The 72043-nt window shown below is 32.1% G+C and overlaps 2 protein-coding genes and 1 long non-coding RNA gene across 17 annotated transcripts; 2 read left to right on the forward strand and 1 right to left on the reverse strand.

The window, feature by feature from the left end:
- Positions 1–1326: 1326 nt before the first annotated feature.
- On the reverse strand, positions 1327–4613 carry LOC129305130 (uncharacterized). Its single transcript, XR_008591881.1, has 3 exons — positions 4466–4613; positions 1847–1918; positions 1327–1600 (listed from the first exon to the last, which is right to left on the reverse strand). It is a non-coding gene; the product is annotated as an uncharacterized LOC129305130 (long non-coding RNA).
- Positions 4614–32988: 28375 nt separating this feature from the next.
- On the forward strand, positions 32989–40402 carry LOC129305127 (lipid droplet phospholipase 1-like). 15 transcript variants are annotated; one of them, XM_054945070.1, is made up of 13 exons: positions 32992–33137; positions 33316–33362; positions 34548–35367; positions 35956–36023; positions 36433–36456; positions 36560–36630; positions 36762–37019; positions 37839–38002; positions 38111–38166; positions 38240–38292; positions 39236–39404; positions 39943–40040; positions 40204–40402. In XM_054945070.1, the coding sequence occupies exons 3-13, from the start codon at positions 35261–35263 to the stop codon at positions 40315–40317; spliced, it is 1182 nt and encodes a 393-aa protein (XP_054801045.1). In that variant the 5' UTR covers positions 32992–33137; positions 33316–33362; positions 34548–35260; the 3' UTR covers positions 40318–40402. The 15 variants fall into 15 exon arrangements, with proteins under 15 accessions (XP_054801049.1, XP_054801045.1, XP_054801047.1 ...); XM_054945072.1 differs by having other exon boundaries at positions 35203–35367; XM_054945069.1 differs by having other exon boundaries at positions 35217–35367.
- Positions 40403–42948: 2546 nt separating this feature from the next.
- Positions 42949–46614, forward strand: LOC129306331 (14-3-3-like protein C). The gene is made up of 7 exons (XM_054946867.1): positions 42949–43126; positions 43383–43689; positions 43782–43869; positions 44254–44363; positions 44469–44617; positions 46129–46178; positions 46304–46614. Exons 1-7 carry the CDS (start codon positions 43054–43056, stop codon positions 46304–46306), a joined length of 780 nt encoding a protein of 259 aa, XP_054802842.1. The 5' UTR covers positions 42949–43053; the 3' UTR covers positions 46307–46614.
- Positions 46615–72043: the final 25429 nt, after the last annotated feature.

Genomic DNA, 72043 nt, shown 5'->3' on the forward strand with positions numbered 1-72043 from the left:
GAAAAAATAGTAACAAATGTGATAATCCAAATCTCATCATGACATTAATTGGTTTATTGCTACTTTTAGGTCTAGCCATGTGCATAATTTCAAGATAATCGATTTTGAATAATCAGAATAAACTCTAATAATAGCTGCAATAGTCCAAATTAAGATCATCAATTTTGAATAACCTAAACAATCTCTACAGCTGCAATAATCCGAATCTAGTCATGACATTAAATGGTTTATTGCTACTTCTAGGTCTAACAATGTGCATGAATTTAACTTGTCAATTTCACCTTAGTACAAGGGAAATCATGTAAGACACTAGTATACTATATTAATGCATTCAATTCAAATTCAACTCTATTCTCCTTTGCCCAAGATTATACATCACTATAAGCCCCTTCAAGATTTCCCATAGGAGTGTTAAGGATAGAGCATAGCCCAAAAAGATACCGAATGGCTAATGAGATCTACTACTTGCTGAACTAGTTGGTGTAACATGGTTAATTTTGATCCACTCCTTCAAGGAGATTTGATAATCAAGAATCTTTCACTTTATGACTAGAATAAATGATAAAAAAATGCATGAGAATACCAATGGTAAATAAAAATATTAAGGACATATTTCATTTAAATAATTAAATCATAAAGATAGGGGAAAATTGGTATATGATGAAAAAGAAAAGCTCAGTGAATTAGGCATTTGTATAGCAGCAGCATAACCCTAACCCTAGGATCATAGGTATCTTTTAATAATTCCTAATATCTTAGATTTTTCTTCTAAGATATAAAATACTAACAGAATATATATCTAAAACTAACCAAGGACATATGAATTAATAATAATAATAATATTTATAATAACAACACACAGATATATATAAAATATATCCCCACTAATCCGCACCTCCCAACAAAAACCAAACCATTAAATAGAACCATGAAGACTTTTCATGGTTAACTTTAAGTTGATCAAAATCACATCAAGATTCAAGCGAGTTTAAAAGCCATTGGCCATACAAATTTCACTACTTTTCTGTTTAGCATTGGTAAGTAACAACCTTGCTATGCTCTTTTCCAGATGCAAATCATAGTGGTCAATATGATCAAGAATAAAGATTACTATGAGTTCATTGGCCTTCTCAAGAATACCATCCATTGCATCAGAATATTGTGGGACTCAAAAAATTCAGGAATTTTAGGCTAAAGTAGAAAAAAGAAATTGATTCATCTTAGAAACAATAAGAAAAATAGTGGAGGAGGAGGACCGCCAATTCAAATAATTGGAAAACTATTGCAATAAATAAACAATTTCAAAATAAAGTCAATGCTAGCAAATTTGATTGCATAGAGTATATAAGTTTCATACCAGGGAAATCCTTGACTTGTGTGAAACTATCTGTGCAAGAGTATCTCATGCTTAATTTCAAGAAATTAACTTTAAAAAAAACATATTGTCCATGTTTTGGACATCCACATTTATTGATAAAAATAAAAAAATACAAAATTAATTTTATTTGCATGCCAGACACCACATTGCCAGTGCAGATCTACAAGTCAACTAAATGCAAAGCATGAGGATATGCACCCAAGACCTCCACGTGATCCATCCCTAGAGAAGAAAAGCCAAGGAAATTAGTTCCATAATCCGTTAGGTCCATCATCAATTTTAATCGTTAATATTTTATTCTAGCTAAAGTTCATCAACTGCTTACAATTCTAAATGTATATTTTTAATTCTGACTTTAGGATTCAAACATCTTTCGTAAGAGTTAAATAAAAAACATTTGAGCAAGTAGGAAGTATAAATGAAAATTGTGAAGAAATCAATTTCACTTATACCATAATAAAACTATACCACATTGGTTGAGTCTTCTTTGCCTTCAAGACCAACTTCAATAATAGCAACGTCAACCTGTGAATGGGAATACTAGAAAAACATTTTGAGGGGAAAAGAAAAAAAAAAACATTACCATAGAGATAGAGGCTAAAAGGAAATATTGAAGTAAAAAACAGGAAGGACAAAATGGTTAAGGTCAATGACTTCATCTTCAGAATAATAGAACTCAAGAACTGATCCAGCATATTGCAAAGTAAAATATATTCTTTGGGCACCTACCAAACAGGAAGGAAGAATATTCTTGGAAAGGGAATTCACCAACCCTTGCTCATGCTTAGATTGATTAGTCCGCCTCTAATAAAAACCCATTTGTAGTGCTTACTTGTTCAGATAAATCATTTTAAGGCCAAAATAATAAGAAACTGAAATAATGGGGGCATTGAAGGCTGCTCTTAATAAAGCTTCTAGAATAGAAAAGCCACCACTGGATAATTTATTTATAAATAAATAATAAGACAGTATATCTCAAGAACACTCAAGCAGTAGCCAAGTGAGAGAATGACGCAAGGGCTGGAATTTAAATTCAGTCTTCGAAAGAGTGCGGGAAGAATAATTCCAAATAATGAAAAATGTGTACCTCCATCCAGAACATTCACAGCAAAAACCACACTACGTCGAGATTGTGTTGCCCAATAAGCATTTCATTTTTTAAAAGCCAAAAAGATTCTGAATTTAAAACACCATATAAATGTAGGTAACCCATGTGCTTAAAAACAAAATAAAGATAAAAATGAATGTTACAGTCTTAGAGATGCCCTTCCTCACATGAATAAAGATTGATAACCACACATCACAATTGGAAAGCAAACAAAAGAAGATAAAGCATCCAAAAAGTAACCATTGCAATTAAACCATCATCATATAAATGCACCAGTCTACAAAAAAGACGTCCCTAATCATAAAAAATGAACCAAGATACAATTCATTAATCGTTTACAATTCTAAATTAAAATGTTTCATTCTGACTTTGGGATTCCCTATTGAAAAAAGATGATTGAAATAAAGGTGACAATTTTTTCAAGCATCTTTTGTAAGAGTTGATTAAAGAACATTTAAGCAAAAGATGAGTATAAATGAAAATTGTGAAGAAATCAATTTCACTTATACCATAATAAAACTACACCACATGGTTGAGTCTTCTCTACCTTCAAGACCAACTTCTATAATAGCAATGTCAACCAGTGAATGGGATTACAAGAAAAACATTTTGAGGGAGAAAAAACATTACCATAGAGACAGAGGACGAAAAAGGAAACAGAGAAATAAAAAACACGAAGTACATGTATCACTATCAAAAGGCATATTTGGTTCAAAATAGTAAGAAGCTAAAATAGTGGCGGCATTGAAGGTTGCTCTTTAAAATTTTCCTTCAAGAAACAAAGCTTCTAGAATTGAAAAGCCACCACCAAATAATTTATTTATAAATAAATAATAAGACAATATTTCTCAACCACACTCAAGCAATAGACAAGTGATAGAATGATGCAAGGAACAGGGTTCAAATTCAGCCTTGGAAAAAGAGTATGAGAAGAATAATTTCAAATAATGGAAAGTTTATACCTCCATCCAGAACATTCACAGCAAAAACCACACCACCCAGAGAATGTGTTGCACCGTAAGCTTTTTATTCTTTAAAAGCCAAAATGAGTCTGAATTTAAAATACTTGCAAAATAAATGTAGGTGATCCACATGCTAAAAAAAAAAAAAGGCAAGATAAAAATGAATGTTAGAACCTTAGAAATGCCCTTCTTAACATGAATAAAGATTGATAACCATACATCAAAATTGGAAAGCAAACAAAAGACAAAGCATCCATAAACTAACTAAACTAACCACTAAAATTAAACCATCATCATAAACGCACCAATCTACAAAAAAGACAACGTATATAATCATAAAAAATGAACCAACCTACAAAACAGACAACGTATATGATTCATCAAAAAGTGAATCGTCATATGCTCCTTGGGCTAAGGTAAAGGAAGCCAAAAGGGATGAAACATCACATCTCATGTTCAAGGACTCTAGATCCCTCCAACTTATTACCTTTACTAGTGAGGTGGGAAAAAGTCAAGCCTCAAGGCAGAGGCACTACGTGACTTAAAGATAAACTAGAGGCAGAGAGGCATGAAAATCCAAACAAAAGAGAGGATGATGTGAAGTAAAGGAAAGACTGCCCCGTTGATAACCACGCCTGTATAGGCTATGATGCACATCGAAAACAAGTGAGGATAGGGTTTACTGAGCAATTTGGGGAAATGGCTTTGAAGAAGCACACGGAACTCCGTATCCCATTAGCAATTTGAGAATTTCCTGAGGACTACATAATTAGCCTTGAGAAACCGGAGGGACTACTCCCTACCATGTCCAAGTAGCTCATTTGTTTGAGTAGGATTAGTCAGTTCATTGCTTACATCAATGCTTATTACCCTAAATTCTACGAGTACCCCTGACCCTCTACCTGTACAGGATAAATATACCCACCCATAACACCGGTGGAGCTTGCTTTCTGGCTTCATTATTTGATATAGGTATTAGGGAAAAATTAAATAAGGAAAATGCATGAAAATAGTCACCGCTAAGGCTTGTCTCTTTCACCGAAAGCGCCTTTCTCTTTCACCCAAAACCGTCTTGCGCCAACTGACTCAGAAGAGAGGGAGAGAAAAAGGAAGAACCAAAATCTACTTCCCGACAGGTTGTCCGAGACGCCACAAACCACCGACCCTCGCTGAATCATCAGCAATCAATAATCAATAATTGATATCATTTCTGCCCGTTAGAGTGCTATTATTTCAGTTTTTTATTTAATTATTTAATTTAATTAATGAACTTTTTTTCCGCCGAAAATCATGAAAAGACAGTTATCATTTCCACCAACTTTCACGCAATCAATAATTAATATCATTTCTGCCTGTTAAAGTTTTTCTTAAATATTATTAATATTATTTTTTATTAAATTTATTAATATTAAGTTTTAGTTTGGTTGGCAAGAAAAAATATTTTCATTTGAAATACATGCAATTAATAGTTGATAAGATAAAAATAAAATTTTGAAATAAAACAACCCAATATTATATAGCTTTTGATTTCGAGATGTTTATATGAATTGTGAAAAATTAGAAAAATAGTCTAGATATATTAATCAAACAAAGAAAAATTGTCTAGATTTTTAAGCCAAAGAAATGTAGATTACATATTAATTTTTCTTCCATAAAACTTGAGTCCATTTTCCAGTGAACAAGGCCCATAAATTTAAAAAAATGAATGAAAATTATAATCTTTTTATTAATCTATAGAACTTATTTTTAAGCTTTTAACTGTTTAATATGGATCAAAACTTTTATATTTTATATTTTACATTTAAAATTCATGTATTTAAAATTTTTTAAGCTCAAAAATGAAAAAAAAAAAAAGAATCAAGATTCAAAATAAAAATAAAAAATTATAAATGATTAATTTTTTTATATTTTTAATCAATAAGATATGAGAAAATATATAATAACCATAAAGGTGTCGATAATAAAAATGTTAAAAAAATAAAAGAAATGTTTAAAGTAATTAAAATTTTAAATGACTAAAGTATAGAAAAAATTTAAAATTATTAATGAATTATAGTAATTTGAAATATATTTAAATTTAAATCAAATTCAAATTCATAATTTTACTTAAATAAAAAATTTAGTTCAAACCCAAATTCTTATTAATCTACACCCACCATTAGGAATTATACATACACACGTATCATTCATGAAATACAGTCAACTCTATTAATAGGAATGAGAAAAATATTATGGTTAGGTAATTTTATTATTTATTATGGATATTTTTAAAATAAATGTATTGCTTATCTATGATTCTCAAATTTTTGCAAAATGATTTATAATATTAAATACAGAATTCTTCCAAGGTTATTATATTTATAAAAGTTAGTGGGAGAATCAATATTTTAAAAGTTGGACCAGACATTGAACCGAAAAAGCTAACAGGTCATGGTTTTTATTGTTCAACCAGTTAGACCAATAGTCAAACCATTAATATAATAATTAAATAAAAATAATATATATATATATATATATATAATATCACAATTTTAAGAAAATAAATTTAAATAATCTAAATTTATAATGAGTTAACAAACTCACTTGACAATAATACATGTGACAAATATTAAAAAAATAACATGAATAAATTTTAGATTATATTATTATTTTTATGGTTTTTATATTAAACATTATAAGTTTTTCATTGTAATTTTTAATACACAATACACACGTATTTATAGGAGAAGGGAAGAAATCTACACTGCCTCTTTCGATGTATGTTGGGAGGCGGATATATCTGTATGATAATCATCATTTTAAAATTTAAAAGTTAAATTTAATTTAACTTAAATAAATAAATAAAAAGTTACAAATTGTGCAAAAAAGTAAAGAAATGAGGAGTCATCTCACGTCTTGTCTCGGTTTCATCTCTCCGTTTCATTATTAATTATCGGTACATTGCATTCCACACTCAAAAAGGGAAAAAAAAAAATTAAGCGAATGAACCACGGCAACACCATTCTTAAATATGGGCTAATCCGATTTATATGAGTTAGCTTATGTAAATTAAGAAAAATATGAATTGAATTAAGTTTAATTTATTTTTATATGAGTTAAAAAGATTTTAACTCAATTCAATTCAACCTTTAAGGATTTACGAGCTAAATGAGCCAACCAACTAACTCATTTTTTAATTAATTTTTATTATTTTTTAAAAAATATACTAAAATAATAAGTTTTAATTTAATATTTCTTTATAATTCATTCTAAATATATCAAAATATTATTTTAAAATATTTGTACAAAATATATAAATTGATACAACTATGTAAATCATGCCTGATATAGTTTATATTTATAAAAATTTTTCCTTTTTCTTCTTTTTTTAATTTTTTTAACAGTAATATGTGTTAAACGAGCCAACCCTAACATATTAAGATTAACCCATATGATTCACAGGTTATACAGTTCAGGCCAGAAAAATACTCGTTTTTATTTGAGTCAAATTTTTTTCAACTCAACCTGACCCTTATGACCAGTTAGGGGTGTTCAGCCTAGACCCGTCCCGATTAACCCGGTATGATCGGGACGGGTCTTGTCCCGGCCCGAAAATAATCGGGACGGGACTTTACGGGACGAGACAAGAAAGGGGTTCGGGACGGGACGGGACGCGAGATTACTATCGGGACGTCCCGTCCCGTCCCGAATATTATATATATTATTTTTTATTTTAAATATATTAATTATATTAATATAATTTATACTTATATTAATTATATCAATTATAATTTTAATACTTGCAATTTTTATTTAAAACTAAAGTTTTTTTATATTGATAATTTTAATGGCATGGAGTAAATATGGTGATATCTTTCTTTATAATATATTAATTATATTAATATAATTTATTCTTATATGTATCTATTTAATAACCTTTATTTATAATATATTTCTTGCTTATTTTTAGAAGAATAATTAGCTTAGTTCATCTTCACTAAAGTAGAAGAATAATGATTTGATGTTGTGTTTGACTTGCCTGTTGTTGTTAATCTTATAACATAAAGATCACTTGTATTTGTTATTATAATATGTAGTTATGATTAATATAATTCAATAATTGATTTTAAATTATTGTTATTTATGTGCTTGTGTTGTTCTGATTTTAAACTTAATAAATTATATGATTTAAAATTTTAATGAACGTTATTATCCAAATCTTTTTTCGATATTATTCTATTTATCGGGACGGCGGGACGTCTCGATCTTGTCCTGGTCCCGTCCCGACTCTTAACGCGACTGGACGACTATCGGGACGGGACGGGACATGGGACCAAAATTCAGTCCCGATCTTTTTTTCGGGACGGGACACGGGACGGGGGTGTCTCGGTCCCGTCCCGTCCTGTGAACACCCCTATGACCAGTTATTCGGACCAATCCACATAACCCGACTCATATTTTCGACTCTAACCATTATCTTTTCTTCTTCCTTTTCTCTTTCTAGTTTGAAATAATCAGATTTATGTTTTCTACTTTCATTTTTCCAGTCCAGCGATAACGAGCGCACAGTATCGAAAATATACTTAGTGCCATATAAACGAAGAGGAAGAAATGCTATTATTTTTATCTGGTGTTGTTTTAGATAATGTAATTATCATTTCTTCGTCTTCTATTCTTCATCTCTTTTGCATATCCTGCTCTTGTTTTCTCCTTCAAAGCACTTTCATAACCACATACTGAGCCCAAGTATGAAGATTGTTGACCGTCCTCTTCCATTTTGATCTTGGGTTTTGGCTTGAAATTTTTTTTTTTCACAATATCATTTTAGTTTTCCTCGTATCTCAGACCCAGCCGGCTTTCCTTTGGCCACCCCTAGTTTCTGGTTCTTGAAAGGTTTCCAGCTTAAAATTTGATCCGCACTGATCCAATCTGGTCCAATTGCTAAAACAGTTTAAAGTAAGAAACTGAGCCGTGCCTCCTACCAATCAACAGCCAAACCAGTCCAACCATCCGATCCAGCGTTAAAAGCATTGGGGAGAATATCATGTCTTATATTCCCCGATTCATTAATTTTATAAGTAAAACTTCAATTTAAAATACTAATTTCATTTTCAAACATTTGTCCATTAAAATTAGTGTGCATAAACTGAGAAATATAATTAATATATTGAAATATGATACTCTCTCCAATTTTTTTTTATAGATGACTCCTATCATGTTTAACCAAGAGTGAAGGAAAATTTAAATTTCACTAACTCTATCTAAAAATTTAATAAACTTTCACCTTTATCTCCTAACAAGAAAAAAATATTTTTAATAATTTTTTCTAATATTTAAAGAGAGCATAAAGGTAAAGATGGATATAAAAAAATAATAAAATACTCTATAAATAAGAATAATATTAATCTTCTTTCTCACCTCTATAAATTAGACAAGAAAAGCATGCTTTTTACTCCTCATTTATTTCTGTATGTCTCATTATTGTGTCAACAATACTTTAGTGTCTGTGGATAAAATAGAAGAGGGAGAGGATTTCAGAAAAGTATTCTTGTGGGAGTTTAATTTACTTTCATTTTGTTATTTGACGGAGTTCAATTTTACATTAGAATTCTATAGAATATGAAAATACATGACTGAGCAAAGAGATTGAATTGGAAATATATTTTAATAGGAAATGACTAAAATATCTTTCATTTCTTAAACATAAAATGGATTTATTATAACTTTAACCTATCTTCTTACAAAAGCATATTTGTTAATTCATTAGCAAAGTTATTATTCATATTAATAATACCTTGTATATATTCAATTTTATTGACTTATTACAATATAGAGCAAATTTGTTAAAACTCTAATATATCTTGCTATTTCAATAATGTGTTTCTATGAATTTACTTTGAGAACACCTTAACGATACCTTATATAGATATTTAATATTTAATATTTTTGGCTTGTTACACTATATGGAGTGGACAACTTATAACATTAATTTAACTTATTATTTCACTAATGAATATTTGTTAATTTCTTAATGGAACTTGTTCAAAATAAATTCTACATATTTAATATTGTTAACTTTTCATGATGTAAAGTGTGGAGTCATCATTTTAGTAACTAGCATTTATTCCTTGTACAATACATTAATTATAATTAATTAACTCATAAAATCAATAAGATTTAATAAATAGAATAACTATCATAAAAGCACTTCACTTTGCCATCAAATATGGAACCATCATTTACAAAATGTGGACTCATCATGAGAAATTCTTAAGTAGACCCCAATATACCATAACATCCATAATCTGTCCAATAAAATTACACCATTTAATTAAAGAAAATATTATGTGTCATTATTTTTAATGAATTTATTTTTATAATAAAATGTCTAGTTGATTTCTTGCTTTTTATCTTTCTATTATTATTAATATCAAAATCAATTTATTACTTTTTATTAGATGGACCATGGATGATGTGGTGCATCGAATTTACCTAAAAATTTCTCAATGTGTACTTGCAAATTCACTAACATTGGCAGATCTGCATGATAGTGAGGGGGGCATATGCATCCCCTCACTTGGGACATATTACAAGTATAGTATACAAATTTTGCAATTATGCACCCCCTACTCTTAATATTTTGCACCCTCTAAACTAAATAAAAAATATTTGGATTAAAAAATTTATTAGATATAAAATAATTTAATGATTTACATATGATATAAAGAGCATTTTACATAAAAGATCATATCAAGTTACTCAATATAATTTTTAAGAAAAAGTGATAATCAATCTATTTACCTTACTATAATTTTAGTCTCATAGTATAATTATTATGTTTTAAAAAATATTAATTTTTTATTAAATTATCATGCACATTCTGGCTCCACCACTGTTCACTAAAGAAACTTGTTAACAAAACTTTTTGTATATTTAATCTTGTTGATTTGTTAAAATATGAAATGTATTTGTTAAAATCATAATTTCACTTAATAGAAAAATGTCATGCATTGTACTTTTAGACTTTATTATTCATATTTTGAAATTAAACCCCCAAATAAATCCTTTATGAAAATTCTCCTCAAAAACAAAGCTAACAAAAATTAAAAGAAGTTGCACTCTTGTCAAACAGAAAACCAATTATTTTTATGATGTTGCCATGGTTTAGTTGATGCAGTGATTGAGCCACATCACATTGAGGGGTTAATTTTTGAAAAAATTATAAATAGAGTATGTAAATTTTATAACTTTGCACTCCCTCCTTGATATTTTGTACCTTCTAGATTAAATAAAAAATATTTAGACTCAAAAACTTATTAAATATTTAATATTTTAATTATTTAGATAAGATATAAAGAGTATATCTATAACAAAAAAACATGTCAACTTATTCAATATATTTTTTAAAAAATGATTATTTTACTCATGGCATAATTATTATTTTTAATTATTAAATTACTATTTTTAAAAAATATTTTTATTAAATTATCCCATATTCCCTACTCTGACTTCTGGCTTTACCACTAAATTCATGTCTTTTGTGATTCTAACAAATGCATGTAGAACCCAGTATATACATGCACAAGTTTATGAAACAGTGTACATAAGTCATCATAGATTTAGAAACAAAATCAAAAGAGTTTGTGAAATTTGTTGTTTAAATTAATAATATAATTTAGTAACTATTCATTCATAAAAGTTATATTTTTAATAAAGTTATATATTTGAGATTAATTGGAAAAAAACATCACTAAGATTCTAATTTAGGGTAAACCTAGTGACGAATCTAGGATAATTTTCTCGAAGGTCAAATTTTCTTGTTCTTCTACCTCAGGGGACAAGATTTATCTACACAATTTTTTTAACTAATTTATACAATATGACTGTAATTTTTACAAAGAGATAAATATTTAGGGGTGCTGTGTAACAGCAAATTTAAAGTTTTAATAAGGGCAAATTTGTAAATTAGTGCATTTAATAAATAAATGTTAGCTTCATATCTCTAACATGCTTGTTAGAACCATTGATAACCTTGAAAAGTGAATTAGGATGGACATTGGGCCAATCGAGCTTCAAGGTGAGGCCCAAAAATTTGTTTAGGCCCTGCTTTGTCATTTGTCATGTAATATTCTCCTTTTCAAATTCATGATTGACTCTAAATCTCAACTAATTAATAGATTGGATTAAAGTAAAAATAAATTTATCAAGTTTGCAAATAAATTATAGAGGTAGGATCCTAAATTTTCAAAATTAAAACCTTTTCAAAAGACTTCGCAGCTGATAAATCAGAGTTATTAACTATGCGAAAGCATGTGATCACTTTAAGGATCAGTACATTTGCTTAGAAATCATAAAGCAATGCCATTCTGTAGTTTTCAGGGGCATGCATTGTAGCTCATTAAACAAGCATTGTAGCTTGTTTGCCTTTGTGCCATCCATCGCAATTTATGGCACAATGCGCCATAGTGCATTGCACGTTCCATGACAACAAAATTCTGCTGTCAAATTAATAACTTTTGGGAAAACTTTCGATGCACCCTATTCCTCCATCTGATGTCTAATAGATGCAAATTATGTGTCTATGGAAAGCTCTTTTCAAGCTCTAGCTAATGGCTTTGGTTTCACAACCAAACTATTACTCATTTAAAATTTGCACACTCTTTTCAAAACTTACACTTTTACATCACTTTACATAAAACTAAGTGTCCAAATCATAAACCAAAAGCCAAAAGCCATCGACACCATACAAACCACATATAATAACTTAAATTGAACCTGCACAATGCACCACCACACATATAACTCTTATAAATCATATTTTCAACACTCAACTCCTTAATTCTCAAAAATAGAAGGGAGAGTTCAAATCACTTATTTCATCAAATAATTCATAAACATCACATATTATGCCTAACTCTTACTCACATTAGTATTTTGGCCCTGCTACACATACCATATTTCATAAACATACTCCCTATGGCCCGAAATACTTTCACAACTTATAAAATACATAATGCAAGTAAGATCCAAAATGGATTAATGCTAGTTGGCAATTTCAATCATCATATACATATGAATATTCAAAATAAAAGAGGCCTACTAATAGGATCACAGTCCTATGTCTCTGGATGTTTTCCTTTGTCAAATCCTCATGAGCTATTTTTTGTAATATTGAAGATAATAGGATGAGTACAACTACTCAGTTACTAAAGTTTAACTAACTTATACTAATGCATGTCAATTAATTTAAATGCAAGTGGCAAATCAAGCAATTTCAAAGCATAGATATGTTAAAGAGTAAAACTCAACCTTTTGATTCACAATAAAATATACACATACTTATTCACGTAATGCATACTCATAAGATATGAATCAATTTAAGACCATGTCATCAAACAAGGCTTTCATATGCTTTATTTCTCTAAGGTCACACTATAACATCCATATGCCATTTTTCACTATATCCATGATCACCCCTGTCTTATATCCTCCTTATTCATCTGACATGAAATTGTGGGCTATAATAAATTGAAATAGTTTATAATTTGAAACTTTCCTAGCCTAAATACTTACGAGGGGTTATCCAGCCAAGGTTTTCCTAACTCACTTATGGGTCACAGTTTTCCCAATTTTCTCACTCTTTGGAGTGTCATTCTCCTTAAACTAGCTTCCTCATTGAATTGGTAGATAGCTAGTTAGATTCAAATTCCTCGTTGAACTAGTAGGACAGTCCCTCATTGAACAAATAAGGTGATATATAAATAACAATTCAAGCAAGCCATCAACTCGGATGGGAACCTTACTACGTGAATTCAATTCTCTACTCCTCTTCCTAAGCAAACTCTTGCCTCTCAAGATCATGCGATGCAAATTTATGCAATAATTCATAGCATGCAAGTATTCACTATGCAAGCATGCATAACATCATCATTGTACCCATTTCACACATGATATTAAATCAAAATACATAAATCAATCATTAAACTCCTTAAATATACTTTTCATTAAATTCCATAATAATATGCATATTGATTGAACTTTTCATGGTACACACAATCATATAACTCCTTTCACACATAGTCATTGAACTTTACATATCACAAAATCATTAAACTTCATTATCAAACACATTATTGAACTCTAAAGGAACATGTCACTGAACTCCTCTTTTATAAATTCACATCATTGCACTCCATAACATAAACATTCATATAACTCCTAAAAAAACGCAATCTTCATTGAACTTTTCACTTTTCAAATCATTGAACTTCATTAACTAATTACCTCATAGTACGTTTTTAAGTAAATCATGCCACATTTTCATTTCATCTAAGTTTACACATTTAAATTTATCACATACTAATCAACAAACAAGAGTAAGGAGATTTGACATAAGAGATTTATCTTGGTTCAGCTTAAAACTTGGCCTACGTCCAGTCCTCAAAATTACCTTTGAGATTTTCAACTAAACTTATAAGCTTAAATAGGTGCTTGCAACCTCAGTACAACTCACAAGATTTGACTAGTTTTGTGTTAACAATTCAACCTTGCTACAACCAGTAAGTTGTTACAACTCACTTGAAAAATCTCTTTTCAAGATTTCAACTTATTTACCAAACAAAGAACTCTCAAAGATAAACTCTCTAGAAAGAGTAGATTGAGTATAAATGAAAGCTTAAGAACTTATGAGAGCTTTTTCATAAAATTTATTATGAATGATAAATGAATGAATGCAACACTTTAATGCACAACTTTAAAAGCTTTTAAGAATGTTCTAGTGATGAATGGTTCACTTAAAGATAAAAAAATCCTATTCTATACTTGAATTGTATTACAGATATAGTTTTGGCAATTAACAGACTGTTGGAACAGTATATGTAGTCATTGATGACGTTTCTTGCATGCAACCAGACGACTCATGTGGGAAATAGAGCTAGGCAAGTTACAGATGTAACATCTTGAATTTCTAATCTTGCGTTAATAATTGATTAAAAATGAATTAGTGATTTAATGTGGGATTAGGGTTCTTAATAGTAAAGTATTATTTAGACCTATTGGGATGTTACATGAATAAATATGAGTAGAAGAGAGGAGTCTCAAAGAAGAGCATGTGAGCATAGTGATGATTTCCTTCACTGTGCCACACACCACGGCTGGGGATAGATGCGCCACGGTGTATGGTGCAAAAATCAGATTAATAAGATTGTGCCAGCTCGTGAAAACAAAAAGGGAGAGCATGAGAGAAGAGGTCTGGCATGGAGAAGAGCAAGGGATGTGCTAGGGAAAGTATAATCAGGAGCAAGGACAGTGTTTTCAACTCAATACTTATCGGGTAAGTCACGAACTACCTTAACCGTCGAATCTATCCTATTTTCTCTTAGTTTTAACTAGTGAGAAATTGAATTTGGGAGTTTTAAGGAGTTGATTTCTTACCATATAATAATAGAAAGGTTCTTCGAAACTAAACTAGAACTTTACGACTGATTAAAGTCGAAACGATAAAGTTTTGAAGTTATATGTAAGATTTACCCCAATTTAGAAAGAGAGTAGTAACAGAAAATTGCTAGAAAATGTTAAAGCTTGAAATGAGGGGTAATTAGTGGCAATATGCGTGATTGAGTGTGAAATGTGGATTTGATAGCAATTAAGTGCTTAAATGTGATAATTGGCACTTTTGTCAATATAGAGATTGACTCTGAATACCAATTTTATGTAGATTCTAGTGAGTGACGGAGTAGATAAGCAAAAAGAGGTTCAAGTAAGGAAGTGACACAAGCAAATCTGTCTAGCAAACAGAAAGGTTGAGATAACCATATAGTTTATTGTGTTTATTAACTATTATAACTATGTATGAATAAATACAAAATGAGAAATAATGGTTTATGAGTTTTTAATCATGATGTGTATTAAAAATGGTTTTAGTATAAGCATTGGTTTGTGAAATGGTATTTAGAAGGTTATTGATTTCAAACGATATGTGTGTGTATGTGTGTGTTATGACATTATAAGTTGTGAAAATGTGAATGAGTAGTGATAATTGTGAAATAGCATGATCATAGGGGGTAGGAGTTCATCCAGGATATGTGGGAGTATGTATGTGTAGAGATATGTCAGTAAAAAATTCATATGGTTGGGCTGGCACTATGGAACATTTGGTGCAGCATTATATGGGTTGTTACCATGGATAATCTGGTACAACATATTATGGGACTATTACCATTAAACATCCGGGCATTCTGGCAACTCCCTAGTGCCCGTTAGAGTGCAGTTAAGAGTCAACAATGCCTTTATCATAAGTGTGTGAAAAAGTAAACCATAGTCCATAGGTAGGTTAGATTACCTTTCGCCTTGTGTTTCTACTACCGAAAGTGTGCTCGGGTCAACAAGTGGTTGATCCAGGAGAACTTATAGTTTCATGTCAGGGAGCATTGGAGGTTCAGTAGCTAATCATGTTAATGTATATTTGTAATGTTTTCATATTTTTATATGTGTGTGTGTGATATTACCTTAGTTTTGATACTTTGGCATAGTTATATTGTGGTAATAGGCATTAAATGAGCTATATTGATTACTGAGATTTGTATCTCACCCGTGGTTATTTACATTTTTCAAGCTTTGGTGCTAATGGTTCAAAGGGAAAGGATATAGGTTGAGTTGACATCTCTCACCTAAGTCTTTATAAGATATGGTATAATGATTTATAGATTGTTAGCCAAGAATGTATATAAGTTGCCATAAGATTTATACATGTGCATATTATGGTATTGATAATTTTGAGCTCCCTAGCCCTTGTAAATATGTGAATGATGAAATGACTGCATGGACTAGTAAATGAATGTATGTTTGTGAATATGTGATGTGTGAAGTGGATAGATAGTGATTTGGTCATGTATGAGAATATAGGAATAAAAATGTGATTTTGGTCTAAAGTGTAAAATGAGCGATTTACAAGCCAAATGTGTGTATGTGTGATATATTGTGCATATGTGTGCTCAATTAGGTGTGTATTCTCCATTTGAACTTGGTCAAGGCCTAAAAAGTAGCTAATGATGATTGGTTTTGAATTGAGACACTTAAGTGGCAAAATTTTAACAGAAAATGGTCAAAATGCACTTGGGTGCCCAATTTTTGATAGAAATACCGAATTGAGTTGAAATCAGTGTTATTAGTTAGATTTCAAAACAAGCTTCATGTGGGCTTTCAAACCATTCTAATCGGACATCGTACGTGCAAATGGCACGCATATGAATTTTGTATCAGAAATTGCCATTTGACAGCAAATTCAGGTGTGTACTCCACGGCACATGTACCCACTTATTGCGGCGCACAGCACAGAGTGAATAATTGTGGCCTCTATGCCACATGCCACAGTGCATGTGGCACGAGCCGTGTCGCACAGTATAAAATTTCACTTTGTTTTCTTATATGCACATGTTTCTTTTGGTATTCAATACTTGAATACTTATAACTTCCGCTGTGTATATGTTTTGTGTGTTGGGTTTTATAATCTAATTAATTTATAAAATGATTTGAAATCTTTTTCCCCCCAAGGCTTTCAAAATTTTCAAACTAAATAATTTTGAAGTGATTAGATTAATTATAGTAGAGCATATGGTAATGTTGATAAAGGGCATTATAGCAGACAAGCATATGTGACAATGCAAGTGTGAACATTAAGGTGACTCACGTGTGTTTTATAAGATAAGAAGATGCAAATCATTTTGTGTGACAAAACACGTGTGACCCTTAAGCTTTCACGTGTGAATTGGCTGGCAGAATGTCAAAGCCAATTTGTGTGATGAATCACCCATAAGACCAAGTTACTATCACACGTGAAAGTTGGTTTTAAAACCCAAACCATTTTAAAAGACAAATCATGTGTGGATCACTCTACCTCTCACGTGTGAAATCGCTAGTTATAAAACTAAGCTATTTCATTAGACATATCACATATGGAACCAATGTTCATTCAAGGGAGGATTGCATGATTAAAAAGACTAAGTTACAATAGACAACAAATCATGCAAGTTCACGAGACGAAACAGGCTTGAATGGCTAAGGACTCACTTAGGAAAAATGTGTTCAATAAACTTAGTGACAAAACACGTATGAATACTTTCCCTTTTAGGCATAAAATGACACTACTCAAAATGTAAAGGAATATAAGATGACAATTCAAGAGTGCGTACATAATGGTAGCTTTTATGAATTGGAGCACAAAAGCTTTATTAAGGCATCACACAAATACAAGTGACAAATCACACATAGACGGCTACTGATTTAGGTGTGAAATGTCAATTAGTGTGCCTTAAGTGACATATCACACGTAGGACCATACTGAATCACACATGAAACATTATACAATGAAAAGCTCAACTTTTATTATCCAATTCAAGCTAGAATGACATTACACTCAAACTTTATGGATGCTAGGTATTATGATGCAAATGTGGGTCCCTTTAGCTTTTATAGAGTCAATCAATACAAGGCCGTAAGAATTTTTTCCTCATCTAACACAACCAGGAATATAATCATGCCTCAACCACAAAAGAGATAAGAGCTTATTATAGAACTTATAGTTAATGAACTTTGAAAGAAGGAAGGCCATAACAGCCACATCTATTCAAAAAGTTTAGTTGCATACTATGGAGGAATGCTTGAAAGATTTCAGACTTGAAACATTGGAAGTCAAGGTTGTGTATGAAGATGAAACTTAAGAAATAACATAACTACGTAAGTTAAACGCCACACCCTCAAGTTTGAGGACATAGCCACAAAGGTGTAGGACCCACTTGAAGAGGCAAATCTTGAATCCTTAAGAAGTTGAGGATCACTTATATTAGTTTACTTCTAACTCAAGAATAAAAAAATGCCATGATACAAGTGCTAGAGGAATTCAAGGACTGCTTTTGCATAAGACTACTATCAAATGCCAATGCTAGCAAGACAATTGGTGGAGCATAAGCTTCCTATGAAGTTGAATTTTAGACCACATTAGTAGCCCACTGGCAAGATGTCCATTAAAATAGAGCTCAAAGTAAAGGAGGAGATCAAATAACTTCTCCAGGTTGGATTCATACTGTAACATCTTGATTTCTTAAGTTTGAAATTAATTGCTAATTGAGGGTAAATTAGTGAGTGATTATGATTTTAGATGCTAATTTAGTTTTTGACTCTTTGGAATGTTGGATGAAAAGATACAAATGTAAGGGTAGCATTTCGGAATGAAGTGTGTACGAGCGGTGAAGGTTTTCCTTACTATGCCACACCTCATGGTACAAAATGTGTAGGCTGTAATGCATAGCATAAAAAGTTACCTTAAATGACATGGTCAGCTCGTGATTTCATAGAGGAGAAAAGAGGAAACACGAGAGGGAGAGGAGGAGAAGAAGGAGAACCTTTGCTAGGGTAAGAAGAATTAAGGCCTTAGGAGACATTTTTGACTAATAGTTTATAATGAATTAAGTTACCAAGGGATTTATATGCATGTGTTTAGTTATGAAAAGTGATGACTTTGTAAATCTTAGCCCAATGAGTGTGGAAATGTGATATATGTGGTGAAATATTTAGTAATGGGCTAAAATTTGATTGTAAATGTATTGGGATTATGTAAGTGGTGAATGTGTGGCTATATTGGTAAGAATAGTGTTATTATGTAATTGGTTATATTGACTACCTCTACAACATACCACATGCACTTAATTTCAATTATAACAAATTTTCACTCCTCAACCCTTTTAATACAAAAAAACAAAAAGGGGTTTTAGCATTGTATTATACAATCCATAATTATAATAAAATCAACAACCCTACATTTGCACTAGTAAACACTTAAATAACTTATAAACAGCATCCCATGGCCCAAAATATATTCCAAAAATCATAAATATCAATAAGTGCAAGTGCATGGAAAATGAAACATAATTGGCAATAAACTTATTCATTATGCAAGATAAATGAAATAAAGAGGCAGTATGATGGGAATACTCAGATTCCTAAGCCTTCGGAGCCTTTTCCCTTTCCATACCAGAGTTATAGCTTGTAAAATATTAAAATAGAGGGGTGAGTTTAGCCACTTAATAACCAAGGTACATCTACCTTATGTAGTTGTATATCAATTGATGTTAAACACATACAAAGGAATTTGATTACTCAAAACATTCTATTATATGTGATACACGTTATAATTTTACAATTCATTTTACTTTCATATTTCTCAACTTAATTCATATAGTACATTATCACAACAAACACAAACATATGACAATCACTTAAACACATTTATTCAATGCACATTACCACTAGAAAATCAACCATGTGGCAATGGCACATTCATTATTATGACTCATCACAAACTTAGCAACCATGCGACATGTTGGATATACAAATATGCATGATCAAATCATCTTTATTTCCTCTTACTGAAACTATACACTATAATATCTAACAGGGCTTTATCTATGTGATTGGATTACCCAAGCTCACCAATTATGAAGTGTAACCCAGCCAAAGATCACAAAACTCACTCTTAAACCACAATTTCCCCTAATCTTGAATCTTTAAGGTTTCATATACCCTAAGCTAACCTCCTTGATAAACAGGTAGAGATAGCTAGGTTTTAATCTCTTAATAAACTTTGAGATAGTTCCTCGATAAACAATGGGGCAAGGCTTAGCTTTTGTGCACCGAAAGACAGCTAATAGTACCATATGAATTTTATCTACTCCTCTTTCTAAGAGAACTCTTGCCAAGTGATCATGCAATGTATGATGCTCACTCATTTCACCATTTTATTTACTTACTATCACACATTAGGTTTACAATATTACGCTACCCAAGTAAGCATCCATATTGTTTTCTCAAACATTCTCCTCTTTACTAAATCATTTATTTCTTCATTAACACATATTCACCATATTACATGTCATCACACTTCTCATTATATGTATATATTCATAGTTTTGAAAAACTACTTTAAATTCAGCTCCATATTTCAAGTCAAATAAACAACTATGCACATTCATGATTTAATCAATCATCAAGGTTTAGGGCATGCTTTCACATTCACAATTCAATCATACATGCCAATATGTACATTTTCGTAATTAAAACTCAATTAACAAACAACTACCTAAAATAAGGTTCTCCCGGTTACCTCAAACCTTTGAAAAAGTCAAAAGTTTACATCTCAAGAACTTGCTTCTAATCTTTCTTTCCAAGCTAAATACAGTGCTTGAATGATTAATCTACAATTAATCAACTCCAACTCATCAACATTTTCAAATACACAATTTCAAGCTCTCACTTTCCGCTTCTAAAAGACCCAATGCCCTTATTTCTCATATATAGGTTTATCTATTGGGTGTATTAACTTCTATCCATCCCACCTAACAATCATCCAAATCATATAGCATCATTAATACCACAACAACTCTCATAAGTTCAAATTAAATGTCTATTATTAGACATTAATGAAGCTCACTAATAAAAAATGTCAAAACCCATAATTTCTAGGTTTAAATACTGAAAACAACTTCCATTAACTCCATTTGAGTCAATAGATTTAGACTCATAACCTATATAGATTTAAAATCAAATCTATAATTCAAACCCTAACTTAAATCTTTAAGAAAATGGGAGAAAGGGAGGAAAGCAGTTTAAGACACTTACCTTAAGTGCTTTCTAACCCCAAAATACTCTCAAACCTCTAATATAGTAAGCCCTAACAGAGAAATGTCACTTCCTCTTCATTTTCTCCCTTGTATCCTTTTAGTTTTTGGTCTGATTTACAACTAATTTATCAAAAAATTTGACCATGCTTCACGGTGCATGTAGTACATGCCATGACCCATGGCACAAAGAGGCCTTCTTCTTAATTTATCATCTATGCACTGCGACAAACATGCTGTATGTTGTAGTATGTGGCACAAAGATATATCTCTTTAGATTTTCTCACCTTCTAATACCCGGGTCACCTGACTTCACTTCATATCCTAATTTAGGGTTGAAATTACAATCAAGCATACTTGTTAAACCTCTCTGGCCACACACTACATTAATTAATTTAATATTTCACTTTACTTAATCAAATCTTAAATTTCTATGATGTTACATTATGCTATGACAGAATTTCAAATTCATTGAAGTGTGTTTGTCGTGCCTTATACCACAGTGTATTGTGTTAGAAATATTGTTTTGGCTCTTTTGACCCTAAATTGATTTGTTATCTTATTGGTATATTTTTCACACTTTATATATATTTCTACTCTATTTTAAATTAGTTTATATTTGATTTCAGAGTTTCAGTTATTAAACTTGGGATCTTAATTTTGAAAGGTTTATATTTTCAAATAACGTTATTGTTCGATTGTGAAGTAAGTATTCTAATACTTGTTTTGAAACCTTTTAAATCATAGTAGACTTTTGATTTGTGTTTTCCTTCCTACTATGATCAGTTTTTTAATAACTAGTTAAAGTCTACAACCATTTGGTAATCATATCATTTAATCCATAGTTACTATAGAGATTTTGGCTAAGTGCTAGGGTAATAAAGATAATGTTACAACTTCAAAGAGAGAAGCTACCAACATGAGCCTATATGTTTTAACTTAAGGGCACGAAGCTATACTATAAATAGAAGTGGTTGTCCCTTCACTACAGATCTCCAAGAGTTTAGGAATGGACTTACAGGAGTACAAGAAAGTAATGATGAATGAATTAATCCAATTAAATGAAATCTGCTTATAGGTATAATATTACACAGTAGCCTAAAAGAAAGAAATTTTAAAGATATGTAACTAAAGGATAAGAAAGAAACAATTTTAAGTGGGCGAGCTCATTTGGAAACTTATTTTACCTCCTGGTGCCAAAGATCGATCACTTGGTAAATTTTTACTTTATTGGGAAGGACCATTCAAAGTATATGAAAGGCAAAACGTATTGGTTATCTAGTCTCAACAAGACTTCACATAAAGGCCATAAAACAAGAAATACTTAAAGAAATATAAGCCACCATCAAAAGAAAGTAGTTAAAGCTTGAAAGGCTTTGAATAGCCTCAGAAGAAAAAAAGTGAACAAAAATTGTATTTGTATTACTAAAATCAGTTACAAGTACATGAAATGTACAAGGAAAAGTAAAAGAAAAATGTAAGGGTGCCTAAAGGGCTAAGTCTTCTAGTCTTCCATTAAGGCCTTCTATGTATCTACATCTTTGTCTAAACTAGCCTTAGTGTGTTTATGGGGAGACTAAGCATCATCGAGCTTAGCTTCTTAGGAAAGACAATTAGCTCTAAGCATAATGTTAAGTTTATCTTACTTAATTACATTTAGCTCCATAAAGATGGTAATTAAGGGATTAACCCTCAAAGGATTACCATAGTTGTAAAATTACATAAAAGAGAAGAATTCTCAAATCATTTACAAAGGGATCCCAAAATTCAATTTTTAAACCCTAACATACACTTAAAATGTTCAAATCAAAGTTTGAAAATAATGTGAAAACTTCAAAATCACATGAAACCTAAAACAATGAGTTTTAAAACTCAAAAATATATTTTGTGCAGAAAATTGTAACATGCACCATGGCTTAAGACATATGTGCTGTGGCTCACTCACCTCTGTGCCATGAACCACGGCGCATTGCATGAATTTGATAGATATCAGCTATCAAAATGACAGCATAAGGAGTGAACTTTTGACGTATCCTAAAACTCATTCTAACGTCCAATTGAGGTAGTTTTAGTGTCTATACGAAGCTTTCTCCTAGCTCTAGCTAATAGCATAGGTTTCACACTCAAATTTATTTTCTATAAAAAGTTGTACATCCTAAGATTGCAATAATACTAACCATATGCCCCTAACACTTACTAGACCACAATATTAGCAACTATGTGGCCAGATTTAAATATATGATCAACCGCCAACCTTATATCATCCTGTTACCTCTAACATAAAATCATTGGCTATCACGTGCCTTCGTCCTTCACGAATTAACCCAACCTTCCACTTGTGAGGAGCTACCAGACTAGAGTTAACTTGCTCACTTATGTAATCTGATTTTTCCCAATATTAACAACCATGGGATGTTGTACCCCTGATTTAGCCTCTTTATGAACCGGTGGAGGCCAGTTAGGTTTGAGTCCCTCATAAAACAACTGGGACAATCCCAAATCAACTATGGGATAAAGGCTACCTCTCGATTCCAATGGTCGGTCTTAAGGCAAGTTTTTGTTTCCAACGGTCACTGTCAATACCACGTGAATTTCAATCAATTAACTCGTCTCACTTAGCGAACTCCTGCCAATAATCATGCTATGCACATTTTACATAGAATATGCATTCCAAACAATTAATTCATGGTATATAAACTCACATACTCATACTCAAATACTCCACATGCTTAACATATTACACATCACAATTCTCCACTTACTATAACATGCCATAATTAAATTTATAAATCACAAATGGGTGGCATGAAAAAGGTTTTCATTTAGCAAACCATTCACAAGTTCATCATTTGCCAAAATTGCATCCATAATTTAAAATATAAATCATAATCCAAATCAACCTATTTTTAATCAATAACTAATTAATATTTAACTATATAAAGTTAGGTGTCCCTCGGTTACCTCAAACCTTTAAGAGGTTAAAGGTTTATCCCTCACAATACCAATTTCCAAAGCTTCTCACAAGCTTGAATGGTGCCATAATGATTCACACTACAATTATAACCAAGGATATCATCAAAATCCCACTCTTAGGGATTGACCAACATTAATTTCACATTTTCTCTACTCTACCAATCCCATAAATCTCTACCCATCCACACGGGTTCATTAGGCTTCATTAATACAAATTATCATTAATAGATCTTCAAACTACCATTGATGGATATCCAACTCTCCCAACTACCTCATTAATGGCAATTTTTACATATTAATGGCTCTACCAAACAAACCCTTAATAAAATCATCAATGTAGGGTTTATCCACCACAAACAACTCCCATTATATCTATTTCATCCAATAGAATCAGACACATAACTCTTATGGACTAAAAATTAATCTTCTAACTCAAATCTTAACTTAAATCTTTATAGATATGGTGGAGAAAGGAAGAAAGAAAGTTTTATCACACTTACCTTAAGTGTTAGGAAGCTTTAAATTAAATTCAAAGGTCTCAATGTGCGTGCCCTAGTAAAGCCAAATAGTTCTCTTCATGTTTCTCTTCTCCTTCTCTCTATTTGCTCGCACAGAACTTAAACTAATTTATCAGATTTTTAGGCGTGCACTGCAGCGCATGTTATCTTCCGCCATGACGCATGGCACAAAGAGGCCCGTTGCATTTAAATTTACCCCTATGCGCCACAATAGATTGACCACATGTCATGGCATATGGTACAGAGGGCATTCCTTTACTTTTTCTTCCTCTTTTCTTGCCCAGGTGGCCTGCCATCAATTTAAACTCACTTTTAGGGCTGAAATTATAATAAATTACATCAATTAGGCTTCTTTGGTCACACACCTCATCAACTCATTAATCACACTCATTAGGCTAACCAATCACGCTTAATTTTCTCGAATGTTATGCACAACAAGTTTTTCATGTACATCAATTAGCCTTACATTCAAGGCTAGGTCTTTAGCCTCCTCAAGCTCTTTATAGTTCGCTGCCAACTCTCGCTCTAGTTTTGCTTTCCTTGCTTTTAACACCTGGACATGTTCAACCTTGGCCGTCAAGGCCTTAGCCTCAATGTCAAGGTTGCCATCTTTATAAGTAATTTAAGCAAGGCAGGCTAGATTTCCTACTTCACCTTAATATTGGCCACCAAATCAAGTAGTGCCTCTAAATGAGTATGAATGCAAGCAAAGGCATGAGGGAGTTGAGAATAAAACATGTTAACTACAGGAAACATCTCTTCTTACTCAAAATATCTATACCCTCTAGAATCTCTTCGAATTGAGGCTCTAAGAGCTGCATCGAGTCCCTCTTAAGGTGAAACTAATGGTCACCTTGGCCTCCTCAAAGATAAGATCATTTTAGGCTTAGGTCCTAAGAAATATATACTAGGAGATTGAGGAGAAGGAGGTCGAGCCTACTAAAAAATAAAACCAAGTAGTCAGAAAAGGGAAAAGTGACAAAAGAAAATAAATATTAAAGTTAAAGACTTAGCTTGGAAGCCATAGAAGACTTGCCTTTATCCATAAATTTCTTAACCCCCGGCATAAGTACCTAGCCTTAATGAGTGATAAAGAATGTTGCTCACCGATGATACTTGCCGGGGGTAGTGAAGCTACAAGGATTGTCTCATGAATGACCATAGCTGCATTAGAATTTATAGGTAGGCTGGCTTTTATAGTCCTAATGGGAATAGGTATAGACTCCACCACAAGAAGGGTTAGTAGCCTTGGTTGAGAAAGAGGGTGTTCTAAGGGCTCCTTAACCACCAATTCTTCAATAGGCCCCGGGACACCACCCAAGAAAGGAATCAAGATAAGGATCCTTACATCATCACCTTCCTCCCTCTCAAGATCAAATATTAAGGCATGACGAAGATGGTTTCCTCATAGGATCAAAGTAGTTGGAACAGCCTTCATCAATCAAGTGAGAACTGGCCCCAAGAGTTAAAGATTTTGTTTTCTTAGTCTTCTTCTTCTCCTGACCCATATCCTCCATAGGCTTCTTGTTAGACCAAGCTTCTTATCGGTGGTCCTAGCAGCTTGGGAGGTAACTTCTTTGCTCGCCTCTACTTCCACCACTTTTAAAGACTTAGTAGTGGGGTTGTCAAAAGAAGTAAAGGTGTCCAAGTTACCTCTTAAGTGATTGAGTAGTTTAGAAAGCTGTGCCTAATTTTTCTCTAATAAGATAAAAGAAAGTCATTAAAGTTAAACATCTTTATAATAAAAAATGGTTAGAATTAGAATAAAAGATGAGACAACTTACCAATATAAGTCTTTAAAATACATCTAAAACATTGGGGCCACCACTTATTAAAGTGAAGGCAGACATCCCAAGGTACTAGCTCTACTATGCATGGTGTTTTGACTCCACAAGGTAAGGCTATATTAGGGATGTTGTCCTTCTCCACAGTCTTTAACCTAAACTTTTGAGTTAGACCATGAGGGATACATTGGCTGGTATCAAATTGGCCTACCACTAGCTAAGGATGATAGCATTCTAGGAAAGCCTTGCTAGCAGCAGTAGTCATAGGCAGTCACATCTTTTTAGGGGTAGTAGCTAAGATAAAAATGCCATCCCATATATTGGTCTTAGACCTCTTGGACATGTGAAACTTAAACCATTAAAGGATATGAGGGTCAGGGACTGGCAACACTCTTAGTTGAGATTTAGTTCCTACTTATGCCAGTAAAAGAATTCAAAGTAGTCCAGTTGCCGTAGGGGATGGATGGCGAGAGGCAAAGTATAAGAAGCCTCCTCTTTAAGGTCTTTGGGGAGTAAGGCTATGCAAAACTCAGGAAAGTAAGACATAACCTACAGCTTTAGAAACCATATGGGCCTATGTAAATTGTTAAAGGGCTTTCTCTCTACATATTTTCTCATCCTGTCATACAAGTAGTATAAAAACATAATATTTAGGGCCACTTGCCACTTGTAATGAAGGTGTTTTATTAAGGGGAGGTGTTGAGTAATGAGCTTGGCTTTGCTCGGAGAGAAAATGTATTGGCTTAACGACACCCATAGAAAGACCAAGTGTTCTTCATCTGTGATGGCCTAATCATTAGGTGGGTTCCCAAACTCCATAATAATAGAAGTATATGAACCAAAAGACTTCACCTTGGCTTTACTCTTAGTGTCCAAAGATGGGTAGGTTGAATCAGTAATAGGAATTTGATAAAAGTATACCTTGGCCATAATAAGAGCCTTAAGAACACAAACATGTCTAGCAAGGTGACAGTCATGGGGCTTAGTTAAAAATTAAAGGCATTATAGCTAAGAGACTAGAAGAAGAGAAGGGACTCCAGGAGGTAGGCAGAAATATCGACATTTACTAATGAAAGTTGTATCAAGTCAAATAGACCCACCTCTTTCTAATGGAGTTAATAGCCACGTTGGAGACATTCCACCCACTAGGTCCAAGTAGAGGGATATTGGGGCCATTTACTGAGTTTTCTATAGGATGACTCTTTGAACAAGACGATCTCTCGAGCTAGTGGTAACTCCTAAATTGATAATAACAACCAAGGATTGGGGATTGTAAGACCTTCTAAGTCCATGTTCTCTGAGGCTATGGACAAATGGCCAAGATTAGTCCTAACAGCTAGGATAAAACTATATGAAGGAGAACTAAACCCAGAAAAACACAAGAACAATTAACAATTTGAAAAAAGTAAGAGAAATGAAGAAACAGACTATAAGAGGAAAACATTTGTTGAAATAGAAGAGAGGTAGGGGGCCAAGGGGAAGTTGAAGATTCCTGCTAGAGAAAAGAGACCCATTTTAGAAGAAGAAAAATAATCCAGAGAAAAATATAGAAAGATAAATATTTATTAGAGTGGCATTTTAAGGCGATTCGATTGGGTTGTAGACGGTGACCAAATCCTAAGGCAAATTAGCAGGGATGGTGGCTTGAGCATTTTGGACAGTATCAATTTAGGAAGCCATTATTGAGAGAGATGAATAAGAGAGGATGTGAGAAGACACAGCAAAGAGGCTTAATGGCCAAGGAAGAGTTAGGAGTACGGATTAGCAGGAGGAATGATTGATGTGGATAGGGAGGTTTATAGTCTAGAGAGGCTTCAGGGAACAAAAAATGATTGCCATTTAAACATGCCATGTGGCCCATGACTATCGACCACTTACACACGGGTGGCATTGTTTAGCCTGAAGTTGAAGCACCAACCTAAAAGCAAGAAGGAGAGTTAAGACAAATGACATGACAAGCCCAAGAATTATAGCTTGATTTATTTCTAGGAGAAAGGTGTGCCACACATAAGCTTGGTACATTGCTCAAGACTCAAGATGACTATACTGTTGAATGAATATGGTGTTACGTGCCATAAGTCTCACAAGGCCATGTTAAATGATCCTTGATATTTCATGAACAAGCTCCAGATCTTATGGGAGTAACAGTCTCGATCAAATGCTTAGAAAAGGACTAGAGGATTGTAGATAAAAGGGTCATCATTAGAAATCAACAACACTTTATCATTTTTTAAAACAAAGTCAATTTACTTTCTAGATTTACTTTGTATTTTCAATTAGTCTTAGAATTACTTTCAACTTCATGTTGCAATCAACACAATTGTGTACTTTCATATTTCACCATTAGTTCAAATACCAATTCTATTTTGATCTCTTTGCATCTTCACATCTAGGTAAGCTGTGGTTAAGGAGCTTAAGGACCCTATTGTTATCCCTCAGACTTAATGTTTCTGACATGCTTGCTGATTATTGTTTTCTTAAGAACATCAATATAATAGATAGTCCATATCTAAATAAAAATAATGATTTTAGCCGTTGAGAGAAATTATTTGTTTATATGTTTTTTTGTTACCTACAATTATCCTCTTATTAGAAGCAGTCCTATTTGATGTATTGTTAGGTGCTAAATGTAAGCATTTCTTGTAGTAGGGGTTTAAATATTGATTTGTTATGTTATGAGGGACTAGCATATTTTATTAGATTCAATTTTATATGCTATTTGAAGAGCATCAAGCTTGGGTAATCTTTAATCCCAAAGTTATCAAAAATAGTTATTATCAGTTTGAACCTTAATCCATCTTATCTACACGATGGCCTAAGCCATGTGCCTTTTTAATAAAATGATAACAGACTTTTCCTCCTCATCCTCCAACCACCCAAAAACCTATTTTTTTACTTTTCTTTTCTTTTTAATTTATTTATTTATATACCAAGAAAATAAATGATTTATTATTATCTTAATGGTCTTCTCCTTCCATTTTAGAAGTCCTTCCTCACCTTTAGTGGGTGATCTGAATTTACTCATCCAATGAATATTTTACTTGTAGTTATTAGATTTTGTTCACATTTAAAAGTTATTAAGATATATTTTCTTTTAAAAATTCAAAACAACTTTTATTATCAGAACACTTGTCTCAAATACCATATTACGAATTTAGATTTGATAACTGTAATTAGTACAAGCATTGAGTGTTTATACCATCTGAGTAGTTAAAATCTAAATCAACAGTTCAAATAAACTCATTTATTTATTAATCCCAAGTAGAGTATAAGTTTATAACCATTGATCTGGATTTTAAAGTTTCAGATCGTACAGATACTTGATTCTTATATTAAGTATAGTCATTGAATCCAAATCCAATGATTACCTTTTTTTGGCAATGCTCTTTGAATTAAGATAGAAGAAGATATTTTAAGACACATTATTGTTATATAGAGATAAGGGTGTTTAAATAAAAAAAATAGATGGGGGTGTTTTATTTTGGTTCACTCATATATCTATTTACTGTTATGTAAACTTTGTTGTCAATGTTTTTTTATCATCAACTAGGCTAGCTAAAGCTAGGAGAGAAGAACATCAAGTGTTACTATGTCAGCACTCAATGATACAAACCCCTACTATAGTTAGCCAAAAGTAATGGTTCACAATCATTTGGAATATCCTTAAGAAAAACTAATTCCCTGGAGGAGTTTTGAGCCATTTTAGCCAAATAGTCCGTGCATGACATTTAAATCCTGTGAGTAAATAAAACCTCCTGCACCTCAAGAATGTCCTCAAGGAATGGATGAGCTGTGTTGACTCCTTTGTATATATAGTTAATTGCCTCCATTAAGTTAGAGAATATGTTAATATTTTCCAAGTGTAGCTTCACACAAAGTTGCAAGCCATAGTTAATAGCTTTAATCTTAGCAATTGTGATTAGAAAATTACCTAAGCTATAAGAAAAGCCACCAAGCCACTCACCTCTGTGGCCCTGTTTGGTTCATAGGTCTCAATTTAAAAAGATTGGGATTAGGATTGTGACTGGGATTGGGAGTAGGAATGGAGCTTTAAAATTATGTTTGGTATATTGTAATATTTAGAGAGAATAATTACCTTTATTTTATTTCACAATCAAACATAAATAATGAAAAGACTATAATGCCCTTTAAATAATTAAAAGAAAAATCTGTGACTTATGGCTTATAACACATCCACACGATTGCATCTCCCCAAAGAGCACGGCGGCGGTGCACAAGACCACTATTCTTTTTATTCCTTTTTTGGTTTTTCACCATTAGTTGGTGATGCATGTTGGTCAGATTAGCATAAAGACCTTCCTTTTCTCTCTTTCCCAATCAGCGATGTAGATTGATTAAGTAAGATGTTTCTTTTCTCTTTTTCCAATTGCCAATGATTTATGCTTAAACCCATCATTGTCATCACCTTGTGTCATCATCGTTGTTGTTCTTCTTATTAGTTCAAGCATCGGCATTGTGCCTATGTGTAGCTGCTGTAGCCATCATTGTTGTGACTGTGCGGAAGGGTGGAGACTGGAAGGCAAAGGGAGAGACAAGAGAGAGCAGGTGAAGGGCAGAGGCTTGTGTCATCATTGTTCTTCTTCTTCTTCTAGGTTCAAGCATCGGTATTCTGCCTATCTCACTATCGCCATTGTGAGGAGGGTAGAGGCTAGAGGACGAAGGGAGAGATAAGAGAGAGCAGGTGGAAGGCAGAGGCTTGCGTCATCATCATTCTTCCTAGTTCAAGCATTGACATTGTGCCTGTGTCACCATTGCCATCATGACTATGAGAAGGGGCAAAGGCTAGAGCGTAAAGGGAGAGATGAGAGAGAGTGGGTGGAGTGCAGAGGGAGAGACAAAAGTAGGGAGGGGTGGAGGGCATTTTGGCCACAAAAACAATTAATCTTAAGATTAATTTTTCAGTACCAAGGGGTGGGTGGTATTGAGTAATCCCCTCTTTGTGGGATTGAGATTGGGATTAAATTTTCTAATACCCTATATCAAACATAAAAAAGTAGGATTCCTCAATACTAATCCCATTCCCACCTTATTAGTGCTTTGTACCAAATAAGGCCTATGGTTTCTTGCTAATCCCCACATGCTGCACTGTTGAAGTGAATTCGAGATGCATTCACATTCACTCATGCTGTTCCTCGCACTGGAACAGTCCATTTGTGGTCGAAATTTGTTTCCTTATTGTACTTTAGTGTAAAAAAGCTCAAGTTTCTTTCCGCTACCAGTCTCCTTTTGCACACATTGATATTGTCACTAGGAGCATGGTTAATTCTTTCAAAAATATCTTGGCATCTATGCACCCATAGCAATTGGCATATGCTCCTAAACACCGTGATCCCTTGTAAAATTAACTGTAAAGTCATCCCTGTTTGGCTGTTTCTGTTACAAAAAACAAAATACAAACTCATGATGTTGTGGTGGTGGTGTTATATGTTCTTATTATTCTTATTATTATTTGGATATTATCAATTATGTTCTCATTTTAATCTTCCAATCTACATGTGTATATTTCACTAACCTGCAATGCATTCTATTACTTGTAAAAAAAAAGTGTATGCCGTGTTGATTTCAGCTTATGAAGGTATGCCTTGGGAGCTTCAAGCTTCATCCATGATTTCTAGTTCATCCTTTGCTCATGCTCGAGTTTGGATGAGACTGGGAAATTGTGGGTAACTTTTTTCTTTCACACCCATAAAAAATAGGAAAAATGATAATTAAGGACCTTTTAAGAATATTAATCCCAATTGCGGACCATAAAATTTTGAAATTTCAGTTAAGGACCATGGTCTTTAATTGTGATAAAAAATGTAATTTGTGAAGTGAAATTCACTAACGCTACTTGGGGATTCACTAACCCAACTTGAAAAAATTACTAATATATATTGTGAAAACATGAAACCTTACTTGAGAATTGATTATTTAATAAAAAGCTCCACTTGAAAATTCACTAACCCAACTTGAAAAAATTTCTAACGTATATTGTGAAAATATGAAACTCCACTTAAGAATTGAATGTTTAACAAAAAGTGTCACTTGAGAATTCACTGACTAGACTTGAAAAATTTTTTAATGTATATTGTAAAAAAATAAAACTCTACTTGAGAATCAATTGTTTAATAAAAAGTGACTTGTCCAAATTGATATTTTTTATTATATAATTGATTCTCAAGTGGAGTTTTATATTTTTATAATATACGTTAGAAATTTTTTCAAGTTACATTAGTGAATTCTCAAATGGCGCTTTTTGTTAAATAATTAATTTCTAAGTGGGGTTTTATATTTTCATAATATACGTTAATAATTTTTTCAAGTTAGGTTAGTGAATTCTTAAGTGACAATAGTAAATTCCACCTCACAAACTACATTTTTTTATCACAATTAAGGATCATGGTCTTTAACTGAGATTTTAAAATTTTATAACCTATAATTGGGATTAATATTTTTAGTAGGTCCTTAATTATCATTTTTTTTTAAATAAGTGTGAAAATAAATATCTTTTCCTGTTTGCCGTACGGGGCTCCGAGAATGATCATGATTCACGAGTACTAGAAAGTTACACAAGCGGTTCGTGAGGTGTGTGTTGTGTCTTATTGAAGATATCGATGGCGACACCTAACAAGTTCAAGAAGTTGAAGGCGGGTGACCCCACCCTCACATTTCCTCCAGTCGTTCTGCGCTTAAAGCGATCCGTAGCATTGTTTCTTGGCCTCAGCCTCTCGTTTTCCCTCCGCCTTCATTGTTATCACACCAGGTATGCGATGCCCGTGTTTACGTTGTCTTTTTCTCAGAATCGCAGCCTCTTCTATTTTCTAACTATTGTCATTTACGGAGAAATCAAGATGTAGCAATCTTCTTCTAAAAGACAAAAGGGGAAAAAAAAATCAAAATAGAGTCTGCCGATAACTGTAACTGAACCACTCACCCTGCAGGTAGAAGAAAATTATGGATTTCCGGTCAGCTGTGATTTGACGAGCAGGTAATGATGGCATCTTCTATGCAGATTTTGCTTTCAAAATTGAAACAGAGAGAAATATAACTTGTGAGAATTAGTGTCGTTTTCTCTCGGTCTTGCTCCCTCTGGAACGTTGGCTCTGATTGTACTGAGGGTACTTTGGGCTAACTTTTAGTAGAAATAGGAAAACTGTTTCCTGGTGCGTATTAATATGGCAACAGTCTCTTTGGTTCACGCTTGGTGTGGAAGCTCTTGGAGAATTGGTAATACAAAGAATATCTCGCAAGCTCAAATTGAGGCGTCTTCATCGTCTTTGCTGCGTTGTTCTTCACCATCCACCTCCAGCTCGGGCTTGAGTTTCGCTTTTAGTAATTTCCCCTCCGTTATTTGTCAGTTCTCGAGCTTTACTTACTTCTCAACCGTATTTATTTATTGCGTAGATTGCCCATTTAAATAATCTGGACCCAGCTGATTTTTATCCTTTGGCTCCTTTTTGCCCCCTTTTAGTTTGGATTTTGTAGATTGTTTTAATTTGAAGAGCGTCGCTTTTCCGCTTTTGTGGTTCTTTATGCGCCATTTTTCTGACAGCAGTTCCACGTCGAGACTTGAACTTCAATTGACGCGGTCTTTTCATTTTTGTATATTGGTTGGTTCTGTTATTTGGTTAGCTCACTGCTCATGCGTAGTTTTTGGTTATTACTTTGCCATTATCAGTTGCGGCTTGAGGAAGCTTCTATTGCTTTTTTGAGAATTTATAGTTTAGCTAAAACTAAGACCCTTTCGTGTTATCCAAAATAAATAAGAAAGCCACCCTTTACGTGCCAATGACCTCTCTTTGACACATCTACAGCTCCCCACTTACTGTAAGTATCTGGGATCCACCATGGATATCATAGCGGTTTCATCCGTACTCTTGCTATTTGCTAAGATTTTTCTTGGAGGATCATTACCGAGGACCATGGTTTTATTACATTTACTTTACTGTGAAATCATCAGTTCATGTCAATATTACTTTTTTATTGATCTTACTAAATCACCATCAAGTTATTCGATTGAAGGAGCATGATTGAAAGCAAGAGTATATGGATATGACATTTAAAGAAATGTTGACTGAAATCCTAACTGATTTTTCATTTTGGATGTGACTAATTGAGTTATTTGAATATCTCACAATCATAAATATTAAACCTTGAGTTTTACTATCTCTAGTTCTCAATTTTGGCCTCTTGGGTACATCGACTGCGGCAGAGACTTCAAGATGCAAATTGGATGCTAGTCTTTATTTTCTAATATCGCAGTGACATCTGATGTTCCTGGCAATAAGAAATGTGATTTCCACTATGACATGCATCAAGAAGAATGAGAAAGGAAGTAGTTGATGAGAATTCAAGTGTAGCTCTGGACTTATTGGACAAGAGTTTGCTGATATATCACATGTGATACTGATCTAGAATTTTAAATATGATGCAATAGTGCTACACAATTTTCTTCCTCATCATAATTAATAAAGAGGAGGGTTGTGTTAGACCCTTAATAGCCAATGTAAAACTTTGTTGAATTTGACATGGATATTATAATTAATAAAGAGATGTAATTTTGTCTTCCTAAAAGTGCCAAACTACTTGTATCCCCATAGCATTTATTACCAACTCCATCGTCATGTAGGACAGTGGTTTATGTATTTTTGGTGTGACTTTTTGTGTGTTCATGAATTTCAGATATATCCTCCATGGCTTTCTTCTCCCGACTCTCTCTTCTTAAGTTATTGTTTCCTGTGAAAACTACATATTAATATTTGCTTCAAATATAAATAAAATATTCGTACTTTACAAAATTTCCCAGTTGTTTACATCAAGGCTGGTAGATAAACTTGTGTAGGTGCAAACAGAGGACGGAGATACCAAGGTATTATAGCTAAAGCAATGGATACCACTGATACAAGGGAAGGAAAGTCTATATCTAAAAGTACTGGGAATTTGGATAATGATCCTGATCATCTCCTCATTCTTGTTCACGGTATCATGGCTAGGTACATTTATTATCTTTTTCTTTTTTCTTTTTAAATGCTGCTTGAACAATTATATGTTCAAGTTTGAGTAGAAGTACATTGTAAAGAGCAACTGGTTAATGCTTTTATTTTGAAATGGCATGCCTAGTTATTAAAAAAATGAATTAAGTTTCTCATTTGCGAATAGTGCTGCATTCCCTATCCTGTTATGGCTCTTTGATAGCAAGGCTAGTCCGGATGGGCAGTGATGGATGGGACCTTTGCCCTTATTCGGATTCTAATAGGTTTTGTTTCATAGAAGTTTTGATATCTAATGTAATTCTTCCATCCAAGTGTTCTATTGTAAAGGAGAATTGAGGGTCAGGGAATCTAATATTGACTGTTGAATGCAGCAAAAGAAATCCTGGTTTCAGTTGTCCTGTCAACTGTAAATCTGTTTCACTTCTAATGGGGAATATTTATAATTGGTCCATATTCGTTGGTTAGGACTTAAGGGAATATTGCTGATGAATTTAAAAAATGTTCCACATTCTCATTCAAATTCCTTTCTTTTTTGGTTGTTGCTCTTAAATTTAGTTTGTATGATGACTGATTTCTCAAATAATGCAGCCCAAGTGACTGGACATATGCAGAAGCAGAGCTGAAAAGGCGTCTTGGGAAAAAATTTCTAATATATGGTATCCAGTGTTCATATCTATTTCACTTGTGTTTGACACATTATCGTTGTTTAGATTGATCTGTTACTTTTTAAGAGACACCTAATTGTAGAAAGTCTTCTTACGTTGCAAAATGACTAAAGCTGTCATTTAAAGGTGGTGGAAACTGGAAACTGTGTGTATCCCATGCTCAGATGATCAAACCTAGTATGGAACCACTGAAAAAGTTTGAAGTGGTTTTGTGATTGTTTGGTGCCAACAGAATGAGATATTTATGCCTAGTCAAACTATATCTACTTTTATCTAGCTGAACACTGCCAAGATTGAGTTGTCTAGCAAAACCATATTCTAATTCATTGATCATTTCTCTTTTTATAATGTGCCCGAGTCTTTGTATATCAGTTGAACAGTAGTTTGTCTATTATGGAAGCAGGGATGATGATTGACCTGCAATGTGCGTAAATGATGTTTCTTGAAAAGCAATTGTTGAGTGCTTCAATCAATGGGTCTGAAATAAATGATCAAGTGGAAGTCTTATGCTTATTTGATCTCTGCAGCAAGTTCTTGTAACACTTATTCTAAGACATTAGTTGGGATTGGTGAAGCAGGAAAGCAATTGGCTGATGAAGTGAGTCCTGAAATATATGCAAACTAATAGCTAGATATAGGACCTTTGATTTTGGTTCTGATAGATTGACGTTTGTTTTCACTACTGCATGTGGTATAGTTATTTTATTTTATTTTATTTTTTTATTTCAGGTCATGCAAATTCTTGGCAAGACAAAGAGCTTAAGAAAGATATCCTTCCTAGCCCATTCTCTTGGTGGCCTATTTGCTAGAAGTGCAATTGCTGTTCTCTATTCATCTGATACCTGTAATGCCGACCAACCTAACAAAAACTGCATGGAAGATTCACAAAGAGCAAGCTTTTCAACTGGAGAGATGATTGCTGGATTGGAGCCAATCAATTTTATTACCCTGGCAACTCCCCATCTTGGTGTGAGGGGGAAAAGGCAGGTTTGTTTCTGGACAGTTATATTTATGGTGGTACTTTTGTGAATTGTGAGCATGCGGAAGTGTTCCTTTTGAAACTTGCTGTTGAACTGCAGTTGGTTTGTCTATTGTCATTTGTTTATACTGATCGGTATCTAGCTCTGGTACTTTGGTGCTTTGACCATACACTGCTTTGTACTTCCCAATCCTAATATTCTTAAGAGAAATTAATCGATGCTTACAAATAGTGGGTGGATGGATGGATATGTTTCTCCACTTAGAAGGGTGGGGGTTTGGGGGCCGGGCAGTGGCCTTACGTGTCCATGTTGACTGCTGAATGGGTTACATTTTCACTTACCAGCATTTATTAATTTTTTCTTCCTTAGTTTCTTTTGTTGTTTTATGCAGATTTATTTATGTAGCGTTTTGAATTTCTTTGATTCATCTATAGAAGATCTTTTGAGATTGAAAGAAGGAAGAATGGAAATAATAGAAAATGTACTTTTACAATCTCTGTTCCAGGTCCACCAGCACTAAAAGGAACTTAAAATAATAAATAGCACCTTTCATTGTTTGGTAGTCCCTAAGAAACCCGAAACATAAAACTGTAGGAGGTCATTCTTGCAACTGTGGGAAGACACAGTTAGAAAGCAATAGTTAATGTTCCATGCTCTTAAGCTAGACCGTGAATAAACATGTTGACTATATAGATCATTCTTCCTTCAATGTGTAGATGTTGCATCCTTACCTGCACTTGCTTTTACATGCTATTCATGTTTGTTTTATTATATGGAAAATATGCATGTTACAGGAATTTTAACTGATTGTGTGCATACTTTTTAGCTTCCATTTCTATTTGGCGTTTCGATCCTTGAAAAGCTTGCTCCACCTCTTGCTCCTTTATTGTTTGGACAAACTGGTAGTCAGCTGTTCCTCACTGATGGTAAACCGAACAAACCACCCCTTCTTTTGAGTATGGCTTCTGATTGTGATGATGAAAAGTTCATGTAAGTCAAAAAAAAAAAAAAAAAAAAATCTTTCTGTACTTACCATAGATTCCTAAGTCTCAGACTCTCAATCTCAATCTAGTGCTTATGAGACTTACTGTTTTGTAGATCTGCGCTAGGAGCATTTAGATGTCGTGTGGTTTATGCTAATGTTTCATATGATCGTATCCACTTGAATGTCAATATTGTACATCTTTATTCACCCTCCATTGTGGTAATTTCTTTGACTTAATATAGATATGGTTGGGTGGCGTACTTCCTCAATAAGGAGGGAAACCGAACTTTGTAAGGTGAATACGTCAATTCTTTTTTCGCATTTTTTGCCTCCCCCCTTTTTTTGTTTGTCTCTGATATATGACCTGCACTTTCACATAAACTATTTGTATTAAAAATTAAACATCTGGTAGGATTCTCAGTGTTGTTCTTAATTTCCAATGTTGAAACTAGTCTGTCTAAGCTTTGAATCAGTCTGTAGCTTTTAATCAAGCGTACATTTTAACGAATACGAATGCAGTAGAAAGACTTTCTTTCATGAAAGGGCCCAAAATGGAGCTTCCTTGTGCTGTACTCCATGTAGACTACATATCAAACCTGAGAAACATAATTATGACAAATGAAGTAAAGAACATGACTTTAGAGCGTTCACAACACACTTGAAGTGGGGCATTATTAATACATGTGAATACACCTGACAGAATGAGTGCCCCGCCACACATGACTGTACTGCATTCACTTTCACTTCTGTTGGGGGCCTCTCTTTTTTTTTTCAACACTTCACAACTTTACTGGTCTGACCGTTGACTGGGTTCTTGGCTTTTTAAATTGTCAAAACGCTTTTATAATCTCAAATCTGTTTCAGAGTCCATTGCTAAGCTATCTAATTCGTTGGCCCAAAAAAAAAGCAAAAGCCTATCCTATCCTCTAGCTTCTCCATGGCTTCCGCCACGGAGGCATGGCTTTGTTGACGAAGTTGAAATCCTGGACCAAAAACTGAATGATACAGTAGTTATATTTGCACGAGTAGATCTATCCTTGCGTTGCCGGGTCTTTTGATGCTTATTTTTTTAAAAAAAGAGCTATTATATCTTGGATGGTATTGGTGGTTAATCCTAATTATTTAGAGGGGTTATGTATTTCAAACAAGAAAGAGAAAATATTGGATGAAGTAGGAAAAAGCATATGACTTGAAATTTAAGTATCAAGAATGTATAATCTCGTATGTTTCATTGGCAGCCTCCTAACCAATCAATTGATGGATACGAGCACATTGTAAACGTGGAATATTGCCCCCCAGTTCGTTCAGATGGCCCCGGTTTTTCTACCGAGGCAGCAAAGGCGAAGGAGGCTACGCAAAAGGCACCAAATGCACAGAATGCTATTGAATATTACGAAAAAATGGAAGGTAATTACTATTACCAACAAATAAAAAGTAAAAGTATAAATTAATCCCAAAACTGTAGGTCTAATATCTGGGATTTTAAACTCCTTTTTAATGTAATGTTCTCATTTAACTTTTTAAAATTGTATAATTTGAACTCTACCTATAACAAAAGTTAATTTTGACCATTAAAAAAAAGACTTAAAAAATTTCAAAAAAAGACTATTAAAATTACAGTATAAGACCTGAAAATATAGACAATGACTCAAAATTACAAAACAGGACCAAGAAAATTTTATTAATATTTTTTTTTTGTAATTTTTGAAGTTTTTTATGTCATTTTGGTTCAATTAACGGTCAATGTTAAATTTGATTAATGGTTAGTATTATATTGCATTGTTTTTAAACATTGAGAAATATTACACTGGATGTTAATAAATTTATAGTCTAGGAGTTAATTTACTCTTATATTCTAGAATAAATTACAGACGAGAGAAGTCCCACTGGGTTAACTAATCTCTATACCACTAAAGGCTAAAGCTGACTTTGTGTGTTCTGACAGAGGAGATGATACACGGATTACAGCGGCTGGGATGGAAAAAAGTTGATGTCAACTTTCACTCATCAATCTGGCCTTTCTTTGCTCATTACTACATCCATGTACTGTATCAATAAAAAAAGAGATATATAAGCATCTTGAGTACATTTTCTTTCTAAAGTGTTGGTCTGCTCCTTTACTTTTTTATTGGGATGAAATCTGTGTCAGCTATGACGCAACTACTATTATGGTTCTTAACTTGGATTTTTGCAATAATGATTTCAGGTGAAAGATGAGAGGCTTCACAGTGCTGGTATGGGAGTAATTGCTCATGTTGCTGACAGCATAATGCAGGAAGAAACATCTTATTTAGCTAGGGATGTCAATTTTGGGAACTAGCTTGTAACTGGTGAATGTAAAATTCGCGACAATTGAAATGTGTCTTACTGTACCATAGATTGAAATAATCAATTTTCTGTTTTAACTTTGAGTTTCATCAATATCCTTATAAGCATATTTTATATTAAGTTGGGCTCAGAATAATTGTTGGGGCAAGCTTAGAGTAGTATTTACATGAATGATATTTAAAAAAACAATGCAACTTTAATAGAGAGATGCATTATCATGACCAAAATGAGAACACATTAGGGAGTTTTCAGGCGCAGAAAGGCCTGATGAGGACCAGAAGCATGATTGACATTTAGAGTGATAGAGCAACATAATGTTGGCCAATCGTTAATTTTGGTCATAGTGAATTTAGATATTTTAAAGTTAATCTATTCTACAGCATTCATCTTTAAAAATTTTAAAAATAAAAACTTAAAAAAATATAATTTTGGGTCCCCATACTTTACTATAGGTTATTGCACTTTTTTTTTGGTATTTTAAATTTTTATACTTTTATTTTTTAGTTTTTCAAGTCACTTCAAAATTAATACATTTTACTTATTTAAAGACCTAAAACACTAAAAAATAGAAATATAAAAACATAAAATATTTTAAAAAAATATAAGAACCTGTAATAGAATGCAAATAAAATATAGGGGTTTAAAATTTTGTTTTTCCCGAAAACTTAATAATAAAGAATAAAGAGAAGAGAGGAATGGGTGTGGGCAGAGGCGAGAGAGGAGGGATCAACAAGTCAAAATGACATCATAAAAGTATATATTAATGATTTAAATTTCAACCTTTTCTCCCTCATTTTTTTTTATGGGTTGGTCAAACGTGTTCTATAACGTTGATGGTCAAAATAAATATTTTCAGTCACCATTTTGTACTTTAGTTTATTTTAGGTTAATTAGTCTACCAATATCAACGAAAAATATAATTTTTAATTAATTAATTCCTTTTTTGGACAATATAATTAACTAAAGGAAAAATGATAATAAAATTTTTTTAAATTATATAAATAATGATCTGATATATTAAAATGTCATAATTTCAATAAAATTTCTAAAAACTTCTATGTTAAAGTGATACCATAATTTCAATGAAGTCTATGTTAAAATGAAAAAATCATTTTACCCTTACTGAAAATAATAAGTCCCAATTATAACTATTGTATAATCACAACTTTTATTCTGTAAATCATAAGTATTGAATAAGAAATTATAATTTGTCAATTGTAATTTATATTATTGAAAAAAATGCCCTAATCATAATTTTTGCTTAAAAAATAACAATTTTGTATAAGAAATCACAATTTATCAAGTGTAATTTTTATTATTAAAAAAGGTCTCAAAATAATAAACCCTATTCATAACTTTTATTTAAAAAATTACAATTTTTATTCAAAAAATAATAAAAATTAAACAAAAAATCACAACTGATCAATAACAGAAATTTTTTTAATTTAAAATTTATTAATAAAAAGGTTTTTAGATACTTTAGTGAAATTATAATATTTTAATGATCAAATTTTCATTTAGATAATTAGAAAAAATTTTATTATTATTTTTTTATAATTTAATTAATGTGCTCGAAGTGGTCTAATTATTTCTGCTACTAAATACTAAATTAAAAATTGTTGGTTAGAGCTATGCTTACACATTCCTGTGACCAAAGTCTAAAGTGGAGCCCCAAAAGTCATTCAATGTATGTTTGATTTTTAGTTTATTAAAAATTTATTTGGTGAAAGTTTATTTAATAAAAGTCAGTTATTATAACGAAATTTGTGTTTGAATATTTTTTTAAAAAATTAATTTAAAATACTAAAAGTTATTTGGGTTGTGATAGTGAAATGTTGCTTTTAAATGTATAATTATTAAAAAGAACAATAATTTATAATGATTTATAATTTTTATTATACAAATATAATATAATTAAAATATTTAAAAAATATGATAAATATTTTAAATAACATAAATTTTGAGTTATAATACTAAAAATTTAATCATTAGTTATTTATATTTTTTTAATTTATAATTTTAAAAAATGTAATAAATATTTATAATTTTTATTATACATAAATGCTAAAAATTAACATAATTAATTATTTAATTAATAATGTTAAAAAATAAATATTTAATTATTATTATTGAAATAATAATTATATTTTTAATAAATTAATTATTTTTAAATTAAAAAATGAGAAATTAAATTTAAAATAATATAGTCAAACAATATTATACTTTTTAAATTTATTTTTTAAAAATTTTTAATAATTATGTTTTAAAATTTACTTATAACAACTGTTTGAATATATTTTTTTAAAAAATATTTTATTTAAATAATTTTTAATTTTTTAAAAATAAAATTTAACTTTTAAAATGTGATATGAAAGAAAAAAGACACAAGAAAGAACGCCAGCTCAATCCCAATCATATTTGTCCCTTTAATCTCAATCTCTGGATCAGAACGTGACAAGGACTTTCATAGCTACGATCAGACACGTGGGACTGTATTGGGCGACCTCATGGATCACTCTCGCAACCGCGAGTGGGCATCATCTTCGGCCAGTCTCTGTCCCACGGGCTCCACTATCGCAACCCGTCACTCACCAACCCCGACCGCCTTGAAACTTTTCCATTGCGTCAAATTGCTGTAATCAGAGTGAAGCAGCCACGGCGTCATTTATAGAGGGAGGGAGTTCACACTAGACTACAAGCAAGAGAAAGGTAGGGTAGCAGATCGGCTATGGCGTCGACTAAGGAACATGAAAGCTTTGTCTACGTCGCTAAGCTTGCTGAGCAAGCTGAGCGCTATGAAGGTGTTTTCCTTACTCTATTCTTCTGAGGTTTCTGTTATTCATTTCTTTGGTAATGAGAATCTCTACTATGCGGGAATTAACGATCTTTGCGAAGATTTTTCCTCACCGGGGAGTAACCGCTCGATTTGTTTTTTTTTTCCTGAGTTATTTTTGTCTTTATTTTTGGTGGGATTTGTTTTAGTCTTGCGCAAGTAAAATTGGAGATGAGGTTATAGATCTTTGTTTGAGAATAATGTAAATTTTATTCTCTTTGCAGAAATGGTGGATGCCATGAAAAAGGTTGCTGAGCTCAATGTTGAATTAACGGTTGAAGAGCGAAACCTTCTCTCAGTTGGGTATAAGAATGTAGTGGGTGCAAGGAGAGCTTCTTGGAGGATTCTGTCTTCGATTGAGCAGAAAGAGGAAGCAAAAGGGAACAATCTGAGTGTGCAACGTATAAAGGATTATAGACAAAAGGTGGAGTCGGAGTTGTCAAATATTTGCAGCGATATTATGACTGTTATGGATGAGCATCTTATTCCCTCTTGCTCTGGTGGTGAATCCAGCGTGTTTTTCTACAAAATGTATTTGATTTTGGTTCTAAGTTTTTTTGTTTTCTTCCCTCGAGAATTTAAAATTCTGATTTTTTATTCTGGTTTTTTTCCCTGTAATGTAGGAAAGGTGACTATTATCGGTATCTGGCGGAGTTTAAATCTGGTGATGAGAGAAAAGAAGCAGCTGATCAGTCCATGAAAGCATATCAGGTCTAATCAAATTCATAAATCTTAAAACGTCTCTAAGTCTTTAACTTCCCTTATAAGCACACTCTATATGTTAGTTAATGCAGCATCTCAAACTCTTCTTGTTTCTGTGCTGTTCTTTTCCCTCAATCCTAGTATCCTCGATGAAGCGCTGCCAACTTTATGGGTTATAAATCTGGTTTTGTTATGTGTTTTTTTTTTTTTTCCTTTGTACCATGGTGAGAGATGATTATGGTCTTTGAGAAGTCGATAAGTAGTTGTACTGATCTTAGTGATTTGAATTTTAGCTGAAGATCGAAGACACAGAGAGTTACAGGTTTTCAATTATTGTTCCACCGTTCTCCTTGCTCATGTCTGTGGCTTATCCTTGATACTTTGCATTTGCAGACAGCTTCCTCTACAGCTGAGGCTGAGTTACCTCCCACCCATCCCATCAGGCTGGGTTTGGCTTTGAATTTCTCTGTATTTTATTATGAAATTTTGAACTCCCCTGAAAGGTATGCTAAATGTTAACCTTTTCCTGACAGAATTTAGGGCACCTTTTTCATCTGTGTTCATGTTCTATTGTTTAAAAAACTCATACAACATATTTTTCATTTCAGAGCCTGTCACCTTGCAAAGCAGGCCTTTGACGAAGCAATCGCAGAGTTGGATACTTTGAGTGAGGAGTCTTACAAGGACAGCACATTGATTATGCAACTTCTAAGAGACAATCTCACTTTGTGGACATCCGATATTCCTGAAGATGGAGGTAATCACAAAATGGAAATTAATGTTTGTTATTGGTCATCCACTTTGCCACTCTCATCTGTAATTGAAATATATTCTATGTCTTATTCTAATTTCCAATATATTCTTTTGATTATGGATTATTATATGACATTGCCATGGAGTATAGTTGGTATGGTTGTTTGTGTATTCTAATCCATAATGACTTGTGGAGTGTTGTTGATAATTGGCCATGCCTTGTTTGTGGTTGTGTTCACTTGATAACACTTTAGCTTGGATTGGTCTGTGTGTTATTGGTGACGGTGATTAACCACAAAAAATGAGATCGAGCTTTTACTTCTCTATTACTGGTTAAAAGCATTAAAGCTAATTAAGAACTTTCATCTTATCTATGACCTCTACTAGATCCTCGATTCCCTTGCTTTTTGTAATTTTAGCAATTAACACAAATGCAACTTTTCCAATTTTTTTCCTTTAGCTTCGACTTTTTCTTCCTCCTCTTATTAATTATTTGTGGAAAATTGTAATTCTAGTAGTCTAAGTTAAATTGCTTTATTTTCTAACTGATTATTAGGAGTTGGTAACTTGCGCTTGACTAGAGCACACTGATGTTTTTCATGAACTTTGAGGTGGATTATACTAGTTGTTTTCTTTAGTGCTTCTGTTAAAGTTAGCTGTTCTCTCGTTAGTAGTTTTAGGATCATTCAACTATGCCTATTTTAGGGTTACTATGCTATTTATATGCGTGTCTTGTTGAGTGATATTTTCCACAGTCCTGTCTTTTTATTCTCTCATTTGGCTTAGTTACTCCCTAATTTCTTCCTTTTGTTTCTATTCAATATTATGTTTATATTACATGTTAATACCCATTTAAGTGGTGTTTGAAACCATGTTTATTATGGTACAAGTATCCTTGTTTATCTAACCATAGGGCTTCTTTGGCAGCCTGTCTTGGGAACAGTTTTTTATTCTCTAGACCCAAAAAAAAAAAATCTATTTGGTTACGTGTTTTCAAAAAGTGTTTTGGAAAATAAAAAAAATTAAATATTGTTTTAGAGAATAGAAACACAATAACATCTTTTAGATGTGATGGGATTATTGTTTTGGAATGCAAGGGATAATGTTAAAGACATATTTTTTCATTATTTTTTTTTATTCTCAAAATATGTTCTACAAAACATTTGTTCTCAAAACAATAAAACAAACAGTTTCAAACAAGCCCATAACTTGTTTTCTTTAGCTAGCACGAGGGTGAAGATTCTATGTCGACCTACTTTCTAAGGTCCAACTAATATAAAAAACATAGAACCTAATGTCAATAATATAGAAAAGAAATAATCAAATGATCTGTTTAGTTTCCATACGTATATTCCTGCAACATTTTGCTATTTGCACGTGCCATTTTGTTGTGCTTTTAAATTTATCTCGGGTTTTCCTTTGCATTTACTGCTGTGTCCTACTGAGCCCCTTCTAATATATATAATTTGTCCTGAGTTATTTGTAAATTGAATCAAGTTCTTACGTTCTGTGCAGCTGAAGAACAGAAGGAGTCCAACCGTGCCGTTGGAGGTGAAGATGCTGAGGTAGGTTACAAAACCACATGGTAGATCTTCTTTGGGATAGCTGTTTTAGGGGGGATGATTTTCCTTGGGTTTGTTTTTTTACCTTATCTGAGATATTCATTCATTTATTTACCATTATTTTGCAGTAAAAGTGACGAGGCCATTGGTTAGGGCTTTGTGTTGTCAATACGAGAAGGCTAGTCTCTATTCAACTCTTGGTGGTTTTCTTTCTCTTGGAAGAAAGTTCTTAGTCTACCATTATTGTGACAGAAAATGGAAGTTTTGTGCTAGAAACTTGCAAACTCTAGGGCTTTATTTCCCCAATTGACTAAATGGAAAGCATTTTGAAGATTTGCTGTAGGAATCTCCCATTCTGCACATCTTTCTGAAGCGATAGCGTGTATTTGTGACATATTTGGACGGCTATGAGTTGATGTGTGCGTTTGTCTTTTCTTTAGTCAGTCCAAATGGCCAGTCGTTTTTAGTTGCGGAAAATTCTGGGAAATTTCCTTTGAAATGAGGTTATTTGTAGACCTGTTAATGAGTCAACTCACAGCTCACAGGTTGGCCTGTAGCAAGTTGTGAGTTTGGCAGGGTAAGTTGGCATCGCTTGCTTTTTGCGCGGCTTGAATTTTGCTTGGTAGATTAGCAGGCTAACTCCTAAGTAAAAAAAATATGTTTTATAATTTTTTTAAATTTTAAAAATTATAAATTTATCTCTTTTTATTATTTTTTCCATGGTAAAAGAATTATATATTTTCCCTAAAAATTAATTATTCAAATAATAAAAGTCTTTTTAATTAAAACATGTTTTATGTTATTATTTAAATATAAACTAATTTAATTTTGTAATTTTTTTGTTCTTTAATCTTTTACATGACTGATCAGTATATATATATATATATATATATATATAAATTAATGGAAATACTTTGTCTAACCTCTTTTCATCTTTTAATGTTTTTGTTATAAAATTGATGCCTCAATTTAAAATGTTAATTTTTAAAAGAAAATAGTGATGATTTAAACTTTGATTATTATATTACTACTCATAATACATTCAGTTCATACCATTTAAATGTTTTAATATCTCTGCATATGTTTTATTTCCTTTTATGTTTAAATTAAGATGATAATATAATATATAATTAGTACTTCATAAATGTTTAATTTTTTAAATAAAAAGGGCAATTGAACTTTTTTTATTGTCTTGCTCGGGTAGCATTATTTTGCAAACAAGATAATTTAAATAAGTTATTATATGAATGAAGCAAAGTATAATAAAGTATTTTATTCAATCTTATCTTAATCACATTCAAATTATATTATATCACTATTTAAATATATTAGCACTATGTTTTTATTGTTTTCTATCATAATTTAAACTTGAATTAAATAAATGTAAAAATATCAAGTATTTAGATCACAATTCCATACATCATTGCTTTGGATGTTTTATTTTAAACTCAATCTCATTTATTTATTTTTTTGTTTAATTTTTTTTTAAGTATAAGTGGGCTAACCTGCGAGTTAACCCACTACAAGTTCAAGTTATGCGAGACAAGCCAAAATGCCTTGGATATAATTAAACTCATTTTCTTTAACAATTAAGGGTTGGCGGGTTGAGCGCATGGGCCCAACTTATATTACCGTCTCTAATTATTTGCAAGTTTTGATTAGCTAGCACGTCACTACAATTTTGTTTTTGAAAATGACCTATTTATAACCTTACATGAAATTTGAAAATGCTGTTCAAGATGTTTGAACTTGGTATTCATTATCTTTAGAGAAAATGTAACAATAGGTCCTTGTATAGTTTGATTGCATTTTGATTAATGTATGCATGTTTAACCTTTTGCTCACATGGAAAAATTGTAATTATTGAGTGAATGTGTCAATAGAAAAAGTCTTACATTGCTTACATGAGAAAAGATCCTAGTGTATATATGCTGAGGAATGAAAGTAGGCTAATAAAGGGCTTATAGGAGAAATGAGCTCATGTGCATGAGACAGGTTTACGTAGGGTAATTACAATTGAAAACAGTCAATATGCCTTTCTTGCATGTGAGTTTAAGAGGCATTGGGTCCTTTTTACTAGAATTATTTTGTAAAAATAATTTCTTAATTTATTTTTCTTATATGAAGCTCTTGGTTTCTGACCATTTGAATTTTGAATTTCAAAAGTTTTAGAAACGGTTGTTTTAAATGACATTATTTTCCTTTTAACCTTTAAATGGATTTCTTTAATCCAACATTCAATAACTGAGGCTTTAAATAGATTTTATTAGTCCATCATTTTGTAACTGATGTTTTATGATATTTTATTCTTTGAAATCAATGCGTTAATAAGTGTCCAACATTCATCTGAGCATATGCCTATATATACCAAAGCATCCAATGATCTTAGTGCCTAGCTCTTGAACTTTCAAGCCCCTTCTTCCCTCTTCCTTTATCTGTGCTATTTGGGTATATAATTTTGCTGCTCTCTGTCGTTCTATGCCTTTGTTGCTCTTTGTAGGATGAGTCTATTTAATCATGGAGAGTTGTTGTTTAATCAGTAACGTGTGGCAAAATAGCTCGTAAAGACAACGTAATGTTCACCCGATATTATCAAATTATCACACTTAATACTCTTTAGAACAATTAGAGGCCCTTGAAACCTCTAAATCTTCCATAAACACGTTGATTGAAAATATCAAAGGAAAAATGCTTTTAAGCAAATGAGATCTCAAAACCTTTCAAAAATCATGAGAAAGCTTCCGAAAGTAATTATTGTTGCCTAATAGAAGCCTACGAGCTACAAACATACCATACAGTGTGAAAACTAAGGTCAAATAACTATTTAAACAAAATGGCCATATGCCACATCATGTGCCACATGCATCGCGACATGTGGTACAGAGCAAGAAATGCTCATTCTGTGATATGCAATGTGACATATACACCATACGTCGTGGCGCACGTATCAATTTATGTTGTTAGCAATAGCTTTGTGATACAAACTTTCAATGTGCACCATTTCTTCATATGGAGTTTGATTGAAATTATTCAAGCACCCACACAAAGCTCTTTTTACAAGCTAACTAATGACATGAGTTTCATATCAATCTGATTTTTGTTTGAAAATTAGACACTTGGATGCAAAATGATCATTTTTCATCATTTTCATTCCTACTGAGTGTCCCAAATATAAACCACGTGTTACTAGACTCTTATAAGGGATGGACGACGTCCAATGAAATATTTTACACTTGATCAAGTAATAATATTATCATAATCACATATATTCACAAACTTGGCCACCAAGTTGCCTTTTTTTTTCTCACAACAGGCTATTTTTCACAATTTACATAATTGCACATATATAGCCTTTCACACACATTTCTCCATTTTCAAATTTACATACATATACTTGCAATAGTATCTTAGCCCCTTATATCACTGTTAATCATATTTATACCTATTATCACACACTAGGGCTTAGATACACACATAATTCATACACTTGTAATAATCGCTATATATGCATTTTTATGGAAACTTAATTTATTAGTATTTACAACATAGCAAATTCATTACACAAACTCTTGAAGCACGGCAGTAGCAATACTATACCTGGCCTAAGTCTTTCCCTTTGTCTCTCTCACTACCGAAACCTATAAAAAATGTAGCCATGAGATGAGATAAAAATCTCAAAAACAGAATAACTCACATATATTAATTAATAGGAATAACTATAAATAAGTTTTTGTGTGTGTGTGTGTGTGTAAAACATATCCATTTCCACCAAATTGTTTTGACATACTAGTATGATCATTTTACCATCCAAACCTACACATCAACCCAACTGAATCTATAGGCTTCACTGGACCAATAACACATGCATTGATCTGAGCACATCTTTAGTGGTAGAATCACTTGACTAAAAATGTTTTATCCCACTTTCAGACTATAGTTTTTTTTTATCACACAAGATTAAGGTGTCACTCTAAAACCACATCACACATATACTCAGGAGCATAAATCTTTGACACTGTTCCTATATAAGCACTTAAGAGACGAATTCTCCAACACTGTACCCCATCGGACACTTAGGAAAATATATACTATATGATCTTTCACTACTCTTCCCTATGGATGAAATCTCACTCCTAACATGATCATGCTTGCTTTCTCATATAAAACTCTCCCCCCCCACACATGCATAAGTTATATAAATACCTATTCAACTTTCACTTTCAAACCCATCTTTCATAAATATTTAGATTTATAAATCTAATAATTTTCAATGCAAATCATGCAAATTTCCCAATTTATATCAATGATTGAAAACAAATGTATTACATTATACAATTACTCATAAACAGTTAAACTAATTAATCAAATATAGTAAATTATTAGGATACCTTAACCCTTCTATCATTAGAAAGGTTACCCATGGTTCTTCTCTTGTCAACTTGCTCTCACTACCTTGAATTGCACACGTAATATGTCAACCTATACACATTAGCACCATTAGTCAATTACCAAATTGACCACAAGTACTAATTATCACTATTATTCACAATTATCTATTCATTTCCTTTCACATAACCCTTTTAGGCCCTAATTACTCTTTTCAACCTTTCTATCACTTCTATTCAACCAAAACATAGCTTATACTAGAATTATCACCCCTTTCAATTTACCCATTTAGGTCAAATTAAGCTTGTTACTTAAAAGCTTAACCATTAGCTCCTAAACTAGTTATAAAATTTAATTTAATTCTTGAGAATCTTTTTATTCATAAATAGTAAGAAATCAACTCCTTAAAACTCTGTGATTCAATTTCTCTATACTAAAACTAAGAGAAATTAGGATAGAATAGGAGTTTAAGGTGGTATGAAACTTACTTGGAAAGCAACAAGTCAGAAATATCTCTTAGCACTACAGAAATCAATGCGCTAGCAGAGATTTCCCTTCTCCTCCTCTCTTTTGAATGTTTCATTCCTTTTCCTTTTGAAATTCACAAGTTGTCCATGTCTTCAAAGTCAAATGTCGCATATGCTGCAATGTATGACATAGTGAGGAAAATATCACTGTTGCTCACACACTTTCCTCCGAATGCCATTCTTCCACTCAATACTATCCATTCAAAAGCACAACAAGTCAAAACACTAACTAGCCATCCAAAAATTCCATTTATCCAATTAATCAACTAATTCACTAATTTACTTAATTAGTAATTAGTATTTTAGATTAGGAGATTTAGGATGTTACATACCGTGTCCTTGGCATGACTCAAATTGATGTTAACAAAACTTGAATAGCTTTGATTAAAAATAAAAGGTAAAGAGGGAAAACATTATTTTATATTTGATTTAATTATGTGAGAGATAGATATGAGATTTTTTTTGACATCAAATGAAATTATATTAAGAAGGTAAAAAGAAATATATAAAAAGTCATAAAAAAATTAAAATTCTAAATTAAAGCATCTAAAATTTAGGTGGGGGGATAAGGAAAAGGAAAATACATAGAAGCATAAGAAGTAAAATGAGAGAAAATCTGAAGTAAGGATAATATATCAAATTTGATTACACAGCTTAGCTCTTAAATAGCAAGAATTTAAAAATGAAATTGCCAATAACAAGTGATGTGCAAGTCTTCAAGTAGAAGATGACAGTCAGCACTATAAGCAAAGATCCAAAAATTGGAGGCATGGAGATAAGAGTTGTTGAAATAAGAAAAAAACTTTCTATTTTTTCTCTAGTGGTATGTAAGATTGAATCATGAAAGGAAATTGAAATTAAGCAAATTGAGTAATCAGAGATCTTTTTCTTTCTTTGGATGCCACATCCTATTGACGGAAGAAGATAGCAGCCACTAACCAAAGATAAACTAGATGTCCATCGAGTCTTGTTAATATCTAAATTTGAGGTAAAATTTGGCTTACAAATATTCCCAAGATAGTAAATGAGATGAAATTCTTGGATCACATGAGCTGGTTGGCAAGAAATACCATTGTGCACAAAAACATTTCTCTTCCTCCAAATAAGGGAAATCAAAATGATGATCTACTTGTTAATGTCAAATTGATCATCCTTAAATAAAGATGATAAGACAATAATAAAATTTTTGAAGTTGTTTTTAGATAAAAAATCATCAATTTTAACATATAAGCACCAAATCAATTTTCCTCAATAAAAAGACATGAAACAAAGATATGATTAGTAGATTCATCATCTTCACAACCAAAAATGCACTTGGTGTGCTTCTACAAATGATGATGTTTTAAAACATCACCAGTTGGCAAGGCCTTGGTAAATACATTCCATGTGAGTAGAAGGCATTTTCTAAGTAGATCTAGTTTCCAGAAGAGCTTTCAAGGGAAAGAAAACAAGTTATCAATCGAAATTTCCTATGTCAAAGCTTGTATAAATCTTGCTTTGACTAGGTAATTACCTAAGGGACTCCTTAGCCAAGCTAATTTATCTTTTTGATCACTAACAGTGATTGGAGAGATGAGGATTTGATGTAAATTAGTAAAACTAGAAAACTTGGCAATATAATCTTCGTTCCATTTTAATGGCTGCCATGGTATAGAGGAAGCGATAGTAAAGTCTGAGACTTTCTTGGGAGGCCATAGTTTAGTTCCTAGACCAACAAACCTTTTCTATCACAAGGGATTGTTAAGACTAATTTGTTGCCCATTTCCAATTCTCTAATTTAATTTTGAAGTGATTAGGTCAAAACAACCAAGAATTCCTTTCCATATCCAACAGGTTTTAGAGTGCTTTCTAATCAAAAAAGGATATCCACATTAATGAATTCAAACTTTAAAGTGTCAAAGAGGATGAAATCTTAAGAGACATCTATCAATATCCAAATCTGCTTTACAAGTAAGGCTTTATTTATCATATAAGTGATAATTAATTCTTTATTTTCAACATGCATTATTTTACCCTTCGAATCAATTCCCAAAAAAAAAGCATCTAGCATCAATTTTCTTACAAATGTGTAAAGGTAATTAATACAAGATAATTGATAGATATTTGTAATAGAGAAAACCAATTTAAGAAAAGTTAGTCTCAAAGCTTGAGAAAGATGGTTGACTTTCTAAGAAGACAACCTTTTATCAATAGCTTTAAACAATTGGTTGTAGAGTAAAGACTTGTATTTTCCCAAATCAACCTAACTATCCAAATATTTCTCTAATTTTTTTTTTTGAAACTAGAACACCAAAGATTTTAAGCCTAATATTCTTTGTCAATTTCATTAACCTTCGGACTAAAGATAATTGAAGATTTCTTCTTGTTGATTTTCTACCTCAACAACCAACAAAATTTGTTTGAAACATGGTTAACCTATTCCAAACTATATCTAATGCATTCAAAAAAGAAGATTGAAACATTTGCATATAAACAAAGAGAGATAGGCTTTATATTTCTATGAATGCTAATACCTATCCAATCTTGTTTCCCCTATTGCTAGATGATTAGTGCTAATAAAACATTAGCAACCAATATATACAAATGAGGAGAGAATGGATCACCTTGCCTAATACCTTGAGAAGGAGAAGTTGATTCTGTCATGGAGCCATTGAGTAGAATTTGATAACTGATAGTAGACATGCTAAAAAAAACCTATTTTACTCTTGACTGCAACTATGAAATTCTAGGAGATAAAGTTAACAGCCTTAGAGAAATTTATCTTCAGTATTGCAAGTTTCTTTTACCAGGTATATGAGTGAATAATTTAATTCATAAACTCAAATACCAAAAGAATATTATCAGAAATTAGCTTGCTCTTTAGAAAAAGCACACTAATAAGGAAGTATCAGTTTGTGCAAAATAGACTCAAGATGATTACAAAGTACTTTTAACAAAAAACTTCATAAGAGGTATTACATAAACTTACAGGTCTTGAGTCTTTGATAGTCTAAACTTTTCTTCCTTTAGGAATGATTGTAACGTAAATTTTATTCATTGACTTGAGGATGAACTTAGTCTCCTAGATATGTTGAACCATAATAGAAATATTAGGTCTAACAAGTTGCCAATATTTCTAGAAAAGGAAGCATGAAACCAGTTGGTTCAGGGGAGCAATCTTTAGGAACATTAAAGAAAGATTCTTTGACTTCACTTTCTGTAAGACGGGAGATGAGAGGTGAAAAATCAGAATTAGAGAGTTGAGACAATTCTAAGTCATTCAATTGGTCAAGAATTTGTTCAACTAAGAGAAAGATAGGGAAATGATTTTCATGGCTCCTTGGGAAGCTTTACTAAGGCAGCTTCCCTAGCCCTTTTGATAGAAAATTGAGTGAAATTAGAGAAAGAATCAAAATATTTTCTTTTAAATTGTTGCTTTTGATTCTCAATTTTATTTTGATTTGGTGCACTAGGAAGACTATCATCATACTCAAAATATAAATCTCTTAATAATGGCTTGATTTACCTCTTTCATGAACAATCCATATTTCTCTTTATAACATCTCTCACTCATATACCAAATTTATTTCATATTAAATAATGATATTATTGAAAAACTCAATTTTTTTAGAACAATAACTCTATAAGGGTATAAAAATGTCTATCATAATATTAGAGAGTGAAAGATATTTTTCTAAACACTACCATGGCAATAAAAGGACTTATTGTAATACAAAAGATAAAATCATAAATTTAAAAAACCTTATCATAGTAAAAAAGAGTATATCATGGTAATAAAGAGACAAAATAATCATTTACAAAATATACCATGATGGAAAAGAACTTTTCTATAATTAAAACATTTCATAAATATCAACTATCATAGTAGAAAATGATCTACCATGGTAATAAAAGAGTATCACAAGTCCAAAAGAAAAAAAAAGATCTACCATGGTATTTAAGAACATAATTAAACTATATAAAAGTACTAAAATGAAGTCTCATTAAACAAATCCTTCAAAAAAGATATAAAACAATTATGATACCTTTTAAAACATTTAACACAGCATTGCATAGTCTCCAACAAGCTTTAAAATAAACAATTCAAAACTCAAATCATAACTGAATCCCTTAAATAATCAAATAATGATAATTCCTTAAGACCATGAGGAGTAGACAAAAGTCACATGACCAATATAATATCATAAATAATCCTAAATAAAATGTGTGGACCATGAGGGGCAAACAAAAATCTCATAGCCAACATATGCAAGATAATATAAATTAAAGAGTTTACATGCTTATAATAAATAAATATGTCCTAACTTGGCATTATATATATTTCTTCAACCAAAAAGAGAGATCACATGGGCAAAAGGGATCAACATACACCCAATTTCTCTCGCGATGCTTCTCCAACTAGACCTTTTCCCATAAAAACAATAACCACGAAAAATGAGGCATGATAGCCCCGATAACCAATTTTAGGATGAAATAAAGCATGTAAAGTAATCAAATATGCTCATTGCTAAGTGGGAACAAAACACATTTTAAAACAGATATATATTCAATATTGTGAATGCATATATGGCATGACAACTCTTTATTTCCTTTATACACCATGCTCCATACTCTAGTTCACCCAACTAGGGGTAAATCAGTATAAGCCACACGTCTCACCCACTGTTCCTAATGACAGCATACTATATGCAAAAGTTATCCAACACAGACTCCTAACCATACATCAACATGTCATGCAATTAAGAATAATTTCAATACACATAAATATATAACACATTAAAAATCATGCTTTCTAATACACTTTTTAATCTAAACACTTTCTCATAAACAATTGATATCCCACTTGGCAACACATTTTCTCAACAAAATAGAGTTTAATCCAACACATGGATTCTCAACTCATATATTCCATAATTCAAAATTCACACATTTAACCACAAAACACATAATATAACATCAAAAAGTGATTACCTCTACTCTTTGATGAAAAGGTTTCTTGAACACAAAATTGATCACCTACAATGCTCACAACACAATTATGTTAATTAGCGGCAATGCATATTTATTATAACTAATTACATTACCTGACACTACTCTTATACTAATCCTAGGGTCAGATTAGTTAATATCAATAATTTAGACAAATTTCATACAGATGACAAAGTGAATAACTCTCACATTAGACAACTAATCAATTATCCAACTGTTGAAAATAATGAGTTGGATGTTACAAACTTGCTAATAAAATTTCAACTCGATCTAACGGTTAATAAATATGCTAATACTAATTTACTGAGACTGCATTGTAAATATGTGAAAATAGCTTTCTCTTTTCTTTTCTTTTGAATGGTTGTAGCCCAATCATAAATATAATGTTTCTCTTATAACCTAATCTAACCCCTCTTTACTTTACTTAATGAGACTCACAATGAGCTTCAATATTGGGCCTTTATCTACATAAAAAGGTAACACAAACTCATTAATATCAATTTGTCTTAAAACATAATTTAATTCTTAATTAAACCTTATAATTTTATTAATTAAATTCCTAAATAAAACTAGCATGTTATAGCTCTTCCCCTTTTTTAGGAATTGTGTCTTCAAAATTTTAAAGTTAAAAAGCTTCGCATAACATACCTATTCAAACAAATGCAGATAGTATCATCTCATGTTCTCTTTAGTCTTCTAGGTAGCATTACCAGGGGCTGTGTATAATGTCCTCCCTGACATTACCAAGACACACCACATAACTCTATCATGATAACCAAAATTAAGTAAATTCTTATATTAAGTTACCACAATAGACAAGGGTTAAAATTCCAAGTAACTAATATTGGAATCCTAAGAATACCTTTTTTAGAAAGTGTTTGAGCTCAAACATAAGTTTAAAACATAGATAAAGGAGGTACGGAAGCATGGCAAGAGAAAAAATCACAAACCGGCATCATATAGGGAAAAAGTGGACCTAATCCAATTGGATCCATTTATCGTGGAGGTATCGTCTATCGCAATAGATGGCATAACAAGAGAGGTCCCTCACTGTCTTGTGCGCTATGGCACTCATGCCTTGTACCGTAGCTCATGATGCTGTCATAGTGACAGCTCTCTAGTCCAACTTTTGGAGTGTGCTGTTTCACCATACAACATTCAATTTGAGCAATTATCCATGTGTAGCTAATTAAGCTATCTAACTATAAGCATTAGTTTCACAACAAAATACATCACCATTTATAAATTGGACAATCGAGCGTATAAAGTCACTTTTCTCTTTCAAAACCTGCCCAAGGGTGTATAAAACTACAAACCAATTGCCAATAGCCTAGGGACCACTTAAACTAACTCATACGGGCCCTAATACACATAATAGAGTAATTATATTCACACACATATATCTCAAACACAAATTAGCATCAAATCCCCTATTTAACATTAGTCATTAAGGAAAATGCATAATTCAGAACAACCACATCTGTAATTACATCATTACTGCAATAATGACACTTGCACTAGTTTTTTGGCCTCTCACAAATATTTCCATTATAATTACTACAATTTAAGATGAAATACACTAAAATAACATATATATATATATATATATATTCATCAATTACACAGAAACCAAAAGAAAAGAGCTATACAATTGATAATACTCTTAATTCTTAGAGGTGTCCTCTTTCCCTTTGTCTCTATTGTCTTGACTTCACCTGTAAAATGTAATCATGAGGGTGAGAACAATATTTCCATAACCAAATAATTTAATATATCTACAAGTATGCTAGACTAGTATATATACATGTAAAGTGACAATAAAAGAAAGTAATTCAAATATGTATCAAGCATATGAATATAATTTCATTCAAAATAATGTATGATCAACACTCCACCTTATATCATCCTTATTTTTCTCCAACTGAATTTGTGAGTTAACAAGTTAATAAGACCAAGCCAATATGACTAGACTAGCCCAAGCACACCAATTATAGGAGGTAGCCTAGCCAAAGGTGCCTTCACCCATTTTCAAACTATAAATTCCCCTTTTCTCAAATATTAGCGTAATGTCCACCTGACATTACCAAATTATCACGCTAATTATGCACAATCACAATCAGAGGTTACGTAAACCTCTCAAAATTATAAAAATAATAAATAATTATAATATTAAAAATATTTTATTTAAATGGTTTGGGATCTTAAAACCTTTTCAAAACCACTAAAAATAATTTCAAACATAGTTTACTGCACAATAGATGCCTTTAAGTTACATAATAGTCCTTAAATGTGAGAAACAAAGCCAACCAATTTGTTTCAAAAAAAGAACCATGCGCCGCAACATGTAGCCGTGTAGTATAGAGCCACGAGCTCCCATTCTGTGTCATGTGTCGCAGCGCACACGAAAATTTTCTACTATCATGACAATTCACAAATGCAAACTTCCAACATGTGTTATTTTCACATATAATGCTCAACTATATTGATTCAAGAGTTCACACGAAGCTTATTTGATAAGCTATCTAATGAAATAAGTTTGGACATGATCTAATGGTTCGATCTTTATTTAGACACTTAGGGTACAAAAAGTCACTTTTCTAAAAATCAAAGCACCCAATGTGTTCAAACTTCACATGTTATCTAATTATACTACTTTGAGTTTTGAACTAAGTCTAAAAAGATTAATTACATCTAATTGCACAGAAATATCATCACAATCACATATACATGCACATTTGGCCAATAAACTATCTTTTTTCACATAATTGGGCCTATAATTCAAAATTTCATATTCATACACAAAAGTGGCCAATTTCTCACACATTCTTTACTAATGTACACATGCCATATTTACTCCATCATCTTAGCCCATCAAGTCACATTTTACCATATTCACACATATCCAAGTTAAAATATACATATTCACCACATAAACACATTAACACATGCTAATGCATCTTATGATAACTTAAAATCATTAAAGCGTTTACAATACAAATTCATTACACAAACTATGATTGTACAGCTTTATCCTTTACTATGACTGTCTTAAGTCTTTCCCTTTGCCTTACTCACTATTAAGACTTGTGACAATGTAACAGCAGGGTGAGATAATAATCTCAGTAACAAAATAATTCACAAACATTAACTACCATGCATAACTGTGTATGAGTAAAGTTTAGGCATAAATATATATATATATATATATATGATTCATAAAACCATTTACACATTAAATCATTTCCACTAGCATGATCATCTACCATATGAACCTCCATATTACCCCAACTGAAACCATAAGCTTCACTAGGTTAATCATACACTCATTAACTCGAGCACACCTTTAGTAGTAGAATCACCTGGATAAAGGTGCTCTTTCCCATTTACGGACTAAAGTTTCCCCCCATCACACACATGATTGAGGCATCATTACTCTAACACCGCATTAACAAATGCTTAAGAGCTTAAATCTCCAATACTATACCTATATGGGCACTCATAAGAGAATCTTCAACACCATACCTTGCTAGGCACTTAGGAGAAAAAGTTTTCCAACACTGCACCCGATTGGGTATTTAGGAGAATATATGCCATATAGACTTCCACTACTCTTTCCAATGGGTGAACTCTCACCCCCTAACATGATCATGCTCACATACAAACCACATGTTTATATCCTACCATATATATCTATATACACATACACTTTATAAATCCTTTTTTGTAAAATCATTTTCATGCATACTACACTCATTTCACAATCACACCATAACCTAAAGCATGTAAATGCAAAATAACAATACTCACAAACAATTAAGCTAACTAATCAAATAGAGTAAATTATTTGATTATCTTAATATTTCTATCACTAGAAAGGTTACCCATAATAGTTTCAATCACTAAGCATCACACCCACTTCCAAGACATAAAAGCACAATAATCTACACAAATTAGCACTATTAGTCCATTACCAAATTGACCGCAAGTACTATTTATCACTATTGAACATAATTAACCATTTATTTCCTTTTAGTTGATCAATCTGAGTCTCAAGTACCCCATTCAAACTCTTCCATTACTTATATAAGCTCCCACACATTCCATGCCAATTTTCAACCCTTTTAACTATTCTTTAGAGCTAATTTAAGCCTATAACCTCAAAGTTTTATCTTTAACTCCCAAACTAATCTTAAAACCTTAGTTTGATTCTTGAGAATCTTTTTATTACCAAAAGGTAAGAAATCAATCCCTCAAAACTTCCTAATTCAATTTTCTCTACAATTTAAACTAAAAAATTAGGGTAAAATCAAAGCTAAAGGTGGAACAAAACTTACCAAGCAAGCAACTGCTCTTTTATCCCCCAAGCTACCAAAATTTGTTGCCTTAAGAAATGGTCCTTCTTTTCCCTCTCCTTCTCGTGTTTCCTCTCCCTTTCTCTCTAATTACATAAGCTATCCATATACTTAAAAGCTATGTCTTTGTGCAATGTGCTGTGACGCATGCTTTATAAGCTGCAGCATGTGGCACAATGAGGGAAACTCTTACCACGCTTGCACACTCCACTTTAAAATGCCATTACTCTACTTGATCCTGCTCACTCAACATACCAAGAAGTCAAAACACCTCTTTACCATTTAAACTCCTAATCACACACTAACTTACCCTTAATTAACAATTAGTTTCAGAATTAGAAATTTAGGATGTTACATCCAGGGTTTCGTATGCCCAATCTTTCACAGAGATAGTATTGGGATTTTTAAACAATGAAACTAAGCACTAGGGCCTCCAGGATGCCAGTAAGTACCATATGAATTTCAAACAACCCTACAACCCTAGGGTGAACTCCCACACACTCACAATGATTATGCTCATATAATCTCATCAAACACAATCACATTTACATGATAGCTAGTTCCAAAATAATAGCATATCAATTCATACTCAACTTTACAAGTATATTCATATATGTAGATTTTGACCATACATACATACATCCATACATCCATCCATGCATGCATGCATACTCTACTTCACCTAGATTTCCAACCCACAAATTAATTTTCATATTAAACTTCACTAATTTGAAGCAATAGAATATATTTTCAAAGATTCACAACTATCCTAACACAAAAGTAACAAAATTAGATTATCCAGTTACCTTTACTCTTTTGTCACAAAAAAGGTTACCATAGTAATTACCAACTTTCTTAGCCTCCACTAACTCAAAGGGCCCAATCAATATTTAGTCTACAAGATCACTCCTTAATCATCAATTTACAACTCTAATAAACACCTTTTTTGCCTAAATTAGAGTACCCACGCTACCCAAATTCCTTCTTTATCATAACCAACACTCCTAATGTATTTCATTATTAGCAATAATAAGCATGTTAGTAATAGAATATGCCAACCACTATGTATAAACTAAATATAGGCCACACCATATAGATTTAGTAATATAATCATCTACTATTCCAGGGTGAACTCCTACCTATTATGCTTATGCAAGTCCATGATAACATATGTAAATTATTTCATGCATATCAAAGTAGGTTAACATTCTCATTACTGATAGAACTTGCATACAATCACAACACATATAATCACTAGTAACTTAATAATAACATGTTCACATTATCAACATATATAATCAATCCAAGCATACATTTCATCATGTAAACACATCCATCACAGCTAGTCTAGGCCCACAGTTCACATGTTATTATCACATAAAATTTACTTAAACATGATCATCAAGATTTCCATCTCTACTAAGCCCAAATATTATTTAACAATCATTCATTACAACATCTTAATTTTTTAATCTTGTAATTAGTTGCTATTCAATGGTGAATTAATGATTATTAAAATATTAGAATTTTGGATGAAAGCTTGATATTCTAACCCATTAGAATGTTGAATGACCATATACGGGTGCAAGAATCATGTCTTAAAATGAAACATGTGGGTGCAATGAGGATTTCCCTTATTATGCCACGCGTTGTGACATAAGCTTCCTACACAATGGCACATGGTACAAAATTTGATTAATAAGTCATGAATTAGCTTGTTGGTTCAAAAAGGAAGAAGTGAAAGCATGAAAGGAAAAGGGAAGAAAGGGTTTGGCTGCTAGGGCAAGGATTCTTGGGAGTTTAGAAGAGATTTCTGACCGATATCTTATCAAGTAAGTCTCATATAGCCTTTACTTTCAATTCTACTATAATTTCTCTTAAAATAAGTTATAGAGAAATTGAATCAATAAAATTTAAAGGGTTAGTTTCTTACCCTATAGTAATACAAAGGTTCTCGACAGTTAAATTAAAGATTTCTAACTGGTTTAGAGTTGAACGACAGAGCTTTGAAGCTATAAGCCTAAATTTGGCCCTAAATGAAAGGAAAATGAAGTGGAAATTGAATAAAAGTGAAATGGGATTACTAGAAGTGATAGAAAGTAGTAATTGAAGGGTAATGAACCTAGATTGGCTAAGTAAAAAAGATTGGATGGCTAAATGTGGCTTTGGTTGATAATTAAGTATTTTTGATCAATTTGAATAATTGACTAATTATGCCGATTATGTATAGATTGGCATATTATATGTGTGAATTGAGGTAAAAATATGTGGTGACTATAGGCATATAAGGAATCCATAAGTAATATTTCTAATGATAGAAGGATTAAAGTAATTAAATAATTTTCTCTATCTAATTATCTATTATAATTGTTTGAAAGTATGAGTATTATTTCATGAAAATGATTTAGAATGAGCATGTTTGCTAAGTGAATGTTTATCACATGAAAATGACTTCTAAGAATCGAGCTCATGAAATTGCATGTTTTGTGATTTTATATATATATATATCTATATGTGTGTGTGTGGTTTACATAGATGAGAATGTGGTTTATATGGAAGCATGATAATAAGGGTAGGAGTTCGCCCGTAAGGAGAAGTAGAGAAAGGTCATATGACATTATTCTCCTTAGTACCCGACGGGGTGCATTGTTAGATATTATCTCTTTAGTACCTATTGAGATGCAGTGTTAGAGATTCAGACTCCTTAATATCAATATGATGTGGAGTTAGAGTCAACGACACCTCATTGTGTGCAATGGGAGAAACCCTAGTCTAAAAGTGAGATAGAACACCTTTAATCAAGTGATTCTACCACTAAAGATGAGCTCTGAACTAATAAATGTGTACGTTGGTCTAAGTTAAGCCAATGATTTCGAGTGAAGGTGATTTGAAGGTTTGGATGAAAGTGATCATGCCATAAGATGAATGTGGTGAAATGTGATGGTTATTGGTAAAACAATACACCGGTACAGTGTCTTGTAGTAAAATTCATGTCATATATTATGTTTAAACATATATTATATTATACTTACTAATGGTTGCATGTGATAGTCAGTAGTAAAGAGTTATTCTATTACTAAGATTTTTATCTCACCCCATAGTTAAATTTTTATAGGCGAGAGTAGTGATCAAGGGAAGAGGAAAGATTCAAGGCCGGCTTAGTGTTGATGAAGCTGTGCATCTTAAAGTTTTGTGTTCAACCTATTATGAATATTATAAATATAAGTTGCCATAGGATATGCATGTTAGATAGGGAGCCACAACGGAAGAATAAAAATTTAAATTCCTATCCTGATATGGACCGAATGAACTCATTTAAGTCAAGATGGATAGAAGAATTACCTTTTAATTCTGAGCTCCTCACGTGTTGTTTACAAATAATTAGATCTTAGGAGCTGACAATATAGATATGCTCTCTCTACCAATATCTACATGAACAGCTTTTAACTCAAACGGCATGCTAGCACTTGAAACATCTGTCTGTTTTCTTAAACATCAAACTACTCTTCTCTAAGGTTTTTCTGTGGCTCTCAATGTGTTTTGTCGTCAGAACTTTTTCTGGCTCCCTCAAAAGCTCTATGAAGCATGTCCTAATCTATAATATATATAGATTAGGATTTTTGCCTTCCTATTGAAGAGTCAATAAAAATAGATTAAATTTATCTCATAAATAAAATCAATAATATCATATCTAACTTAAATTTATCTTATAAATTCAAATTATAAAACTAATATAATATTATCTTATATCATGCTAGTTAATAAAATTAATCTATCATATAAAATTAAATTTAAAATTAACACAATATAATATAATATAATATAGTATATATATATCACATATACATATCATATTATATATATATATATATATATATTAAAAATATATATTATGTATATTGAATTTTATATATCATATACATACATATATATACATACAAATTATATATATATTTTGAATATATATAATTATATTTTGAATTTTATATTTCAAATATATATAAATATTTATTAAATAAATATTCAAGTATATATATATATATATATATATAATTTATTCACCCTAGATAAAGCATTAAATCTAGACACATTCTAGATTCGATAAACTTGAGCATTATAGCTCAAGTTGGACTGTTCTTGTGTGCAACCTTATAGGCCCATATGAAATTGACAGTAGGCTAATTATGCTACTAGCTCACAAGTCACAAATGGCCCCTAGCAAGACATTGTAACTATCCAATTCATATAAGAATCAATGATCTGATGTAACCTATCATATAACCATAACACATCCCTTTTATCACGTGGTATTTCAATCAAGTGTGAGACATGGAATTGTCATTCTCCTTTACTTGACCATTACTTTCTCGATCTCTAAGTGGACTAACTATAATAATGGAAAAACCCTTTTCATTGTAGTATGGCCATACATTTTCTCAGTCTTACTCATCAAGTAGCTCAGTAATATCTCTCAATTAGGGTGAGGGACAAATTTCATCTTGACTATTCATATTTCTCTACATGAATATTAATAAACTCAATCATAGCCTTTATGATCACCTGGTCAAAGGTGACTTTTGACTAGGTCAAATTTTAGTGGCCATCATGTAGAATCCACGATGATCTCAAGTCAAATGGCTTAGTGATATGGTTACATATGAAATAAGCTTATGACTTACACTATGAAGTTTTCTCATAACGGGTCAATCCAATACCTCAAACCCTTTCAAGTACCTACAAATTTGATTTATATCTTTATAATTAATCGAAATCGTACTAGTCTTGTTTCATCTATAATCCCTCATAGATGACAGACCAAGAACATTTAAGATAATTAATATAATTTATCTAAGGATATAGTTATCATAGTAAACATGCAATTAATATAATAACAAAAGAGAAATTCTATAAATAATAATGTTCATAGTACACTGATTGATCCTAGGGCACAATTTTTAACAATTTATACATGTTTAAGGTTATGATTGTTGAGAATTGTTGTGAATTTTGGTAAATCTTAGCATATACGTGTGTATATATGGTGAAATGAGAAACAGAGGCTAAGATTTAGTTGTGAATTTATGCTGAATATGTTGTAAATGTGAAGAGATGAGAATTGTAGTGAAATTGTGGAAATATGAGTAAACTAATGTGTTTGGTGTAATGCTGTGAAATGTAGAAAATGGGCTGTTGAATGATCAAATTTTGATCTGTAGGTATGTATGTTATATACTATGGTCAATCAGGTGCATAATGTCCTTTTAGACCTAGTTTAAGGCTTATAAGGGTTTAATGAGAAACTGTGATTGATTTAAGCGCTTAGGTGTGCTAAACTTTTTTAAAAAGTAACTTTTGCGCCAGGGTATTAGCATGATCAACTACCATCCAAACTTCCATATCATCCTACTAAAACCATAGGCTCTTAATAAGTCAAGACACATACTTATTGATCTGAGCACACACTCAATGGTAGAATCGCTCGGCCAAAGGTATTCTATCCCACTTTCGAACTATAGTTTCCCCCTATCATACTGATTAAGGTGTCGTTACTCCAACACCACATCATATAAATGCTAAGGAACTCAAATCTCTAACACTGCACACTATATGGACATTAAAGAGATAATCTAAAACACCACACCTCAATAGGCACTAAGGAAATGAAATTTTCTAACACTGTAACACATCAAGCACTAAGGAGAATATGTCATATGAAATTTCACTATTTCTCCCTATAGGTGAACTCCCACTATTACCGTCCCCTATATCTACCTTGATATAGGAAAGAATTATCCAAATCACACATTACAAATACCATATCATAATCAAATACTTTATTTAAAAAGCTTAGGCCCAAGACTTGTTTTGCAAAACCATTAAAATCATATCACTTTTAAACAATGCACAGTGGAAACAATCCATATGCATTCATAACATTAATCTCATGCATTGAAAACCATAAGATCAGGTCAAATTAGGGACCATGTGTTGTAGTGAACAACATATGCGCCGTGGCATATGGCACAGAGCCACATGCCTTAATCTCCTCTGTATCATGCGCCACAGCATGAAATGCCATGCATCGTAGTGTACAAGTTTGAATTTGCAATTTTCATTTGATAGCAAAAAGGACGAACTTTCAGCATGCGCCGTTTTCATATATGATGCCCAATCGGCATGATTCAAGTGCTCAGACATAGCTTATCTCATAAGCTAACTAATGAGATAGTTTGGACACGATCTAATAGTTTGATCAAAAGTTAAGTACTTTGGTGCAAAAAGTTACTTTTTACAAAAAATTTATGTATCCAAGCGCTCAAATTGATCCATTTGTCTTATTAAATCATTTCAGGTCTTGAATCAAGTCCAAAAGGATCTAATACACCTGATTGACCACATTTCATCACATATATACACACATATCAAAATTTGGCTATTTAACAACCAATTTCCATAAATCATAATTTTTCACAATTTGACCCACTTGACCTTTTTCACTACAAAATCACATATATCCACATTCACCATATGATCCATCATTAAATCTTAGCTCATACCATTCATTTCATCACATATTTCCATATGAGCTAAGATTCACTAAAATTCACAACATTCACCATAATCTCTACATTCTACAACTTACAACCATTCAAAACATGCATACAACCCTATGACAACTTATTTACACAATATTCACAAGATTTAGGTTCATTACACAAACTCTACAATCACACAACTTCTACAGCTCTAAGCTAGTTCTAACTCTTTTTCCATGCTCTAATCACTGCTCTGCCCTGTAAAAATGTAACCATAAGTGTGAGATAAAAATTTCAATAATAAAATAACTCACTATTATTGACTATCACATGCAACTATTTGAAAGTAAAACATAATATACCATTAAATATAGTGTGTAATCCATTTTCACTCCAAGTTTCATCTATAGAAATCATTTCACCATTTTTACTACTTTTTTTTTGAACGAAATACCATTTTTACTACTTATTTCAACACCTCTCACCTCTTTTTCCACATATAATATGATCACTATTGACCGAACCTCAAAATCACCCCGACTCAAAACCATAGACTCGCCTTAGACTAATATACACTCTCATTAGCCTTGAGCTCACCTTTAGTGGTAAAATCACCCAACCAAATGTGTTCTATCTCACTTCTGGACTATGGATTCCCCTAATACACACAATGGGGTGTCCTTGACTCTAACACTATATCACACAAACACTAAGGAGTCTAAATCTCCAACACCACACCTCAATAGGCACTAAAGAGATCATCTCAATACTGCACCTCGAAAGGCACTAATGAGATATAATTCTCTAATATCGTACCCCATCAAGTATTAAGAAAAATATGCCATATAGTCTTATCACTACACTCCACACGAGTGAACTCTCACCCCTATGATCATGCTTTTCAAATCATTCACAAGTTCCCAATCACTATTTTACTCATATATATGTATATATACATGTTATATCAAATTACACAAATTTATTTACTTATTTAACCAAAGTTTCTTTTCATGAAATTAACATATGATGCTACAAAATATGCTCAATCCAAAATAATTTAATGCACTACATAGTATACTCATACATAGTTATGATAAATAGTCAAATAGAGGAAGTTATTTAGTTACCTCAACACTTCTGTTACTAGAAAGGTTACCCGTGAATTTTAATTACCACTACAGCTCATTACAAACTTCCTTTCTCAACTCCACTCACAAGACATGCCAATTTACACAAAATTGGCACAATTTAGTCAATTGGTCCATTCGATCAAAAATACTTAATTAGTACTTATGGCTATAATTAGCCATTCATTCCTTTTCACTTATCCATTTAAAGCTAGTTACTGCTCAATTATCACTCTACATCACCTCAAATGATCTCACTTCAGCTAAACACGACCTCCACCGCAATTTCTCACTAAATTAGGGCCAAATTAAGCTTACAAGTTCAAAGTTCTATTATTCAACTCTAAACCAATCGCAAAGCTCTAATTTAACTTTCAAAAACCTTTTTATTATTATTGGGTAAGAAATAAACCCCTTAAATCTCACCGATTCAATTTCTCTATAACTCATATTTAGAGAAATTTGGATAGAATGGAAGGTAAGGATTATACATAGCTTACCTAATAAGTTATTAGTTAGAAGTTCCTTCTAATGCTCTAAAACCTCTTACCCTATCACACCTCAGCTTCTTATTTTCTCCTTCTCGTATGTTTCTAACTTCCCTTTTCTGAAATCACCCCAATTTCATGACTTAAGGGGTTATTTTTTGGTCCATGTGTAATTTCATAACTTAAAGGGTCATTTTCTGGTCCATACGTTGCATCACATGCAGCATTAGCTGTGGCGCGACACAATAAGGAGAATCCTTACCACGCACACTTGCTTTGACCCAAAATGTGATCCTTCCACATATATCTATTTATATAACATCCTAAAGACACAAATTAACAACTAATCATCCAAATCTCTAACCCTTTACTAATTACCAGTTTACCCTTGATTAATAACTAATCACAGGATTAGAAAATCAGGATATTACACCCACCCCCTATGATCATACTCTTGTATAAATTCCTTATTTGCATTCAAATCCATATATATAGTATATAACTGTATATTTCCATAAAGTTATTTAATTGAAATCCTTTTTATGTAACAATCATGCATTGCTCAAATTATGTACAATTTAAAATAATTTCATGCAATAGAGGTAATACTCTCAAACAGTTACATTAGACAGTCAAATAGAGCAAGTTATTTGGGTTACCTCAACCTTTCTATCACAAGAAAGGTTACCTGTAGATTTCTCAACAACTAATGCTTCCCTACACACTTCCTTTCTCAGTTTACATGCATAACACGCCAATCTATACATAATTGGCACTATTAGTCAATTAATCAAATTGACCAAAAGTGCTAATTACTACTAAAAACCACATTTAGCTATTTCCTTCCCTTCACTTGATCAATTTAAGCTCATTAACTCCTAATCACTCCTTTATTTCACTTTAATAAATCCCATCACATCTTTACTCAAATTTCCACTCCTTTTTCTTCATACTTAAGGTTAATTTAAGTTTACAGATTCAAAGATTTATCCTTTAAACCCAAACTAGTCGCAAGGTATTAGTTTGATTTTAAAGAATCTTTTCATTACAAAAGGATAAGAAATAAACCTCTAAAATTTTCTTGATTCAATTTCTCTATAACTTAAACTAAAAGAAATTAGTGTAGAATTGAAGCTAAAGGTGTTATGAAACTTACCCAATAAGCTATCGGTCAAAAAAATCTTCCAAGCTCACAATAACCGATGCCCTAACAGACCTTAGGCTCCTCCACTTTTCTTCTTTGTATTTTCCTTATTTCCTCTCTAAAACTCATGAGTTGCCACATATTTACTAGCCACTTTCTGTGCCATGTACCGCGACGCAAATAGTATTAACCACGACGCATGGAATGGTAAGGAAAATTCTCATCATGTGCACACATTTTATTTTGAAACACAGTCCTTCCACCTATATCTGCCCATCCAACATTCCAATGAGTTAAAACACTAATTTACCATCCAAAATCCTAATCACTAACTAATTACTAATTTGCCCATAATTGGCAACTAGTCTTAGGATTAGAAAATCATGATGTTATATAGATGGCTTAAGGTCACCATCAAATGTAAGAGGGTTAAAGTTCCCAAAATTCTTCGACACCTTAGTGGTAGAAGTTAGGGAGCCTAACTATTTAGAATGTGAGCTCTTCTTTCTTGACTCACAATCTCAAGATTAGGAGCTTCCTTTACTACTATGACTTTTGTATAGCCACCAGTATTGTTCTTTGGTTCTAAACCACTGTTCTCTTACACCTTCTACCTATTTAATTCAGCAAATTCCCTTCCTTGGCTCTTAACCTTATTGAACAAGTTTGCCAACATCCTATTCAATTTAGTAAGGATTGAATCACTAGCCATTGGTTAGGGTTGGGATTGCCCATTTTGAGCCTTATGTTGATGCATAATGCTTATAATTCTACAAGTGACTAGCATACTCTCTCCCCTCTTAAAAAATGTAGCATATAAAAATGAAAGTTAGCCAAAACACAACTAGTAGCAATACAAGAAGAAGCGCCAAAGTAATGTATATTTGCCAATTATAACATGTAATGCATAACATAACACTAATGTGTTCACAACCCAAGGTACCAGGCTCTAATACCAAATGTAACATCCCTCACTCATATACTAAATTTGTTTCATATTAAATAATGATATTATTGAAAAACTCAAAATATGAAAAAAAAAAACAACTTTATCATGGTAGAAAAATGTCTACTATAGTATTAGAGAGTGAAAGATATTTTTCTAAGCACTACCATGGAAAGGCTTACCACAACAGAAAAGATAAAATCATAAATTTAAAAATTTATCATAATAAAAAAGAGTATACCATGGTAATTATGACTCAAAATATTCCATGATAAAAAAGAACTTTTCTATAATGAAAACATTTAATAAATATTAACTACTATGGTAAAAAAAAAGGATCTACCATGGTGATAAAGAGCTTTACAAATCCAAAAAAAATCTACCACAACATTTAAAAACATAATTTAACTATATAAGAAGTACTAAAATGAGGTTACATTAGACAAGTCCTTCAAAAAGGATATAAAACATTTAACACAAGTCCCCAACAAGGTTTAAAATAGACAATTCAAAACTCAAATCATAATTGAATCCCCCAAATAATCAATTAATACATTTAAGACTATGAGGGGCAGACAGAAGTCTTATGGTCAATACAATATCATAAATAATTCTAAATAAAATGTATCAACCAAGAAAGGCAAACAGAAATCTTATGGCCAACATATACAGGATAATTTAAATTAAAGAATCTACATGCTCATAATAAACAAAAAATGGCCTAAGTTGGCATTCTGTACATTACTTCAACTAAAAATAGACACCACATAGAACAAGGGTGTCAACAGACACCAATTAGCCTCTTGATGCTTCTTCAACTAGATCCTTTAACAATAACCATGGGGAATGAGACATGATGTCCCAATAACTAATTCTAGGATGAAATACAATATGTAAAGTAATTAAATATGTGTATTGCTAAGTAGGAACAAAACACATTTTAAAACATATATATTCAATTTTGTGAATACACACATATATAGCATGAAAACTCCTTATCACCTCTATACACCATGCTCGATACTGTAGTTAATTCAACTAAAGATAAACTAGTCCAAGCCACACGTGTCACCCATTGTTTCTAATGAGGGCATACTACATGGTAAAAGTTATCCAACACACGGCTCCTAACCATACATCAACATGTCATGGAATTAAGAACAATTTCAATACACATAAATACATAACACGTTAAAAATCATGCTTTCCAAGATACTTTTTAAGCTAAACACTTCCTTATAAACTGTTAATACCCCACTTGACAACACATGTCTCAACGAAATAGAGTTTGATCCAATACATGGATTCTCAACATATATATATTTCATAATTCAAAATTCACATAATTAATCACAGAACACATAATATGACAT

This window comes from Prosopis cineraria, unplaced genomic scaffold, assembly GCF_029017545.1.
Source record: "Prosopis cineraria cultivar Desert tree isolate PC_DT_omini unplaced genomic scaffold, ASM2901754v1 PC3, whole genome shotgun sequence".
Taxonomy (NCBI): domain Eukaryota; kingdom Viridiplantae; phylum Streptophyta; class Magnoliopsida; order Fabales; family Fabaceae; genus Prosopis; species Prosopis cineraria.

What these genes read in the sequence shown, in the direction of transcription:
- LOC129305127 (XM_054945061.1), top strand. Translation starts at nt 33,550, where the DNA reads ATGGCAACAGTCTCTTTGGTTCACGCTTGGTGTGGAAGCTCTTGGAGA. An exon ending in GTTCACGGTATCATGGCTAG is followed by an intron (nt 35,368 to 35,955) that starts GTACATTTATTA and finishes CAAATAATGCAG; the next exon opens with CCCAAGTGACTGGACATATG. An exon ending in GAAAAAATTTCTAATATATG is followed by an intron (nt 36,024 to 36,432) that starts GTATCCAGTGTT and finishes CTATTATGGAAG; the next exon opens with CAGGGATGATGATTGACCTG.
- LOC129306331 (XM_054946867.1), top strand. Translation starts at nt 43,054, where the DNA reads ATGGCGTCGACTAAGGAACATGAAAGCTTTGTCTACGTCGCTAAGCTT. An exon ending in GCAAGCTGAGCGCTATGAAG is followed by an intron (nt 43,127 to 43,382) that starts GTGTTTTCCTTA and finishes TTCTCTTTGCAG; the next exon opens with AAATGGTGGATGCCATGAAA. An exon ending in AGCGTGTTTTTCTACAAAAT is followed by an intron (nt 43,690 to 43,781) that starts GTATTTGATTTT and finishes CCTGTAATGTAG; the next exon opens with GAAAGGTGACTATTATCGGT.